Raw genomic sequence first — 72089 nt, 5'->3', positions numbered from 1 at the left:
TTCTGGGCACTTGATATAAGAAATATAAAAATAAACTGTTGATTGACTCCATAAAAATAGACAGATTTAAAGATTTTATTCCAGTTATTAAAAAATTAGTATATATATTGATTAAATCTGTGCAAATTAAAGATTAAAACTTTAGCATGCAACTGATTTAAAAGCAGAGTAGGTAACACTGATTTCTTGAATTTATGGGTTTCTGTGCTAGGCGAGAAAATCCTTAGCTACTTATAATTCATTCTAAGGAAGCATTAGATCTCTGTATAGTTAATTTTGTTTTTAAAAAATGTACATTAAGATGGTAAATAATGATTTAATGTTTCTACTGGGTTACTAGAACTTGTATTTTAAGGTTATTTTAGTAATGAAGATCAACTCAAATATTACCAGTTTGTCCTGATATATTCTTTGTAGATGTATTCTGTTCCTTTCAAAATGTTTGTTGATCATTTACTTGTAAGATAGTTATAAAGTATTTTCTCCTGTCCTTCCACATGTCTTCATGGTGTAATTGAAAACAGACTCGATACATATTTGAGAGTTCCAGGGTTCCTGTGAGAACATTGCACATTTTTCACACCTCCTACTTCAAAATAATCTAATGACGTCACATAATACTTAATTGTTCAAAAGCTAGTCAATAATTTTAATGCTTTTGCCATTTTGTAGGGAGAAACATTTATATTATAATGTGAAATATTTTTATAATCAGTTTAAATTATTGAAAAATTAGTAATTATATTTGTTATTTAATAGCTGATTTAATAACAGAATTGTTAGTGCAGTGGTTTCGTTAATTTTGGTTCCATTTCCAGCTGAGGAGATGCTGATGTCCTTAATTATTTATAATTCATTCTAAAAAAGCATTAGATCTGTGTATAATCAAGTTTCTTATTCGAAAATGTACATTAAAATGCTAAATAATGATTTAATGTTTCTGAGTTAAATTATAAAAATAATCCAATTTCTTTGTGATGATCTTGCATTTCATTATTAGCTTAAAATGTATTATGACATGGATATATATTAGTTTACTACACGCACATTTAAAAAAATAAATACCTTAAAACTTCCAAAGACTGATATAATTAAAAGTTCAAGATAGTGTGGTATCTTGGTATTGTGCTTACATCAAAATTTTAACAAGCTTTACACATTTGAGCAATATAATCACAAATTAGATAACTGACCTAAATTTCTGTAACATAACATTTAATGATTATGAAAAAGCACACAATGACTTAACTATCTAAAGATAAAAATTACCTTTATGGCTTGTATTCTATTTAGGATCCAGAAAAACCACAAAACCACCTTTACGGCTAGCCCATTTCTAATGATTTCAATGTGCTTTGAACTATTAATGTGTGGATGGAGAACCCCAACATACTGATTTTTTTTACTCAAAAGACTTCCCTTATCTAAGAAATTAAAATTTTTCTAAAAGACATATATTTCATACATAAAATATCAGTAAATGAAACATTTAAGTTTTTTTATTTTATTTTAATTTATTTATTTATTATTATTATTATTATTATTATTATTATTTATTATTAGATTTACCTAAAACATTTTAATGAACACTATATATTAGATTCAAGTCATAGAATATCTAAATATTAATTCTGATTATTAATTTAATCCCACATGTAGCTGAGTAGTTAAGACTGCTGAATGCTGGAAGTTTGATCATAGGTGAAAGTACTGGCTGTATGGTTTTTCCTGTGTGCAACGTAAATGTGAGCCATTTTTCCTTAGGGGAGGCAGATAGCCCTTGTGTTCTTTGCTGTACTATTCAAATATCCTAATCTAAACTTTTATTCATTTTTTCCATTTAGTAAATATGGCAGAGTTAGTTATAATTCTTATGTATTACAGTGCAAGGATAAATTGTTGTTAATAAAAATAAACAAATAAGTTTCATCTTTACCCTCCCCCTTGTGTGTGTGTGTGCATGCATAAAATTTTGATTTTTCCATTTAATTTGTTTTTGCGTTTAATTATTAAACTTGAAATGTCAGTTTAATGCCGCATATGTAACTCAAGTGCATTTTTATCCAACCACAACTTTTTTTTTTAACTGCAGTGTGTGTACAAAACTTATTTCATTTTACTTTGGATTCACTAGAATTTTTAATTCGATACTGCCATTTTACCTCTGCAAGATGAGTGTTTTCAGAGATAATCAAATCTTGAGCTTATGAGAAAACAAATCACTCGCGGTAGTTCTAATTTTTTTTTAGCTTAACGAACAATGTAATAAAAAACATGAGCATTTCTTAATCTTTTTCTTGAATCTTCATTGGGCTACATTTTGTTATTCTGTTGAAGTATTTATCATCCTTGCTGCATAATACAGTCAAAAGTCGTTATTCCGGACTCGTCGGGACTTCGGCGATTCCGGATTATCGATTTTTCCGGATTATAGATCATCAGTTTAAATCTGGTAAGATGGCATGCAGAAATTATAAAATTAAAAATATGAAACGTAATTTATGAAATAAAGAGCAATTATGATCTAAAGGGTATCAAAATTTACAAAAAAGCTAAATATTTATTTGTTTACTTTATTAAACATTTCTTTCAATGTAAGTTGTTTAATTTCCTTCGTTTCATGTGATAATACTTTCTCTTTAATTCTATTAAACAGACATAATTTCTTGTTTAGTTACAAAGTTCCGCTGTTCAACTCCTATAATTGCTGTGTCGAGAATACCGACTAATTTGTCAATCGAAATTTTTTCGTTTTCAATAACCTCTGAGTCACTATCGGAAGCGAATTATAATGACGAGGAACTTGTTTTAAATCATATCAAAGACCGAGTACATCGAGATGAAATACTACATTTAGTAAAGAATTATAAGCCAAATAAAATAAAAACATCTGCCTTGAAGATAAGGATAGTGCTGACAGATCAACTTCCAATTCATTGCGCGCCGTGTCGTTTCCCTTCCCCAGCAGAGCAGCGTGAGATTGATAAACATATTTCGGAATGATTAGATAATCAAAGGATATGCCTTTAGCCATTTTTTTTTTTCAGCAATTCCACTTTCTATTTAATGGACTTCGAAACATACTTTCGCTTTGTAGATCCTTTACATATTAGTAAATATATATCGGAAATTCTATTTGACATAATCGGAAGTTCAAGCTTACTTTTATAAAATTGCTCTAACAGTCTTCAAAAAATAATAAGCCGGATTCAATTCGAAGATTAAAGAACAACGCAATCTGCAACATTAACTGAAATAGATAATTAGATAATTTTAGCTTATACCGTCCGTTATACATTAAACGCGCATGCGTAAACGTATTATGCGCATGCGCACATGTATATTCGCAGCCGTAAAGGTCTTACGCGCACGCGTAAACGCCTATGCGCATGCGTGAACGCGACGCATGCTCAGAAAGTTTTTAGTTTTGAGGTCCGGATTATGGGTGTCCGAATTAACGACTTTTGACTGTAATTGCCAGTTTTCAGAAGTTATAATTCAGTGTAGTGTAATATTTAATTTATCTTTCACATTAAAACTTCAAAAATATTGAGTATCCTTTTTTATATCTTTATTTCATTTTGATTTTTATAATAATTAAGAGATAGAAGTCTTCAAAGGAATATAACTGCAATTTGTTTTAAAATTTATTAAAATCTTTAAAGAAGGCAATACAAGAACATGTCATATATGCATAAGAATTTTGGTCCTTGTTCAGTAGCAAGAGGTTTAAAAAAGGAAGAGAACGTTCTGACTGGCTTCCCAATGTAATCTATATATCTTCAAGATTTTGCCATCAAGTAACTTCCTGAATTCTAAAAATTATGTCACCTGTACTTCACCAGGTGACTAGTCCTGAGTTTTAGACACCATACACTGACAATACTGAAAGAGAATTGTCATTTCATTAAGCTCCAGACTTTGAATGCTGTTTTCAACTTTGAATTAACAATTTATTTTATTAATTTGATCTGAAGTGTATGAAATTGGGAAAATTTATCTTATATTAAAATTAAAAAAAAAAAAAAAAAAACAATATTTTTATTTGCATGCATAAAAGACCTGGGCAGTTTGGAAACATACACTAAAGTTTTACCATTTTCCTAAAATATGATTAAGTAAAAATAACCTCGACTTGACAATATGCTGATTTAATGAACAATTTCATGAATTATGTCACACTTTGATTACTATTAATTGTTTGAAATGATATTTTTGCATCCTTAATTGACAAACTTAATGACTAGAGCACAGGGAATTAAAAAAAGTTACTGAATTTAATTCAGTGAACTTTTCATTAAGTCACTCGTGGGCAAAATTAAGAGAATTTGCAAATTATGTTTATTTTTAAGAAAAGTTGTGAATCTAAGGTACTAATTATGCCGCCAAAGAATTATGCAAGTATTCAGAGTGGAATACGTAATCGTACATGTGCGTATCTGCGGAGCTATGATCGTGAAAAGAATGTCAGCGTACGAGGGGTTTTCAACAATTCATTACAATACTGGATATTAATCTGCATTGTGATTGCACCTGTATATATTTGTGTATGTTTGATACCTCCTTTTTTGATATCTAAATTGTATTACACTTCATTTGTATTCTTATTTCATTGCCCCTTTGCTGTGTATATCAGAGACTTCGAGGATTTTTTCATCCCTCCATTTCATGTGTTCTATAACCACTAGTTGGCACCACATTACAGTAAATCACCTATCTGCATGTTGGAAAATTTTTTATCACCAGTTCGGACTAGCGTCCACTTTTGCGATGGAATCAAAGAGTTAAATGCAATGGTAGCCACAGTAATTTGCTATAGAGTCTCGCCGATTACGGTGTGTATGTATAAAGCCAATGGCCTAGAAGAGTTCTCCCAGATTCGGGTAAAAACCAGTTAGTTACATGCCTGTTTCAAAGCCACGCTCGGCGATTAACGGTAGATTGTCGCCAGATCAATCAGAAGCGCAGGTAGTTAAAGAGCTCAATGTGACACCCAGTGTCGTCAGCAATTTATTGAAACAGTTTCAGGACTTTGAAAAGTTCGACCAAGATCCGCAACCAAGGTCCAAAGCCGACCAAAATTCACAACGACGATTGAAGCTCACTATTTGCCTCTTTCAGCGCTGCGACACAGAACTGCTACAGATTCACATCTCTCAGATATGCTGCCGCTGAAATCCGAGTTTCACGGTTTACAGTTGTCTGAAGGCTTCATGAGATAGGGCTGTATGCCAAAAGACCTGCTATTTGAGTTCCGCTCACTTCAATACACAGATTTCAGTGCGTGCTTTTTACACGAGCCGAGATATGCCTGGCCATTGATTCTTATTGTGTCTGCATCTGGAAAGAGCCTGGAACACGATACCATCCCTCCCTCATCATAGGAAAGGATCATTACGGTGGTGGAGGTGTAATAGTTGGGTAGGTATTATGCTAAACGGCCCACACCCACTTCATGTATTTGACAAAGGCTTTCTGATTTCTATGAGGTATAGAGAGGCAATCTTAGATCGTATGTTTCAGGAGCGCAGTTGGTCCGGTGTTCCTGTTAATGGATGACAAAGCTCGTCCACATAGGGCTCAGCTGGTCAACAGTAACCTGGAAAGTGAGGATATTCGCCACCTGGCTAAACAACGCAACACCTAACTGAAATAATATATTCCTATAAAGCATGTCTGGGACGCTCTTAGGAGGGATATTTCCCCCCCCTCCAAGGACCATCCTGGAGTTGAAAACTGTCTTGTTGCAGGAATGAGACCGACTGCCATAGGAGCTCTTCATCTACGTCCTGTCTAGTATGCCGTCACGCTACACGACCTGTCTGGCTGTGGAAAAGACCATACCTCATATTAGATCTTAGAGAGATGTTAATTTATTTTACCGATGTTTATTTAGAGCTTTATTGATAATCATGAGACATAAAATGACTTGGAATGTCACATTCCTTTCTCTGTTATAAATGTATATTCATAGTGTAATTTTAAAATAATTCATATTCAGCGATTTTAAGTGATTTACAATAAATTTGACAGATGAACTCCTGTGTAAATGGAAAGTTTAAGAAACATTAATGAAGTTCTCCTGTATTTATGTCTTTATTCTAAACAACGCAACACCTAACTGAAATAATATATCGTTAGTTTCGCTTTCAGTTTCAGGATAGTTCTAAAAAATTAAGTTATTTCAACTTTTTTAAAAATTAACAGTATTCAGGATCTTACCTGTTTTTGAGGTGATCCTCTCTACTTCTCAAGGTTCCATATGATTTCGATCTTGTGCGAAAGTGATTTTCAATACCGATATTAGTCTTAGAAATATTTTGTTCTTTTCAGAGATGGACGCAACTAGAGAGTTTACTGCATTTTGTTTTATTCCGTCACAAATAAGGTGATGAACGATTTCATCACGTTTGAATATTTGTAAATGATTTCATGTTATGCCCTGTTAATTAAATAAAGGGAAACTTTTTTAAAACTATTTCGTGTGATATTTGAATATGATGCAAATGTTATGCCATTTTTTTAATCATACTTAAAGACAATATCCGCATTTTTTTTAAAAGCTAACTTTTAACAGTTACCGTTATTGAATCTAAGAACGTCTAGAAACTATGCATTTTCGTCTCACAAATATAATAAATAATGTAACTGTTCAATAACGGACTGACAATACTTTTTCTAAATTTTAAATAAGTTTGAGTAATTCGTACATTTATCAATTAACCAGATTTTTAAATCGCTATAATTTAAACACTTTTTTTTTAATATGCTTGGCACTTTTTTCATTTTTGGCATTGCGAACTTGGTATATAACATATTTCGAATTATCGAAAACAGTTTAAAAAAATTATATTTGAGAATGCAGGTCATGATATAAAGAATTATCGCATTTGGCCTTTGCCTGTTCTCATGACTAGCACGTCCAGCTGTCATGAAAACCAAACATTAGCTTATTCTAGCTGATTTTTTATGGCAGTTTATGTAGCACCGATGTGCGTAATAAAAAAACTGCCCACTAAATTATTCATAAGTCAAATGAAACAGTTTACACAGTTATTTTTAAGCTGTACAGATATTAAACTATGCACGATTAGCTAAAAAATTATTTTATTTTAGTAATTGAGTTTTTACATGCACTTTAACACATTGACTGCCATGTACATCATCGATGATTCATAGCGGCCTTAGTTTTCGGAGCCATGCTCATCGAGTGTGACTCAAATTTTGTATTGTTTAAAGCTGTGTGAGTCATCGGTGCTTCACAAATGGATCAATTTATATGGTTAAAATTATTTCTACATTCAGAAAGTTGTTCGTATTCTTGGTTTAGGCTTCTGGAAGCTTTTTTTCATAGATTATTATCTGATTTTAATACAGATTTTGCTGCAATAAGTAATTATTATTTATGAAGTAAAACAAAGAAGTTATAGTTAAATGGGATTGTGTTGTTTATTGAAAGAATACAAGACTAGCGATATTTTTTAAGATGTTTACGCATTCACTAAGTTATTTATTTTTGGTTATGTATTATATTTCATTATTTGTATTGTAATACAGTATTTGTCTAATTTTACCAATTTTTCCTATTGAGACATAGAACTCTTGTGTTAATTTACAATGAACTGAAATGTAATAAATTTATTGTTTAAAATATAAATGGGATTTATATTTTAAACCTGTTACTTGTTTATCTATTTATTAAATATTCATAAAAATATATTCAGATTAGGTACTGAACTGATTTTTAGGATAAAGGAGACACGAAACCACTAGAATTAAAAAAATGATCCGACAGACTATTTTACCAGATTTTGCTGTGGCACTGTGTTAAATAACCCACACCCACGTGTTAAATAATGATTCTTTTCAAGTACCCTAAAAAACTTTGATTTTAGAAAACATCAATTATGTCTGTGAAGTATTAGCAAGTTTGTTATATTTATAATACCGCTGGCATGACTTCAGCCATGGCATGCAAGTCCCCAAGAGCGAAATAATGATATATTTCATTATTTCGCTCTTTATTATCCATTAAAATGGGGGTATCGCCTCAACCAAAGGTTCATTGTAGCCCAAATAAGTCTGTAGAGTTCCAAAAAAAGGTGAATTTGAAGATTTAATAATATCCTTATTCTTCAGAAACACAATTTGGGTACAGTAAAATTAAATAATCATGCTAGAAAATTAATTTCTTTAAAGTTGCACAGTAAACACCACGTGATGCGAGGTGGCCAATAGCGAGTGAAGGAGTCATAAGACCGCGAACTAAAATTTTCATCGAAAGCAGTCTTTACTTTAAAACACTACACAGTACTAAATAAATTCTTGATTAAATGAAAATAATAAGTAAGAAATGTAAGTTGCAATCAAAGTCCATAAGCTTTGTCAGAGCATAGTCCATAACGTAAACTGATCTTGAGTAATGAAGAGTAATAAGATACGTAAATTAAGTAGAAATAAAAGATATACACTGTACACTACCACCATAATGCATTATGATGTATAGTTCGCGGTCTTTTATCTGTGGGTTCTTTAATGGCTAGGTATTGTGAGTCAAAGAAGTTGTGTGCTGTAGTTAGTATTTGATCATGAATCGCGAGAATATTTAAATTCTTATGGATTTGCGTGTTCCGCACAAACCAAGGGGCATTTGTTATGCTACGGAGAATCTTATTAGGTAAGACGTTTCTTTTCTAGCGTTCAGTTTATCCCGCAGTTGCCCATGCAGGAACTGCATAGAGTAGAATTGGTCTGATGAGGGTGATATAGATGTCACATTCTTGCCACTAGGTGGCGGGCATCTCTTCCTTTACTTTTGCTGTAATTAAGTTCCGAGAAGCAGTCGAGATTGGAACCGCTCGGAGGAGCGTAAAGACTCAGAGTTAAAAATGTACTGTCTTAAAATAATTATCACTTACCTTGTAAATAGTGTATATTTGCGTTTTCTTTGAATAAATAATTAAAAGACAAGATGGCCTGCTAATTGTAATAGAAACTCTTACTGGAAAACGTGATTATTAGAAGCCTGGCGTCGAGAACACTGAAGATGCAGCAGGTAAGGAATTTTACATTAATTTTATTGTAAATAGAAGAACCTGATGCAACATTTTTATGGCGCCCGAACAGGGACGCCAGGTTTTTTGAAAAGTTCTAATAAAGTGAATTCAAAAGCTGAATATTAAAATTGAAGATTTTAATACTTGTTCTTGAAGTATTCAGCAAAAGAATAATTTTGTTTTCTAAGTAAGAGTTAAATATTTGTTTTTCATGAGACGTATATTTTTTGTGTAAGTGTTTGAATCTAAGAAAGATAATGGCTGAAGTAGAAAAATTAAAAAAGAAAAGAAGTATCTTAAGAACTGCCGTTACAAAACTATTTAAGAAAATCGAAAGTGAATTAAATAAATCTGAAGGTAGTATTATCAGGTTCAATGTTTCTTCTTACCTTCTTCGGAAACATACAATGACCTGACTAGAACAGAGAGCTTACTAAAGCTATGTTCACTAATTGTAGTAAGTAGACAGGATACAAACGAAGGGTATACAAAACCCTTTATTTTTTTCTTTATATACAATGACTTCCGTACTTCGGAATACAATGACCCTCCACTCGGGGTCTAACTTAAAAGATATCAAAATAAAACTAAACTCTAATTTAACTTTAGAATAAGATTGGCCTTATAATAACAGAAAGCGTATGTAGCACAGAGACTGTGAACACTACAATACGTTTAATTTATCAAGAGGATTAAAACCTCTGGCCTGGAAGGCAAAGTAGCAACTGCGTAACTTCTAAGGTAAGCGGCCTGCTTCGAACTCACGGCTTCCTCTCTTCTGCTTGGCAAAAAGGCCACACTTAAATACCTGGCGTTCGCCAGACAACTTTGCATAAACTCCTTCACGCTTATAATTCTGGCCGGAAGTAGAAAATAAGAAGTGATAGTAAAGATTTAAAATAAAATAAACGTTAGTAAAACTTAAGATCCTTACAGTATTAATGAGCTCGAAGAATTGTTAGAACAGCTTAATGCTAAAACCGAAACGCTATCTAATGCCGATGTGGAAGTTGAACCAATTCTGAGTGTAGATGAATTCGAAAATGAATTCGAAATTACAGAACAATATCGCGAGAAGATAACGTTATGGAAATTCAGGCTTAAGAAACGGATTAAGGAACTTATTCATGACTTAAATGCACCGAACACACAGCAAAATATAAAAGATACACCTAATGTTAAATTACCAAAACTTTCGATTCCCGTATTTTATGGGAACAGTAGTCAATGGCTTACTTTTTGGAATAGTTTTGAGTCCTCAATACATAATAACGAATCATTGAACAAAGTAGACAAATTTAATTACCTGAAAGCATATTTAGGAGGAACAGCTTCTAGCTGCGTTCAAGGACTTCCGTTATCGCCAAAACATTATGATTCAGCAATTCAAATCTTACACGACCGGTTTGGAAGGAGAGACATTCTTATTAATGCGCACATGAATAATTTGCTGAATATTGAATCATTAAAAAATGCGAATGACATAAAAACATTTCGTAACTTGTATGATAAAGTACAAACGCAGATTAGATGTCTCGAAGCGTTAGATGTTGTATCGGAATCTTACAGCGCTTTGCTGTGTCCGATGATTTTGAAGTTATTGCCTTCAGAATTAACGCTTGAATTTCATAGAACACAAAATGTTGGCACCGATTATAACATAAAAGATTTAATGTCATTTTTACACGCAGAACTTTCATCCCGCGAACGCACAAGGTCAACGGTTTCGCAACAGCAAAAAGTATCAGATCGGCGACAGTCTTCTTCCCCCCCTGCAACGAAAAGCGCATATGGTCTCTCAAATAGACATAATAAACCAAAGATTCCGACCGCTACAGATTTGTTTACAAAATCCGAATGCAGAGAGGAAAATATGAACTGCGTCTTCTGTAATCAATTTCACAAGACTTATGACTGTAGTTTCGTTTCCGGCTTATCATTACAAGAAAAAAGGGACATTTTAAAAAGAAAATGTGCTTGCTATAAATGCCTAAAATTACACCATTTGGCTCAAAACTGCAGAACAAAAATAACTTGTTCTATTTGTAAAAAACAACATGCAACTATTATGTGTAATAAACAAAATCCTTCTGTCGAGGTTTCGGAAATTAAAAAAGACGAACAGATAGAAAATAAAGTACTTTCAAATCAAGCAGGATGTTCAGAAGTATATTTGCAAACTTTAATTGTTCGCATATATGGAAGAGGGAATAACCAATTTGTTCGAGCGATAATTGACACCGGAAGTCAAAACTCATACATAAGCAGGTATGCAGCAGAAAGGTTACAATTAAGAAGCTTAGGTGAACAAAGTGTAACCCACGGACTTTTCGGTGGCATAGAAGTTTCGGAAAAACATAAACGTTATAGAATAAAATTGGGTAGCGTAGATAAACGGTATAATTGCGAAATCAATGTATTGGATGAAAGAAAAATATGTTCTTCGGTCCCTAAAATCAAAAATATACACTGGATTAGGGAACTTAGAAGAAGAGGAATTTACGTCAGTGATGTTTTTGAAAATTGCAGATTATTTCAGGAGAACCCCCAAGAGATTCATTTGTTGTTAGGGGCAGATGTTGCTGCAAATTTATTTACAGGTAAAATCGAAGTTCTTCCTTGGGGAAGATTAGTTGCTGTAAGTACAACACTTGGGTGGACAGTCATGGGGAAAGCGAACAGTGACAATTATGAAATAGAAAATTCCTTTTCCACGCTTTCGTTATCTTTACATATTTCTGATGCCACTCTGTCAGAACTGTGGAGGCTTGATGTTATCGGAATAAAAGATCCAGTTACAAAGAAGGCTAGAGAGGAAAGGGATTTGCAATCAAAATTGCAGTTCGAAAATTCTGTATCTCTAAACGAAGAGGGGCGTTATGAAGTCGCACTTCCGTGGGCGGAGAATCATGTACCACTTTCCACCCACAAGGATTTAGCGTTGAAACGTCTACAATCTAACACCCAGAAACTTTTATCTCAAAATTTATTTTCTTCATACAATGCAGTTTTTAATGACTGGTGTAACTTAGGAGTGATCGAAGAAGTTAAAGAAAATATTGCGGTTGACTATGGACATTATTTACCGCATAGACCGGTGATCAAAGAAAATAGCTCAACACCAATTCGACCGGTGTTTGATGCGTCTGCGAGGAAACAATCGTCTCCTTCTCTAAATCAGTGTTTGGAGTGTGGACCAAATTTGATAGAACTAATTCCATCTCTTTTGTTGAGATTTCGGGAAGGCAAGTTTGCTGCTATAGCAGACATTGAAAAGGCTTTCTTACAGATCAGTGTAAGGCCTCAAGATAGAGACTGGCTTCGGTTTTTCTGGTGGAATGATGTGGAAGAAAGGAAAACGAAAATATTTCGTCATACTAGGGTAGTATTTGGGGTTAAGAGTAGTCCTTTCCTTTTGGCAGCTGTTATAGAATTCCATCTACAAAAGTACATGAAAAATTCTTCATATGATACGGAGATAATAGCTAAACTCTTGCGTAGCTTCTACGTAGATAACGTTGTTGCCAGTTTTGACAAAGAATCCGAGATGATTCAGTTCATCGAAAAATCTCGAGAAATAATGAATGAAGGAAAGTTTAATCTTCGAGGTTGGTTACATAATGGAGATAACCTGAAACAGGAAACTATTTCACCCGTATTGGGTCTGTTATGGAACTGTCAGAAAGATAATTTAACTTTGAATCTGAATTGGCTAGAAGATTTTGAAATGGGTATAATAACGAAGAGAACAATTCTCGCTGTAACACACAAAATATTTGATCCTATTGGTATTGTGAATCCTGTTCTCTTGTATCCTAAAATATTGTTGCAGAACCTATGGAAAACAGGAATTTCTTGGGATACTGAAGTTGACGAGAGTACAAAACAAAATTTTGTGAATTGGTATAAAAGCCTTTTTCTCTTAAAAGAAATATCCCTCCTACGTTGGATACATTCCAGCAAGGACAATAGGAAGTTCTGCAGCATTCACACATTCTGTGATGCCAGTAGTAATGCGTATGCTGCTGCAGTTTTCTTGAGAACTGTGACGAATTCTGGAGTTGAAGTTCATCTGTTGGCATCGAAGTCTAGAGTAGCTCCCGTAAAATCTATTACGATCCCTCGTCTGGAATTGATAGCTGCCACGATAGGTGACAGACAATGCTCTTCTGTTTTAAATGGTTTGCAATGGCAAAATATGGAAACGCATTTTTGGACGGATTCTACAACAGTTTTGACATGGATTCAAAGGGAAGAGATTGTCTGGGCTGTCTTTGTGGAAAACAGAGTCAGGGAGATTAGGAAACTGACGGATCCAAAAACGTGGAAACATATTGCTGGAACAAAACATCCAGCTGACCTCCCATCAAGAGGTTGCACCGCTAAACAACTTTTAGTAGTTAGATGGTGGGAGGGCCCCGACTCGCTGAAGAAAAATCAGGAAGAATGGCCTAGACAAAGGGAAATACCGGATATGGAAATAGTAAATTCAGAAAAAAGGAAATCAGTCATTTCTGCACTAAATACGCAAAGGGTAGAACATTTTTTTGAGAAATATTCATCTTACCATAAAATGTTAAGAATAACTGCTTGGATATGCAGATTTATCAACAACTGCAGAAGACCAGATTCTAAACAATCAGGAGAACTCACGGTCCCTGAAATAGAAACTGTAGAAAAGAAAATATGCAAGATAATACAAATAGAAGCATTTGGCAAAGAACTTAAAGTTAGCAACCTTTGTACCTTTCTTGACTCAGATGGCCTTATTCGGTTAAAGACCAAGATTACTAGAAGAGAGGAAGAAGAAAATTTTCTCTGTCAAATTGTATTGCCCTCAAATCATGACTTAGTTCATAGGTTAATTTTAGATTACCATTTGCGACTATCCCACGCTGGTGTGCAGTTCGTACTAGCCAATATTCGACAGAAATTCTGGGTCCTGAGAGGAAAAAAAACAGTACATAAAGTTCTTATGAAGTGTGTTCGCTGTAGAAGATATAGCGCAAAGAATATAGAGACTGTTCCAGCACCTCTTCCTGAAGATCGAGTTCGAGATGCTCTGGTGTTTGAAGTGACCGGAGTCGATGTAGCCGGTCCTCTTTATTTAAGAAAAGGAAAAAAGGCATGGATCTTGCTCTTTACTTGCGCGGTCTATCGCGCGATACATCTTGAACTGATAGAAAGTTTATCAACAAATGCGTTCATCTTGGGATTAAGGAGATTTATTGCCAGAAGAGGTCGTCCAAGTATTATTTACAGCGACAATGGCACTAATTTCGTTGGAACTGAAAATCTTTTAAGATCGATAGATTGGAAAGAAATAGAATGTAATTCAACTAGTATAAGAATACAGTGGAAGTTTAATCCCCCAACTGCTTCATGGTGGGGCGGTTGGTGGGAGAGGTTGGTACAAACAGTGAAGAAGATGTTGAGAAATGTTCTCGGCAAGTCCTGTGTCTCTTATGAGGAAATGTTGACTATACTTTGTGATATCGAATCAGTAATCAACTCAAGACCCCTTACGTACCTTTCAGAAGATCCAAATGATCTTACGGCACTAACTCCTTCAATGTTTCTACAAGATGTGCACGACGTCGGAGTGCCTGACTTAGACTACCTGGATACCATTAATCTGACAAAAAGATACAAGTTCTTGCAGAACTTAAGAGAACATTTCCGCAAAAGATTTCGTGATGAATATTTAGCTATCCTAGTGCAAAAACCATCTAAACGATCTACTCGGACTATCAACAAAAATGACTTGGTGTTTGTCGGCAGCGACAACAAGAAGAGAATAGATTGGCCAATAGGTCGTGTTGTAGAACTATATCCTGGGAAAGACAACGAAGTACGTGTTGTCAAAGTGAAAACTGCAACGGGTGAACTCTTAAGACCTGTGAAACGTATTTATCCTCTCGAACTTGATAGACCTAACTTGTTTAGTGACTTCACCATGAACATAAAAAACTCTGCGGATAAGTGTTACAGTGATATGAACTATCAAACTAGATATGGACGTAAAACTGTAAAACCTCTTACATATTTTAAATAGCTATACTAATTTTTGTTTCTTTTCAGTATTTTAGAAATTTAATTGTCCTAACAGTTGTCAATTGGAACATGTTATCTGGATATGGTATGAATGTAATGCAGAAAATGTTTAGATGTGTAATCCTTCTTTGTAAGTATTAATTTTAGAGCATTAGTTACTTTTCATATTTGTGAAAGTTGTACTTGAATTTTCGTTTGATTATTGATAAATTTTGTTTTGATTTTCCCATCTTATCGAGGTAAAATCAAAAGGTGGGAGGATGTCACATTCTTGCCACTAGGTGGCGGGCATCTGTTCCTTTACTTTTGCTGTAATTAAGTTCCGAGAAGCAGTCGAGATTGGAACCGCTCGGAGGAGCGTAAAGACTCAGAGTTAAAAATGTACTGTCTTAAAATAATTATCACTTACCTTGTAAATAGTGTATATTTGCGTTTTCTTTGAATAAATAATTAAAAGACAAGATGGCCTGCTAATTGTAATAGAAACTCTTACTGGAAAACGTGATTATTAGAAGCCTGGCGTCGAGAACACTGAAGATGCAGCAGGTAAGGAATTTTACATTAATTTTATTGTAAATAGAAGAACCTGATGCAACATAAAGATTTCTCTTAGTATTCAGATTTAATTTAGATTTCCTTCCAAGCAGGGAGTAAAGAGACATAAATGCTGCATTAGCTTTATTGATGGTATACTGGATATGGTCTTTGAGATTTAAAGCTTTGTCGACGTACACTCCTAGGTATTTATATGAGCTTGCTACTGGAACAGGTGAATTATCTATTTTAATATTGTAATTAACTGGAAAATTTTTTCTGTATCTGCGATATAAAACAACCCAACATTTATCTTCGTTAAGTTTAATTTTCCAAATTTCACAGTATTTGTTGATTAGATTAGCTTGCATTTGGAGTTTGTCAAGACCATTTTGTGGATTTCTAGAGCTGGTTAAGATAACTGTATTGTCCGCATATTTATAAATACTCGAGTGTAGTGGGACAGGCATGCCATTTATAAAAATATTAAAATATTTCGGTCCTAAAACAGACCCTTGAGGGACGCCTCGGAAAATCTCTTTCTTGATGAGAGAATATCTCCACATCTTTACTTGAAACCTGTGACAGTAGACATAAGAGTAGATAAGTTTAACGAAGCTATTAGGCAGAAGGAAATTTGACAATTTGTGGAGTAAGCCAAGCATGCCAGGCTCGGTCAAATGCCTTCTCAAAATCGAGAAAGCATGCTGCTACTCCATTCTTTTTTATAAATTCTTGGGCGATAAATTCTACCAGGTGGAGTATCTGATGAGTAGTACAGTGTCCCTTTCGGAAACCAAATTGGTTCCTATCAATGCCGATTTGGTTAAGTCTTGTACTGATGACAGGTTAAAAACTTTGCAGAGAGCCGGTAGCAGGCTGATGGGTCTATAATTTTTGGCATATTTAAGGTCTTTTCCAGGTTTCAAGATGTTAATAATTATTGAATGCTTCCACTGAGAGGGAAAATAGCAGTGACGAATGCATGCGTTGAAAATATTGGTGATAAGTACTATACATCTGTTAGGCAGTGCTTGTAGCCCTTCATTTGAGATATTATCAAAGCCTTGGCTTTACGTTTTATGATGGCTTTTAATTGTGATAGCATTTTCGCCTCCTCTGTTGTGGTGTCTATCCTCTCTGATAGCCATGAAGTCTGAATCTGTCACAAGCTCGAAGATGTGTTTCATTGACTAACATGACATCAATGTCATGTTTTTGGAGGTCGGAGATCGGAGATCATCATTCGTTAAGTAGTGTTCAACCCGAAGGCCTTTACCACTACATGTTTATCCATCCCCTAAGGACCTGTAAAAGTTATTTTTGGAGGTAAGAGATGAGCTGAGGTTGTTGCTTACGGATACCGTTAGCATTGAAGAAATTAATTTTTATAAAGCTTTTGGTAGCTAAAATAAGATTAGGAATATTATGAATAGGCTTAAAATTCATAATCAATATTTGACAGATAATCAAAAACGGCCATGCCGACCTCTAATTTTTCAAATATTCCTTTAGCATTTTTAAATTTTTAGAAGAAATCTTTAATTTGTAACTTTAACCTCTCATAAAATCCTAATTAGCTAGTTTTTGATCCTTTCGGTTGGTTTTCATCTCTGGATGATTGTTGCCAGGCAGGACTACGTTTAGGGATCTCCTTCGGATTGAGCGCCTGGAATTCTTTTTTGTCGTAATGGAATTGATTCTTCGTCGCTTCTATTTTGGCTTTAATTTCTTCAATCTGTTTCTGTATATTAAATGGGTGCTTAGGGCAACCTTTAAAAAAAGAAATGTGATCTGCTCCGCAGAGGGCACAGACTGGAGGTTTATCTTTATCATTTTTTGTTTGGGAGCAAGTATAGGTCTCGTGAGGTTTTGCACATTTTAAACAGCATGCTTTGTATTTGCGGCGATCCCGTGTATGCCCGTACCGCTGGCATTTATGGCATTGCATGGGGCCAGGGCGAGATTTGTAAGGTTTCCACGAACACGTCGAGTCCTCTTAATTTCTTTATGTCATATATAGCTTTACCTTCTTTATTGCGGGTGCATTCAGCTAAGTATACAGGTAAATGGATAATTTTCCCCTCAATAACATGAGTGATTTAACGGTTTTTTTGGATGGGTATTTCCATTTCTTTTATTTCAGATTTGATACGTTCAATATCAGCAGTCTTTGGCAGTTTCTCGATGTTCATTTTAAAAGTATGGTAGGGAAGTTCAAGTTTATCTAAAAAATCCGTGAGCATTCTGTAATGTTCAGAGTCGTAAACTCTGATGGTAAGAGTTCCACCGGATAAATTTCCGCGGAATTTTTTGATTTGTAACTTTTCTTCAATAGCATCTTTTAATTTGTCCCAGTCGCCTGCAAAGTCGGCTAGGACAGTGGGAGGGGGATAAAATCACCCTGCTCGTTAATAGAATCCATATTGTCTTCGAGATTTAATTCCTGGAATTTGTTTTTCTGTGCTGGCTCATTAACCTCTGCGTTTGAAAGAGTGCGTTTATGTGTTATGCGAGGTGTAGTAAAACCTTCTTTATCCGTTATGTTTTTCTTACGCTTAATTTTAGCGTTAGTAGATTCGGTAGATTTATTAGTTTCCATGGTAGCTGGGAGTAATTAGTGGATTCATCCTCAGTTTGAGTTCAATAATGTACTGGCTTAGTGCTGCGATTTGATTTTTGAGATCATTAAGATAAGCTAATTATTCCTCGGACTGATTGGGAACATCTCTAAGTGAGTAATATTCCTCCTCTAGTTTTTGCATAATAAGCATAAGATTAGATGGACGTAATTCTATAGTATGATTTAAACACCATTCCTCGGTCCTTCTGAAAGCTCCCTCTCTCTCCATGATAATCTGTTGATCCGTTCACCTAACCAAATGGCTAAGATTGAATGAAAAACATACTTCTGGGACTTAATAGCCCTTCTGTGCTGTTATATTTATTTTGTGCTCCAGAAAAACCTTGTTTACAAGCAGGTTACATTATAACATAAAAATCAACTTGTGTTAAGAATGACTGAACTGTTGTCTCATCGTACGTACCAGTATGCCTGATTCCACCAGTATGCCTGATTGCGATCAATTTTCCCCCTTCAATCTTCTACGAGATTTTTCTTTTGAATGAACTACTACAAGTGCCATTTCAGCATTACTAGATAGAGCCGAAGGTATCATATGGCCAAAAAAATTACGTTCTGCTCAATTTATTTGCAAAATAAGGTGGAAAGGTGGGAAAGAGCACATGTGGTGTAATTTTCTTTAATTACCCTAAAGAAATCACATATAGTGCAGTCAAATTGTCTTTCTACTATGACATTAATGTAAATTATTTTACGATATGAAGTCTAACATATGTATGTCTTTAAAAGTTCTTATGCCTTATGTAACTGCCAGCCATTTAGACATATATACTTGCACTTACAAACATGTTTTGAATAAGACAAATATTCATGTTTTTGTATTTTTAAATTTAAAATATCAGTTTTAACTCATGAAATTATAAAACCTATGAAATTAATTTTGTAACACTTGCATTCTTTGATTTTATTTCCAAATATCAGTTAATAATAATCAGTAAAATGACTTTTCTTTCACATGTACTATTGTTCATTATTTTGAAAAAAAAAAAAAAAAATAGTCTAAGCGTTTTTGGTTAAAAAAAGATATTCAAAATGTTCTCAAAATGAACTCATATAAGTATTCGAATACTTTGAAGAAAGAGTCAATAAAAAAAATAAATAAATAAAATAAATTAATAAAATAATGAGGCATTTAATACTCATAATGGTTAGATATCTTTTAGCTAAAGTTACACTTTTCACATGCATTTATCTATATTTTTTGAGTAACTGTTGTTCCATTCATACATTTTCAATTTGATTTAAGTCTGAAGACTAAATAAAGGAAGAAGTTGTGATAACTTCCGAACAGTTGTATGAAAACCACATGTGAACATTTAGGGCTGCATGTTTACAATCATTATCCTGATAAAACATGAATGTATTTTGCATTCCAATTTTCTTGCAGATGCTTTCAAATTTTCATAATAGTTATATACTGATCTATATAATTTTCCACTATAAATGATACAAGATTCTAGTAAAATTGGCTGCCTTTGGTATCTAGAATACTTGAGAATTGTGTAGCGACTATTCATTGACTTCTAAAAGTCTAGAGCGACAAGTCCAAAGTAGGGTTTAAATATCCTTTTATTTAACTTGAGACCATTTATAGTTTGCCAATCCTGGGCTTACATGAAGTCTCCACTTGGGCTTTAACTTAAGATAGAAAATAAGAAACTAATGCTAACTAACTAAAAACTAGAAAAAGCTGTACAGAAATAACTAACAGAGTTGGCCCTTAATTAAACATCACTGGTGAATACTAACAGGCACGTAACAATACGGCTGAACGTAGTAAGATTTAGCTTAAAGCAATGACGTGGCCAGAAAGGAAGACATGCATTACTAAGCTCTTCCACGGAAGTAACTTCCGTAGAAGAAAAAAAATTGACGTGGTCATTATTTTTCCCTGAGACTTCTTATTAAATACTGGTTCCACCTCGTTTATATAAAACGGGATTTTGAAAATTCATTTTGGTAGGGAGTTGTAGGTGGGAAACAAGAAAATATAGAAAGCTGTTTAAAACAAAAAAAAAAAAACCCTTCAAAGGTAAATTTCCCATTTCAGGAGCAGTGAGAAATATACAAACCATTTTGCTGCCAACAGTATGCAGAACCATATTTAGACTTAATAAGGTCCTAAGCTATTTGAGATACGGGGCCCTTTATAAGTCGTTTATACAGAGCAAAGTCCGTAATCCAGACTCGTCGGGACTTTGGCGATTCCGGATTATAGATCATCAATTTAAATCTGGTATGATGGCATGCAGAAATTATACAATTAAAAATATGAAACCGTAATTTATGGAATAAAGAGCAATTATGATCTAATCCGTATCAAAATTTACGAAAAAAAAGCTTACATTTCTTTCAATGTAAGTTGTTTAAGTTGCTTCGTTTTTTGTGCTAATACTTTCTCTTTAATTCTATAAACAGACATAATTTCTTGTTCAGTTACGAAGTTCCACTGTTCAAGTCCTGTAATTGCTGTGTTGAGAATACCGACTAACTTGTCAATTGAAATTTTTTCGTTTTCAATAACGTTCTCTGTTACTTCCTTCGCTATCGGAAGTTGCGCGTGGGTAAACGCTTTACTGGCTTTAAGCGCATGCGGAAGTTTGTGGCTTTGAGGTCCAGATTATAGATCATTCCGGGTATTGGACGTCCGGATTACGGACTTTGTACTGTAATATATTTTAATATTATTTATACTATATCCTAATTTTTGGGGCCCCTCAGCTATAGCTCGTGTAGATTATACATAAATCCGACCCTGACAGTATGCAGTAAGATTTTAAGCTAATAAAATTTAATTAGGAAACACTTCTACAGAACAGCAAGCAGCAAATTGCTTTCAAAGTTATGAAATGTGACATAAAAAAGTTTAGATTAATCTATACAATATGTTCAACAAAACAGTAAACTACCTGCAGAAAGTCTGCACTCATAGCATTCTAAACAGAGCTTCAAGTAAAATCAGGAAGGCAAAACAAACTAATAGAAATTGATGAAAGCTTTTTTACAATGCAGGTTGAACACTGATTTTTTGTTAAATAAAGATGTTAAGACACAATAACACGCCGAATAAATACTAATTCAGAAGTCAAACAACAAAAATCAGCGTTATACCTACAAAATTTTCACAGGACTAGTTTCGATGGTTTTACCGAACCATCATCTTCAGCTGCAAAACCGCAAATGAACAAGATAGGAAATAATGATTAGATAAGATAAGAAAGCCTGGACAAGAATAAGCAAGTGGCGCCATCTGTTGGTGAAACCAGAACTAAAACATAATTTCTCTAAAAGCCGAAGGCAAATTTGGATTGGAATTAGGATCGTTAACTAGAACAGAAAGATTTTTATGAATGTGAAATGCCTCTAGAAAATCCAGTTCTCCAATGGAAGATGTTTTTTGAATAATTTTGGCAGCAGAAAAATTGAAAGTGTGATTTTCGGACCAACAATGTTGAGCAACAGAAGACTTCTGTGTTTCCTTTTTTCTAACATATGCCTCATGTTCCTTGACGCGAAATTTTAAGGCTCTCTTAGTTTGGCCAATGTAAATTAAACCACACTGGCAAGGAATCCTATAAATACCCCAGGAATTCATATCCGGAATGGGGTCCTTGAGTATAGAAGTTGGAATTTTATTGATGGGAGAATAAACAACCCGAAAGTTAAATTTCTGCAAAATATGTGCAACTTTATAGCTAATTGATGGAAAGAAGGGAATGACAACAGAATTTTTATAATCTCCTAAAATAAGAGTGTGGCTTTTAGTGTGTTGAGATGAGAATTTTTTAACTGCTTGATTAATAATGTTGGGTGAAAAGCCCCTGTCAATAGCTATTGCTTTTAAATAATTTAGTTCTTCATCAAGGGCTAGTTTGGAGGAGCAAACTTGAAGAGCACGGAAAACATAGGAATAAAATGAAGCTAACATTTGTTTAGTCGGATGACATGATTTAAAGTGTGGTGGAAGGCAAACCGATGAAGGTTTACGGTAAACTGTAGTACTGAAGTTGGATGTGTTACGTGTGACCAGAATGTCGAGAAACGGAAGAGAATTGCAAGTCTCAAGTTCAAAAGTGAACTGAATAGCAGGATCAATAGAATTCATTGTTGAAAGAACTTTATTTAAATCATCTTTATTACCTTCAAACAGGGTAAAAGTATCGTCTACGTAGCGGAACCATGCCGGGAAGTTTAAAGTTTCAAACAATTTTGATTCATAATAATGCATGTAGATATGAGCCAGGATGGGACTGAGGGGGCTTCCCATGGCTAATCCCTCAGTTTGCTTGTAATATTTATTTTGGAAAACAAAATGTGTTTGTTTCAAACAGAGTTGAGTGAGAGAAATTAGCTCATCAATTTCGATGCAAGAGAAATGAAATTCGCGAAGTCTGGTTTCTAGACATCTTAATGCACCCTCCACTGGGACATTGGTGAATAATGATTTTACATCAAAAGAAACCATGAGTAAATTACTAGGAGAAATGTTTTTAACCTTTTTTACAAACTCTATTGAATTTTTTATGGTGTAAATGTTATTGTCTAATAGAGTGGAAAATCTAGAAACTAAATATTTAGCTAAAGGATACGAGGCAGTACCTAAATTTGATACAATAGGGCGGAAAGGAATACCACTTTTATGAATTTTGGGAAGAGCATATAATCTGGCACAATTCGCAACAGATGGGATAAGCGAATGTTTTAAGTTGCTTGAAATGATTTGCGAAGATTTGATCGCAGTTTTTATTTTGGATAAGTCCGAAGGTGAAGGATCTTTAGGGATCGGATTATATGGTCCTTCGTTTAAGAGTTTAGTGACACCATCGATGTAAGTGTTCTTATCCATGACGACTATCTGGCCACCTTTGTCGGCCTTTGAAATGATAATATCCGGGTTAGAATGAATTCCGCGCATTGTAGCTCTTTCTCTCGCAGTTAGATTTGGTTTCAAAGGTTTATTATTGAATTTCACATTATGAGCGATAAGATGCCTAATCATTTCTTTCTGTGAATCTGAAACTTTACTGAACTTGAAAGCTTTTTCGATAGGAGCCAAAATCTTTGGAATCGAGGGTTTACAGGTTTGCGAGAAGTTAAAATTATATTTTAGAATTCTCTCTTGTTCTTCTGAAAGACTAACATTAGAAATATTAACTATTGGCTTGATGTTTACAATGGGAAGATTTTTTGAACTACTTGAACTGGAAGACTGTAAAAAAAGTTTTTCGAATTTAACTGCAAGGGTGTTTTTATGACGATTAACTGCATTCTCCTTCTTCAAACTTCTTTTACAGTCAATGCAAACTTCTTTTACAGTCTTACTGTACTACAGTACTACAGTTTACCGTAAACCTTCATCGGTTTGCCTTCCACCACACTTTAAATCATGTCATCCGACTAAACAAAAGTTAGCTTCATTTTATTCCTATGTTTTCCGTGCTCTTCAAGTTTGCTCCTCCAAACTAGCCCTTGATGAAGAACTAAATTATTTAAAAGCAATAGCTATTGACAGGGGCTTTTCACCCAACATTATTAATCAAGCAGTTAAAAAATTCTCATCTCAACACACTAAAAGCCACACTCTTATTTTAGGAGATTATAAAAATTCTGTTGTCATTCCCTTCTTTCCATCAATTAGCTATAAAGTTGCACATATTTTGCAGAAATTTAACTTTCGGGTTGTTTATTCTCCCATCAATAAAATTCCAACTTCTATACTCAAGGACCCCATTCCGGATATGAATTCCTGGGGTATTTATAGGATTCCTTGCCAGTGTGGTTTAATTTACATTGGCCAAACTAAGAGAGCCTTAAAATTTCGCGTCAAGGAACATGACGCATATGTTAGAAAAAAGGAAACACAGAAGTCTTCTGTTGCTCAACATTGTTGGTCCGAAAATCACACTTTCAATTTTTCTGCTGCCAAAATTATTCAAAAAACATCTTCCATTGGAGAACTGGATTTTCTAGAGGCATTTCACATTCATAAAAATCTTTCTGTTCTAGTTAACGATCCTAATTCCAATCCAAATTTGCCTTCGGCTTTTAGAGAAATTATGTTTTAGTTCTGGTTTCACCAACAGATGGCGCCACTTGCTTATTCTTGTCCAGGCTTTCTTATCTTATCTAATCATTATTTCCTATCTTGTTCATTTGCGGTTTTGCAGCTGAAGATGATGGTTCGGTAAAACCATTGAAACTAGTCCTGTGAAAATTTTGTAGGTATAATGCTGATTTTTGTTGTTTGACTTCTGAATTAGTAAATAAAGATGTGTCAGGTTTTCAGAGTTCCACAGGAACAACTAACAGAAATTTGGTAGCATCTCCCTAACTTTCACAGTCGATGAGATAATATGTAAGTACTGCAGAATGTTTTAGTGAAGAAATTGAATAGCCACGAAATATAATAACTACTACTGAAATATAAATTAATTTTTCTATAAAAAATAAACCTTTATTTATTCCCCCCCTTTTTTTAAACCTCGGGCTCTTAAAATACCATTTGAACTTTACCTACAACCAAGAACTAGCAAGTCTGCTCTAGGAACAGGATTTAAAAATTTAAAAACCTTGCTCCACAGAACATCCCAGCTGGTTTTTTTTTTCTTTTTCTTGAAATAAAATACCAAGTATTTTCCTGTGATAAGAGATAACATATCATCATTACAGTCATTAACTTTGATTTTTTTTCTATTATGTCATTCACATTTAATGATTTGAGTTCAACTTAAATGCAAAACAAATATTAGATACTTATGCTTCATAAAACAGAACTCTTAGTATCTAAGCCTGAATTTAAACCAAAGTTTTCCTAAAACACATACACTAATGATTTTAAAAATACTGATAATTCTTATATTGATTTAAGAATGTATAAAATGGAAAATTTACTGGAATACTGAATGCATAATTCACTTCAATACATAATTTTTATCTTCTTTTAATATGTTACATTATTCCAAAAATTCATATATACAGTTTCATTTTTTAAAAGTATGTATTATACTTAAGAAAGATATCTCAAATTATGTTGAATTTTAACGATGGCTGTTACATTTTTCAGTCAGTTGTACACTTCTATCAGAAGCAAAAATGTTTTATTCACTACATTCCACCCTTTTGTAGTTCTTTGAATACTGTATATATATTAATAAAACAATTTGAAGGACCAAAGTCCATAGCTATCCTATAACAGTTAATATGCATGTATGATACAAGCTCTTGATCATCCAAGGTGACCTTGGTGTATATTACTTTAATCAGTCTATCATATAAAAAAAACTGAAATTTATTAATTCTTGAAACTATTCTTAGCATAAAGAATATCAAAATTTTCTCAGTATCTTGCACAGAAGATTACCCACCCTGTGAAATTCCTAAACAAATATGAAGTTAACTGAATAATATTAATACAAACTGAACATAAATTTCAAAAGTTTTTTCCCACCAAAATATACTAAGGAATGGGTACTTGCCATTTTATTTACCATGTTCACATTCTAGGCGCCTAAATAAATGTAATGAATTAATAGAAAAATCAAATTAAACTTCAGTTCAAATTTACATGGACTAGATTTTTGAACTATTTGAAATTCAATTCTGTTGTAAAATATATTAACATTTAATTCTTATATTCTTTGGCTAATTCCATTTTTTAAATCTTCATATAAAAATTTAGAAATGACTACAGATTAAGACAACTTTGACCAAATGAAATTTAATAACGTCAATAAAATGTAACAAGTACAATTCAAATGAAATAGAATTTAAAAATTCTGAAAATCATTAGAGATTGAGGGAATGGAATTTGCCTTACTTAAGTTTAATTAATTAAATACATTCCATTTATTTCTGAGAAACATTTTCCTTTGTTAAGACTAAAAATTAAAAAAAGGAGAGTAGGCAGCAATGAATTATTCTTCAATATCAAAATGTCCTAATTTCCATACTGGCTTTAGTTATCTATTAAATGAAAGTCCACAGGAGACATTCAGATAAATTTCTCATGCGTAAAGAATACATCACGCATAGTCGAAATTAGAAAATTGCAATCAGAAAACTATTTGATGTGTATCCGTAATATAATGACGAGAAATTTGATTTAAATCATATCAAAAACAGAGTACATTGAGATGAAATACTACATTTAGTAGGAAATTATAAGCCGAATAAAATAAAAACATCTGCCCTGAATATAAGGATAGAGCTGACAGATCAACTTCCAGTTCATTGCGCACCGTGATATTCTCCCCCCCCCCCGCAGAGAGATGTAAAATTGATAAACAGATTTCGAAATGGTTAGAGAAACAAAGGATATGCCTTTATACATTTTTTGTAGCAATTCCACTTTTTGTTTGATGGACATCAAAACATGCTTTCGCTTTGTAATTCTTTGGCAGCTCCAGAATCGGAAATTCTTTTTGACATAATCTAAAGTTCAAGCTTACTTTTATAAAATTGCTCTAACAGTCCACAAAAAATAATCAGCTGGATCCAATTAGAAGATTAAGGAACAACGCAATCTGCAACATTAACTGAAATAGATAATTAGATAATTTTAGCTTAGCTTATACCGTCCGTTATACATTAAACGTGCATGCGAGAAAGTTTGTAGCTTTGAGGTCCAGATTATAGATCATTTCGGATTATGGATGTCCAGATTAAAGACTTTTGACTGTATTCTTATAATAGAAAAGGGGTGATCACTGTATGCTGCAGAAAAGCTTCTCGAACAGAAAGGTGATGATAAAGAAAAACTAGTTATTTTATGAACTTGAGCATACTCTCTATAGCCACACTTGAAAATTTTCATTTTTGGGGGGTTAAAAATCTATTATCACCTGTGCCACTAAAACGAAAGGTAAAGTTCAATAGGAAAATTTTTCACAGATAACAGCAAGTTTAACGAATTAATCAAATGAAAGAAAATCCAGAATGACTTAAAATTTACACACATGCTCAGACATTCATACCCAGAATTAAAAAAAAATTTTTTTTTTTTTTTTTGTCAATAATGAAATTCTGAATTTAGTTTCAGTATTGCATGATAATCAAAACCAACACTTAAATGTCACTAACATATTTAATGAACTTTTGTCATTATGCAGAATGATACTGGCACAGCTATAACACACTGATTTTTACTTTAAAGAAATGCTCAAATTTTTTTAGTATGTTTAGTCTTCATACTAAAAAATGCTGGATAAATAGCTCAACCACCATACTCAAATAAAAACTGCTATTTATTGGAAACTTGCCTTTACTAGAAAATCCACGAGCATAGCCTTTATACTTTAATATCATAAATTACATGAAATAAATAAAACTATTAAAAACTAAATTCCATATTTATTCAAATTGGTTGGACTATCTGCTACTACTTTTTTTTTAATCCTAAAAACAAATAATTATTAAATGATACACATGGCTGGAAATTTATGAATACAGCAAATGACATACTCTTTAATAAATTCATTTCACATTTTGTTCCAATTGATCGATTTACTTGGAGAAAATTTAAATTATGGACATATCCCATATAATTAGCAGAATTTAGTAGTTAAGGTCAAACATTTCACCAATCTGTTTAAGCCTTGAATTTACCAATGATGATACTATAATTAAGGCCTTTTTACAAAAAGTTAACTTCTATGCAATCAAATAAAGCATGTTAACCTGCAAAACAAGGCACAGAAGTAAAACTTGAAATCTGAAAAATAGCAAGACTTTTGGGAGAAAGCAGAGATGCTTTTACGCTGCGTGGCAACATTAAAAATACACTGATGGTACTTTTCCATTTTGCTGGCGCAAGCGATAAAGTCGCCAAAAATGGTACAACAGATGCCAAACGGAATATCTCCGCTGGTAACCTTTTACGCTCATTTTCAAAACATATTGCAGCCATTTTTTTTTTTTTATCAGATTGATTGTTTCTTTCCAGTGGCGTAGCTAGGATTCCAGCGCCCAGGAACAACTGAAGAATTTACGTCCCTTTCTATGTGTCAAGAATGCAAAACATTCATTGAAAAATTTCGTAGCATTAATTTGGCACCCCCTGGATGCTGCGCCCGGGGATAGATGTCCCCTCTTGCCCCACCCTAGCTATGCCACTGTTTCTTTCAATACTGGCATACAATTACATAGAATTTTTACCAGAAAAATCAATTTTATACCCTAATGCCATTCGCAGTATTAAGTCAATTAGGATGCAATCACACAGCTCAGCGAAGGCGAAAATATAGAAAAGATAAAATCAAGGGTTAAATTCATCAATTCTAATGAGAATGCACTAGCGAAGTAAAGTACTGGGTTTTACATAATTCTTAAGTAAGCTATTCGTACGAACTGAAATAATACTTGCATTTAAACTTGTATTCCATATTAAAATGTAACTTATTGTAGATAATTACTGAATCATTGAGAGAATTAGATTTTTGTAGCGTAGTTTGAGCAAAGAATTACGTTAAATGAGATTACTTGGGTTCACGTGATACGAACCTGCGAAATGTAGTTTAAAATTTTGTAAAAAGACAATAAATGCTTTCATGGTACAATATCCTGATTCGCAGGTTCATTTTTAATTTTTTACAAAATTTTAAATTTATTGTCTTTTTTACAAAATTTTAAACGATATTAAAATGTTTATGCCTTTAAAATAAAAAAAAATCTTAGAACTAACATTTGTTGACAATTTTTATGTGTAGTCACCAAAAAAGTGCGCTTGGCGAGATTTGCGCCGGCGAAACAGAAAAGTACCATACTGATTTATACAGAAATATTTTAATGCCTTTATTTTTTAAATTGCTTCCACATGAATTCGTTCTTAATTATATCCAAAAAATTAAAGATTAAAATTGCGATTTAAAAGGTCTACTAGACTTTTCGAGAAATGAAATACTTAGCAGAGAATGCACAGCTTATGTTAATTATAATTCTGAAGAGAAATTCTTGCAATTAGAAAAGCCACTACCTTTCAAATTGAAACCTTTTCCCGACTGCAATATTTTAAGTTTAGAAATGAAAAGGCAGATGTTATTTATGTCTGGATAAAAGGTACAGAGTTAAAAACTGCAAGCAAAAAGTAAAATTAGCTTCTATAATTAACAAACATTCGAAAGTGAATTGTTGGGCATTAAAATAACACAAACAAGAACTAATTATCATACTTATTCAAAAAAGGTACAAAGAGCAAATTCTATATAGACTAAATAAAAATAATATTCACAGGAAAAGAAGTGCACAGCAAAAATGGATGAGAAAAATACACATGTAAGAATAAATTTTCAAACTGATACATATTCAAAAGAACTGCATGACGAACAGCAACAACTAACTAGCTACACACAGAAATGGCATTTTTCTTGAATCATTAAATTTGGCACATAATCAGATAAAATAAAAATTTTCACACCTAAAAGGCAGAATTTTATCCTAGAATATAATAAAAAATTCAGTAATTAAGATCAGAAAATCTTTTACCAATCTGTTAAGCCAAGAACTTACCTGCATTAGTTTTAATGAATATTCTCAACAAATCGCATCTCAATCTGTCAAATAAACTGTGTTAATATGCAAAACAAGATATTAAATAATACAAACAAGAATTGACATATTTATTCAAAAGAGGCATAAAGAAGAACAATTTTTACGCAAACTAAGTAAAAACGGCACATTTACTTGAAATTTTCTCAAAAATTTACCAGCACAATAAAAAGAGACATGGAGGGACAAAAAATAAAAAACAAGAATTAATTTTTATATCTACTAAAAAGAAAATTGCAGAATGAGCAGCAGCAACACAAAACAAAGTAGACAATTAAAAATAGTAATTTTAATGAATCGATCATTAATAATGAAATTCTGGGCATATACCACATAATCAGAGATAAAGTACAAATTTTCATACATAAACAGCAGATTTTATCCTACAATATGATTCAGTAATTAAGAGCAGGTAACATTTTACCAATTTGCTAGGCCAACATCTTACCATCATTGGTTCTAATGCATTTTTCAATAAACAGCATTACACATCTGTCAAATAAACTGCATTAATCTGCAAAACAACACATTAAAAGAATACAACTAATTAACATATTGGCTCAAAAAAGGCATAACGAAGAGCAACTTCTACACAAATTCAGTAAAAATGGCACATTTACTTGAAATATCCTCAATCAAAAGTTTACTAGTAAAGCTTTTACATGTGTTAGAATTTTCGTGGTTACTTAAAAAAAATGGAAACAGTAATCTCTACACGACCTAAATGAAAATGGCGCATTTATCTAAAACCACGGTAATCGGCCAGAAATCTACCAGCACATAAAACAGAAAATGAGCATGAAAAAATTACTTTTAATATTTAATAATAAATATAAGATATAAAGCAAACACTTACCAGAGAAATAGAAACCTTGGTTATTTGACGAATAACCTGAAATTTGCCATTGCGCACATCTAAAAACAAACAACTTCAAATTAATCAAGAAAAATGTGTAAATTTGGAAAACAAGGTATTAAAAATTTATGGTACAATTGTAGCATACTTACGGATCAAAAATAAACCACTCATCAACCACAGTTCCAGAAATAAGAATGAGCCGATGACGCCAAATTACTTGGCGAGAAAGTTATTAGTAGATCTTCATGCAACCTACAGAATCTCGTAACTCCTCCCATTTTTTCCCCCTTTTTTCTCATGAAGATAACCTGTCAACAACGAATTCCGTTTATAAATGTTTTCATTCGAAAGGTTATAAATTCTGTTTAGGGAAAGTATGTGAAATATTAATGTCAACTTTAAAGGTAATATTGCTTTGAATTCGGCTTGTTAATGACTTTATTCGAGTTCCATGAAAGATACATGAAGAACATATCATAGGCATTCTGTTGACAGAAAATTTTGTGAGGCTGACTCAGGATTACAATCCTATTCTAAATTAAATATACTGCCTTGCCATGTAATCTGCATCATTAAAAGATAATAAGATTTTTAAGACTGTCAAATCATGTTTTATTGTCTTAAAAATTATATACAAAATCTGTGTAAAAAATCAGTGTTTGAAATATGTAAGAAGCACAGTTATGTAATATTTTATGCAGTATTATCTTAGTTTGTTTTAATTGCAAACTTAAATGTGAAACATAATATTTATTTTTCTTTCAGCTAATATGTCACAAAGACCACGATTAAAACCGTCAGCAGTAACAAGTCTCTTTTTGCCCGTTTTGTCAACAGAAACAGTTGAAAAAAATTTATTGAAACACGAAAAGGCTGTGAGAAGACAAACTCGCTATGAGGAAATTAAAAAGTATGTGTGTGTATAATATATATACGATAATATACAAATTGTTAAAGACGCATTTCTTGATTTCTTCTTGACTTTGCAGTTATTGCGCAAGTATTAAAAAAACTTGTTTTTGATTTCAATGAATTTTAGTTCAGTAAATTTATATATATATATATAAAATATTATTACGACTTTGATTTTTTGTCTGTTGTAATCTTGCATGATCAGACATATACAATAAACTTATGATTATAATAGCTTTCAATTCATATTTCTGTTTTATGTTAGAGTTAATTAAAACTAATTTTGCAGTTGTCATTCTTTTAATGTTCAGCTGACTGCAACTTTATTCATTCTAACGGGTATAATCCAGTTCAGTGATGTCAAACGTACAATGCAAGAATCCATTCTAGGTGACTTGCATCATGCAATTCCAGAATCGTTGATAGAGACAAAAAATTGCATTATCCAAAAATGTTTCTCTCTTGCAATAGTTTTGTCATTGTCAACATGGGCTGCACTTACCCCAGGTATATTCTTGGCAGAAGGATGATTCTATATGTGATGCGGTACCAGATTTAAGGTACGGTTTTTCGAATTTTGACATGTTGAGCTCAAAAGGTTCCCCATCAGTGATGTAGTTTCTATCGATAGTTAAGTACAAGCTAGAATTTGATGCCATTAATTGAATTAAAATCGTACACGGTTTTATGTTTATTTCTGAATAGCTAAATTCTAGTTTTATTTATATATTACAAATTGTGAAGTATAAAATGCAAAAATAGCTTCATAGCAGCAATATCACTTTGGTTTAATTGCACACTAACCTTTAATCTGAGATAAATTGAAGTGAGCAAATATTTAAGTATCCCAATTTGGATTGTTCTTGTAGTAATTGATATTTGAATATTATGTTAATATTCAGGCCCACCAACAATCAAGTGATTATCATTGGTAGCTGGGCTGGCTGTATGGGGTTTTTTGTCATGTAGAAAATAATAACATAAAGTTTATTTTTTATTAATAATAGTAATTAATATAAAGTTTTTTATTGTTTAATTATATACATACAATATTTGAGCAAGATATAACTGTTTTTTAAACACGTGAAATTATAAACTATGTGGGTAATTGCATCACAAAAATATGACATGAACTTTTCTTTAAGTCAATTATTAAGCTTATCTCTGCTTCTGAGAGAAATTCTCATATTTAGCCATATTAAATTTATTCTTATGACTGAATGGTATAAACAACATATTTTAAATTGTTTTAGAAATTCTAGCACAGAATTACAGAAATTATAATACTGAATATTACAGACATATAGGACTGAAATCATTTATATGCACACAGAATATTTTGTATTGTTACAGTATTTTGCAAAATAACATATAATTACAATGAATTTTTTTCTAGGAAAAAAGATAACATGCATCAAAAAGTGATTGGTAACGATTCACCTGTGTTGACCACAGAAAACAAGTCATCTGTATTGATCACAGAAAATGATTTGCCCATATTGACCACAGAGAGCCCTAAACTATCAGCATCTGAAGTCTCTGCTGTGCAGGCATTATTATCTCTACAGGATTTGAAAAAAGATCAAGCTACCCAAGTCACAAGTGGGGACTTAAAATCAACTTATCTTCTGAAAGCTAATGAGCTGTCAGACAATCAACTCAAATCTTTAACAGGACTACATTCAAGAAGCCTCCTTAATTTTTTAGCAGATAAAATTAATCAAGAAATAAAAATAACAAATAAACATATCTTGCCGCTTAAGGAACGGATTATCTTAACATTGATGAGAATCAAACTAGACATAACATTTTCAGCTCTGTCTGTATTTTTTGGATGTAGTGCAAAAACTGTAAGCAATATATTTTTTACACTGATTCCTATTTTAGCAAGTATTTTAGGTAGTGTTATTGAATGGGTTTCCAAAGATGAAGTTATGGCAAATCTGCCAAAGTGCTTTGCTGATTTTAGCAATGTGCGTGCAGTTCTAGACTGCACAGAAATTGTCATTCAAAAGCCCAAATGCCTTACAGAAAGAATAGTGACATATTCCCAATATTATGGTGATCATACTATAAAGTATTTAATGTGTATCTCACCACGTGGGCTAATTACCTTTGTAAGCAAAGGCTATGGTGGAAGAGCCTCCGATAAACTAATATTTGTGAACAGTCATATTATAGACATGTTAGAGCCACATATTGATGCTATTATGACAGATAATGGCTTTCTAATTGAAGATTTATGTGCTGAAAATTTCATTCAGTTAATCAGGCCCCCATTTTTGCACAAGAAAACACAATTTTCTGCTGCAGAAGCAACATTATGTAGAAAAATAGCTTCTGTAAGGGTTCATGTTGAACGTGCATTCCAAAAAATGAAGCTATTTGCTATTCTGAAGTTCACAGTTCCATACAGTTTACTTCCACTATTAGATAACATCATGCTAATAGCAGCTGCTTTAACTAATATATCAAAACCGATTTTATCTGAAAATAAATATTAATTTCAATACATAAACATGAAACCCTTCTTCTGTTCAAAGTGCTAAGAATGTAATTTGTTACTTTTTTATTCTTTTAAGGTGGTACACTTATGTATTTCAATCTTATAATTCAGCAAATGTTCAGGAGTAACAATCTTGTAATGTAACATATGTTCAGGATTAATCTGTGTCACATTTTTTTAACAGTGTAATTTAATGTGCAGAAAAACCATATTAAGTTCTCAAATTTTAGAAATTATTAATGTTACGAATTTTATTACATCTCTGAGATAAATTTAAAAATCTTGTAATATGATGATAAAATAGTATCGATTGTCTAAGACTAGAACCGTAAACTTTCGTATAATACTTTTTTCAGATTCAAATAAAGTTCCTAAAATAATCAAGAATTTTATTTCAGGGAAATATTGTTATCTTCATACATTTCATTATAAATTATATTCTTCAAATTGTAATTCCTGTGGAAATTTTTTTGCTTAAATAAAAATTTCATGCAATGTACTTTGATGGTCTCAAAACATATGATTGCTATTGCTACAGTAAATTTCGCGATTTTCAGCAATTATAGATGCAAGCTTTAATTTGAAATTTATTATAGATAAATACAGTTTAAATTATTTTTTTATCTATCAAATGACAAATTACAATTTGAAAGCATTTTTATCAAATAACATTTACCAATTTTATTTTTAATTTTAAAATAATGAATAAAGAAGTATGTTATCTTAACCATTATGTTAAATATATTTGATACATAGTAAAAGCCAGACTAACCGGCTTTCAGTAACCAGAATATTTTAAAATTCTGGAAACATTTTCCCCCTCAGAAAATGTAATAAATTAGAGATTTGTAATGCCATTTTAGATGCTCGTATTACCGATGCATTGTTTGCCAGTGTGATTTATACTATACATATATATGTGTAAATTATGAAAGTAAATTTTTAATTTATTTGTAATAGCCTTTTACAATTTTTTTTTTATACACTGGTTATCATAAATTAAGGAAAAATCACGATTACTGAAAAAGTTACGTGTAGAATTTTATGAAACTTACGCACAATATACAACACATAGTAAGGTATCAAATAACATAAAATAAAATTACCAGACAATTATTGGTAGTATAGAAATTAGCATATGAATAAAATGAACAAATCGAAGACATCATCTTGCTATAGTAAAAGTACCTTCAATATGGAATATAGTTGCCTCTAGAAGCAATACAGCTATTCAAGATATGGGGTCCTTTATAGATCTGTTATATTTTATTTTAATTTTTAGGTGGGCCTAAGCTATAGTTTGTGTAGCTTAATGTAAATCTTGCACTGATTACAGGTAAATATATATAATTATAAAATAAAGAAATAGAGTACCTCACTTCATAACAAATGCTTTGGAAATTACTTTTCCAAGATGATCATTAAAGAAATGAACGTTTTACTAGCATATATGATCTAAAATTTAACAGAATATATTGCATTATTCCTTGACATGATAATATTAATTCAATGTTCAATATAAGTTTTGAATACCATCCGAAAATGCATCATTTTCCACACCACCTTAGAGGTATGATGCTAGGTGCGTTACCCCTTTCTGGGCGGGTTCTCCGGTAGACCTATTTCCCTTTCATCTTTTGGTAAATAAGCTAATGCTTTAATGCATATTTTGAAAATGTTGGACAATTATTGGCAATATGTGGTCAAAATATGAAACATGTAGGATAGATATCATATTTTTTATGAAATCAATATCTTTCTCTACAGTTATTTTTACGAAACTGTTATCAAAAGATGAGAATACAGTCAAAAGTCGTTAATTCGGACACCCATAATTCGGAATGATCTATAATCCGGACCTCAAAACTAAAAACTTTCTGCGCATGCGCCGCGTTGACACATGCGCATAGGCATTTACGTGTGCGTGTAAGACCTTTTACGACTGCGCATATGAGTGTGCGCAAGTGCAGAATACGTTTTCTCGTGCGCGTTTTATGTATAATGGACGTATAAGCTAAAATTATCTAATTATCTATTTCAGTTAATGTTGATGATTGCGTTGTTCCTTAATTTTCTAATTGGATCCGGCTTATTATTTTTTGCAGACTGTAAGAGCAATTTTATAAAAGTAAGCTTAAACTTTCGATTATATCAAATAGAATTTCCGATATATATTTGTTAACATGTAAAGGATCTAAAGCGAAAGTATGTTTTGAAATCCGAAATCTGTTTATCAATTTCACGCTGCTCGGCGGGGGGAACGCCGCGCGTAATGAATTGGAAGTTGATTTGTCAGCACTATCCTTATCTTGCGCAGATGTTTTTATTTGGCTTATAATTCCTTACCAAATGTAGTATTTCATCTCGATATGCTCCGTCTTTGATATGATTTAAAACAAGTTCCTCGTCATTATAATTCGCTTCCGATAGCGAAGAAAAGTAACAGAGGTTGTTGAAAACGAAAAAATTTCGATTGACAAATTAGTCGGTGTTCTTGACACAGCAATTATAGGACTTGAACAGCGGAACTTTGTAACTGAACAAGAAATTATGTCTGTTTAATAGAATTAAAGAGAAAGTATTATCACATGAAACGAAGCAAAACTTAAACAACTTACATTGAAAGAAATGTTTAATAAAGTAAACAAATAAATATTAAGCTTTTTCTTTTTGCAAATTTTGATACCCTTTAGATCATAATTGTTCTTTATTTCATAAATTATGGTTTTATATTTTTAATTTTAGAATTTCTGCATGCCATCTTACGAGATTTAAACTGATGATCTATAATCCGGAAAAATCGATAATCCGGAATCGCCGAAGTCCCAACGAGTCCGGATTAACGACTTTTGACTGTATAATAAAATCACATATGTTGATACCAGTTAAGTACATGCCAAGCCTCACTTGGCCATAAAATTTGTGTTTTTTCTTTAGTCATATTTTGATTTATCAACTGTTAAATAATTCAGATCATGAATGATTTCTAAAGCAGGTTTTTGGCTTCCTTGAATGGGACATTTTATCTCAAGTATCTTAACATCTCCATTTTTGCAGAAAATTATTCCATCAGGGCTATAACCAAAAAAAGGAGCTTCTGGGTGTACAATTAGTCCACATTTGCTTACTGAATCACCACAGCTTTTTATGTATGCATTTCTTGCTGCATCTTCAAATTTCAAACCATAAAAAGTAGCCAGGTTGTCTCTAAAATCAGAATTAAGGAGCCTATTTATTTTGGTACTCCAGTCGGGACTTTGAATCTTGATTAATTGTAGATAATGTCAAATTTTTTGCTTCGTCTTTAGTAACCTGAAATTATAAAATTATTTAGTTTAAAATTCTGAAAAGAAATGTAATGCACAAACTACAAAAATATCAAGCTATATGTTTTTATATCTACGGTTTATTCAATGATAATTTCTTTTAAAATATATAAAATATAGCATATGATAAACATATGTTTAAAAGTATTGACATTCCTTGTTATTAGATAAAGAGTAAAATTTCTCTTAGCTGGAAATATGAAAATAACAGCACTTTTGAAGATCTAAATTTAAATCCGAAAATTAGCCCTATGAGGTAAAGAAATTAATTGATGGTATAACAAGCTGGAGATTAACAGGTATACACATGCTGCAGTTTCTACAGGAAAACATTTATATTTCAATTCAGCCACCCAAAGTAATAAGCCTTATCCAAATAATGGATCGAGGGATTTTCTAGAATGTAAAAATGAAATATCGATCCCTTTTTATGTTTCTGTGTGCAAGCTGTGAAGGTAGTGTCCATAATTTCCAGAAACAGGTCACACTAAAAGATGACAAATTAATTTTGTTTCTTATTTGGAAAGGTGTAAAAAAATTAGGTTGCTGTTAGTGTAAATTTTGCTCTATGAGCATGTTTGTAGAAGTTCAGTCGAATGACGACAATTCTATTGGCGTTAAAACATGTTTGGTGCCTATCGCGAATATCTTAGATTTAGTTACATATTTGAAGAAACTTAGTGAAGAGGAGGTGTAGGTTTGGCTTGATGTACAAAATTCTGTTTCCATCACACTTTACATGTACACAACATGTAGAGTAAGTTACATGTAATGAAGATGACGAAGGATTTCAGGCTTTTATAAAGTTTGCTTAGAAATGCTTATCTATGTCAACACATGATGTTATAAAACTTCATCGAATACACAGCAAATTTTTTTAAAATTACGATGACTGTCTTATAAACACGCAGATATTTGAAATTATATGACATCATACCAAGAAATTCATAACTTTCATTTGATAATAAATATTATAAGTTTAAAATGTTGTTCAATTTTTTTTAATATTAAATCATGTGTGTGTTTTAAGTAATCTGTACGAGTTTTGATTATTATTTATTTAATAGTGGCTGACATGACCACAATCAGAAACATGATAGACAGACTTCACATGCTGCAGTTTCTACAGGTTTGGTTTATTTAGTTACGGTAAAGCACACGAGGGCTATCTGCCTAGGGAAAGGGATGCCTTCGTGGAGGACTTTCTAAGGGAAACTGGCTCGCATACAGATTACACATGGGAAAAACCACAAAAACACCTATGCAGAACACCCTGGAATTAAAGCCGGTCGGAACAACCAGGGTTCAGCAATTTTACCTCGCGGGTGCTGGTGAGCCTCTGTTTCTACAGATGGCATCATAAAGTAAGAACATGTAAGTTCTAGAAATATATATTCAATTATCTAAAAAAAAAGCCTTATCCAGAATTACAAGTTACTGACAATTAAAAGAATTCTACTGTATCTGCTGAAAATAGATAAAACTGAAAACAGATATAAAATTTTTAATAGATTTTTTTATTATCATTTTATTGTCCTTATAGGAGACATTCAGTATTTATAGCACTGAGAAATTAGTGAAGAAAAATAAAAAATGTTTAAAGAAACATATTTATTGTATAAACTACTAAGCAAATTACTGTACTTACTTGTACATTTTCAGCAAAGAATTGTTGTGTTTCTGGCTGAAGATCGAACTTACACATCGGAATCAAATTCTTTTCAAAAACTTTAATTAATGTACCAACTAAATCTACGTTACAGACATTGATATTGTTATCTGCATTCAAATTTGGCCTGTAAGAGAAAAAAAGTTAACAAATGAAACTGAACATTTCTTCATATCTTTGAACTATTTTGAGATGGAATCATTTCAGTTAATTAATAGGAGGTATTTTCTACATCTTATATTTCTACGTTTATATTAAAATTACATACTGTTAGACATATTTAAATACATTTTTTAAAACAAGTGATCTTTTGAAAATTTTTTGTTTTGGCTCTTGACTGCAGCACAACTTATGTAAAAAATGTGATTGTGTTTCACTTTTAATTTCAAATATAAAATGTGAAAAGTATTTAGAATAGTATCTTTAAAGAAAAAATTACGATATTTAAAATTAGGCCACACAGTTTTGTTACAGGAAATAGCATTAAATGTCCAAACTGTTTTTCTGTTATTTTTATCATAAAAACTAGTATATTGAGAGTGTTATTTATACATAATAAAATTTATGTAATCTTGTATTCTGAAAGTCTTTTATACTTATTTGATAAATGATTGTTATCATTAAAATAGTTGAACTTATTTCTAAATCATGTTCATATTCATTAGTGTTACAAATATATTTCTATCTGATATGCATCATACTTACATTTCTGTTAGTTCTTTCTTTTCGAGAAACCTTGCCCAATGTTTTGCATATGCAGAGTCTTTGAAGAATTCGCATATTTCTTCACGTACCTTTCTCTTTTTCACTTCACAGAAACTGTGCTCTGGAGGTGTTTTCACATGACAGAAATCCTGCACAGGAACAAGAGTATATAAATGCTTATACTTCCTAGTGTTCCAACTGCATTTCATATCTGTGGCAGATAAATCCTCCAGCTCATTAATATCGTTCCTGCACAAATTAAAGTATGTTGGTAAAATTATTTCCTCGATTTTAATTTTATAAAAACTGTCATGAACTTTTTATTTCCATTAAAATATAATAGAAATATCTATCTTTCATTGGGGAAATTGCATAAAAATTAATTCTTTAAATAAAATATAAAATTTTAAATTTTAGGAGGAAAAGTAAATTAATACAGAAAGAAATTTAAAATTTTACGAGAAAGACAACATGCAGTAATTTTAGACCTAAATTTTTTATTTTCCCACACGAGTTATTCGGGAAAGGCATCTATTGCTGCTACTGACTTTCAATTTTATACAGATAATATATCGAGAAATGATATAAAAACAATTTTATTATGCATGTATTATGCATGCACGTATGTACAAATATTTATCTACATTTCTGAAACTGGTCAGAAATATACATACATATGTACCTACATTTCTGAATCCGGTCCTAATAGCAGAAAAGTACAAATATCTTTGACCACTTTGTTATTGGATTTATGTCAAATTATCCATTTTGATGACAAATTTTATAATATATAAAATCACAGCATTAAAAAATACATATTTTAATTAGTTAAAATATCTAATCAATGCAAATACTGATACTAGATAACATAAATTTTATATCAAGAACGGTTATTTGCTTGTTTAATGAATAGAAAAGCAATAGCTGAGTGAGAAACATAACACATTTGACTAATTCAAAATTATTAAATCTTACTTACTCATGGCAGAATAACATAACAGAAACACAATGTTTGCAAGATTCTCCTGCTCCAGCTTTGCAGCTACAATGAAAGGACTTAATTTTCCATCTGCTTTCATTTTCAATGAATACTCCATTAACCACGTGCGGCGGTGAAGAAGTCGAACTTGATTGAAGACATAATGCTTGTATCGCGATTTCTTCATCTTTCCGGGCCTTAATACCGCACATTATCAGTCGTTTCGAAGCCAAAATTGCTTCCCCTTCTTTTATACAATTACTCGAACTGGTACCTTGTATAAATCCCAAAATGGTTGAAATCTGCAGTTTTTTATTCATCGTAATACTAGAGCTTCTACAGCAGCTAACTCAGTAAAAAACAACTCAGACTTCAGGTCTATTAGCAGTTGCAGACGAATTTGAAACGCCCTCTATCGGTCATTACAATCGCCAATAGTCAATCTACAATAAACCGTTTTTGAACATCGCGGGCAAGAGGCAAACGTAATAAAATTAATCAAAAGGCATATTAAAACAAATCAAAACATTAAAAAATCATATTTACTGACACTGAATACCTATTTTTTACATACATGATCGGGAAATATAAATGAAACTACATTTTATTCAAATTACAGGTATTTTTATAACACTCTTTGTTATACTGCACTAAATAAACTGGAGGTACTGATAGTCAGTGAGGAGGAACTGATAATTATGTCTAAATAGTCAACCCTCTGAAGAAAAAGTAGCTAAGCGTAAGATTCTGTAGTTGTATTGTTTCTCATTTCAACCAACTGCAGAAGAAAAGCTTTTGTCAAAGAATTTCAGTCCTTTTACTCGTCTCTTGGTTTTGTGACTATACTGGACTCGGATATCTACCTGCTTAACAATATTCACGTCCGACAGATCGTGTTACTGATTGTGTAAGTGCAAAGCTTTTTGATATTTCCTGTTTATTTATTTGTTAATTTTGTTTTTATCGTTAATATTTTTGAAGGTCGGACATAATAACCTCCATAGTATTAAGCATTCACTGTATGTTCTCTTAAAGAGAGGAAAATTATTGAGAAAGAGGAAAATTATTGGCAACAACTGATACTGATTTTGAAGTCCGTTACAATTATGCGACTACAAACGCTGACGGTTTACGGAAGTTAGCGGGTCTCACGTGACTGGTGGCAACAATACGTCACAAACTATTTGTCTGGGTTACTATAATTGGCTGTTTTCCACTTTTTTATGTGAATTTCGAGAAGTTTAGTTTATAGAAAATCCTTAATATCATGATGTAAACAAACACCAATGGCAAAAAATTATTTGGTAACTACATCCATTACGTATTGATAAATGTTTCGACATGATTACATATAACTGCATTAATAACCAAATAAAACAAACTTAGATTACAAATGCGTTATGTAATGGAGCATGTAACTAAAACTTCAGAATTGTAGAATCCGGAAGATTTTTTTTCCAAGTTAGAAGTATAACAAAATACGAGCAGTGTTCTAATAATTTTTAAATCTTCATATTCTTTAATATTACTGCTGTTTTTGATAACATGATCATAACATAATTGATGATCATAACATCATTTAAAATAAAATCTAATTTAAAATAAAATCTAGTAATTCTGCTGAATACTGCTTTTCATGAAAGCACGAGAATATTTTAATGGGATTATTAAAGTATCTGTAATAAAGAAAAAAAAAAAAAAAAAGTAGGTTAGGAATAAACAGTAAGTAAAAGGAAGATTACTAATAATATATATTAACTATTGTATATATGTGTAATTTTGTGAATTGTGAAATAATGATATTTGTTCATTTTATAATTTAATAAATAAAAATTGTGAAAAAATTATATTTGTTCAATTTATAATTTAATAAATAATATGAAAAAGCTACGTACTTTTTAAAAAATCATTTGCACTTGTTTTTCATTATTGCATTTAAGTTTTATTCATTATTTGAATCAATATATATAAGAATATAAGAGAATCGTATACATTTTACAAGTAAAATATTATACGCAGTATGAATGGAGATATGTTACTGTAAGATCCTAAAGTCTGGTAAATCCTAGGTTTTACCAGTAAAACCTAGCTTTTACCAGTAAAACCTAGCTTTTACCAAAGTAGCTTGTTAAAAGCTCGAAGTATGCTTTAATATGATTCCACTTCAGCCTTTGAGGTAAAACCGAGGAGTTACCAATGCCTTCTGGTAAAATCCTGAAACAAGGGATTTAAATCAACCTTGAATAAGCCTCCGCACACAAATTCCGTTATGACACTTTTCTGTTCCTGCCTCTCCTTATTTGCACCATTCGCAGTCTAACTTGGACATAATTTAAACAAGTGTAAGCAGCTACGATCTAAAAAAGAAGAAGTTTGGGCGCAAGTGCAGAATCGCCCACTTATCGATGTTCACATGGACAAAGTCAAGGGAGTGCGTAGTGCCAAGTTTGTGTAATTCTCTGATGTTATTTTAAGCAAAAATAGGTTGTTCTGTACATGGACACTGAGTTTGTGCAATTCTTAGACTTGTTATTTTCAAGTTGGCGATTTTGAGAAATGCGCTAAGCAGGGGTGATTCTGCACTTTCCCTGAAGTTTGTTTCCATTTTTACATACTTTGCTTTTTTTATTTTGCTGATGGGAAATGAGTGATGTTATGCGGAAAAAGATTATGACATTTTGTCTGAATTTGTAAAAAATAAGCCTGATAACTGCTTTTATTTAACAAGTGAGAAATATGTGATGGAGAAACAAACAGTTCATTACAGAAGGTTGAAATGCTGTCGTATTCTAATTGGAGGAAAGGACAAACTTATAATATCACTATTTGCAAAAATCCTATATTATGTTACAACTGATGAAGTCTTCAACACAGCACTCATATTGCAATTGGCCATGGTGAAAGAACTTGCATGATTAAAGAACTGAATCGTAAGTACAAGAATGTAACAGTAGAACCTATTTTCACATATTTAAGACTATGCGAACCATGTCAGAAGAAACAAAAAAGTGTGAAAGATGGGATTGTAATTAAATCAGTTGTGCATAGTGAAATGAATTCTCGATGCCAAGTCAACCTAATAGATATGCAGTCCAATACTGATCATGATATGAAATTCATTTGAGTGCATCAAGATCATCTTACACAATTTGTCTTACTCCGAAGTTTACACAGTAAAAGAATTGTTGAAGTAGCATATCACTTTCTGGATATTTTCATAGCTTTTGGAGTCCTGAGCATTTTTCATTCTGATAATAGGAGGGAATTTTGCAACCAAATCAAATCATAAACAGTTTATGTGAAATGTCGAGTGATATAAAAATAGCTCACTGAAAACCGAGACACAGTCAGTCACAAAGTTCTGTCAAACAGGTGAACCAAGATGTTGAGAACATGTTGGAAACAAATAAGATAGGAAATTGGTCAGAAGGATTAAAATTTGTTCAAAAATAAAAAACAAAGCATATCAGGAGGGATTCAAATGTTCATCTTAATGAAGCTATCCTGTGATATCCTGCAAAGTTGTCTTATGAAGATAGGACTTGCTAACTCAGTTTTGGAACATAATTTGATTAGTAACATGACCACTGAACAGGATTTAGAAAAAAGTTATAAGTATGTATTACTAATGAACGTGTGGTTAATACAGAAAATGGGAAAACTAATCTCGAATCAACAGTTGATTTAGAATTGCAAGATAATAATAATGCATATGAAAAATAATCAGACATAACAATGGAAGCAGATACTAAAGTTTGAATTGAAATGAAAGAACCAGATATATGCTCTGACACAACGGGTGCAATTATCAAGAAAACTCAAAATGTGAAAGTGTTTCGAGAGACAGTTAAGGAAGGACTTCAGAAGCAGGCAAAGAAGATGAAGACTGTGTCTACTAAAAACTTTCCGAAACCTACATTTGGACAAATACTTTTGGAAAAATGTTAAAATAAAAGTACCTGATATTGATAAATCAAAAATGGATCCAAAATCAATAATAGCCATTATTAGAGATATTTAAGATGATGAGTTTTTATGTTTTTGATAGTAAGTTCGGTAAATTAAAATCGTTGTAAACAGGAAAGCAGTTTATTTTTTGTAAAGAAAAATTTTTTGAACATTGAAGAAGTTGGTATAGAAGAAGTAAGTGTATGTGAAATAGTAAAAAAAAGAAAAAAAAAAAAAATTCTTTAGTTGGGGGACAAGGACTTAGAAAATGCAAAGAAGTGTACTACGAACATCTGTTTGTGCAAATCAGCTGATCTACTTTGTAAATCCAAATGCCATAACAATCAAACTTGTTGTAACAGGTAATAAAATGTATTAAAGTAATAGTACTAAAGAAAAACATGCTACAGTTTTCTTATTTTTTTAGTTACGTGCTTATTTAACTCTACCTTATATGTTGTGGTATTTCAATTCCTAGGTTTTTAATCTTTTTTTTTTTTTCCCCTTGTTTTCAATCTTAGAACTTTGTATTTATCAAGTAATAAAACAGAAGCTGCTTACAGTATCATCTGTATTCAGGCTTACAGTACTGGATATTAAGATCCTTCAAGATTCAGTGTTATTCAAGTTTGGCATGTTTGATAGTGAATACAAGTAAAATATGTTACGAATAAGAAATATTTGAATTTCAGTTATTATACTTGATACTCAAGTCATAAAAATGTTATTTATTCCTTGTTAGTTGAAATCATATTTTAGGATATTATGAGTTAAATTTCGTAAACTATATACTTAAAAAGAAAAACCTTTGAAAATTTGTCCTTAGGTGATAAAACAATATTAAAATATAGCATATAAGCATAAAATTAGAATTCAATAGCCAAGCCAGAATTTAAATTACTAAAGTTTAAAATGCTAAATTTAAATTACTAAAGTTTAAAATAGTGTGAAAAAAGTCTCATGTTATTTCGAGCTTCCCAATTATGTGTAAGTAGAGAATTCTTTGTTAGAGCAGGACAAAGAAGGAGTGATCACTATCCATAAAGCCAGAATGGCAGAGATAATCAAGACTATTAAAAATTCCAGTCTTACTCATGTGGACAGCCCAGCAATGATATTCCACTGATCAAAACACAACTATTGTATCTTCACAAGGGCACCAGTCTAGTAAATCATCAAAATCCGTGAGTTTTTCCCTCAATGTAAATTAAACAAAACCCTGCTGAATTTTAAGCTTCGTGGCTCAAAGTTTATCTGAGACATCTATGAAAGTCTAAGAATGTTGTTGAAACTTGAGTTGGAAATTTGTATCTCATGAGACATGCACAGTTGTCCAGTTCAGTATAAAAGTAACTCTTAGGGTTGTTTTTTTCAATGCCAGTCAAGGCGAAGAATCTGATTTTGCATTTGTTCTCTAAATCCTCAAAGGCAGTTATTAATTGAGTGCTGGAATATTTCATAACAGTAAGTAGGTTTGTAAGTTGTAAATAAAGTGGAAGTCGCATATCCCCACCTTACTCCTGTTGTTTAATTACATTGAAAAAATTATTTATCCTTAACGTTAGTTCCTCCACCCATTAATTCCAAGACCAATTCCTATTTAAGACAATTACCATGTAGTTAAATGTTTAGAAACAGTTATTTCAATGATAATTCCTCCAATCCATTAATTCCAAGACAAATTTCTATTTAAGACAATTCCCATTTAGTTAAAAGTTTAGTATTGAGGCACATGGATATTATTATATAAAACTCCTAGTTAAAAGGCTTGTGACACAATACAAAAGTTATACAGGCTTTTCTGTTTCTATGCATGTTATTTAATTGGCACCAAGTACTCAAGTCTTCATGACATCATTTAATTAACTATTTCAGTGTACCTTTTTTGAGGATGGAAGACCATGTCACCAAATTTTCAGCATACATCAATACATTTACATCCCTATCTTCTTACATAAATATAAGGTTGTTGACATGTATATTACAAAGAAACAGCTGAACATAGTATCCTAGGGAAGACGGGACTGAAGTTGCTTGTGATGAGATATGAGTAAAGTGTAATGCAATATGTTGTGTTATTCATAACACAGTGCATTTATTATAAGACAGATCATTTAAAAAAATCATTATTTGAGTTTTACATGTCTATTTTTTATTTTATTTTCTATTACTTGATTCTTCCTTTAAAACAACTGTAATAATAGAGATACAAGACTGAAATAATGATTTTGTTTCTTACCTGCTTTAAAATGAACACACTGTATGTCAGTGTTAGACTAATATCAAATTATATGGAACTAGAAGCATATCTTCTGTCCTTCATTTCTTTCCAAATTCAGTACCAAGCATCATTTCATCATGTGGTGGAATATGCGAATTAAACTGTTGGTCATACAGGTATAATTCCACTGCGCTAATGCTGCAGCCATCCAAATTTTGATAGAGAACACCCCTGGGGATACATCTGAGTGTCTTCCATTCCTTCTTTCCAACAAGCTACTCTAATAATTTTGTGGTTCAAATGTTCGTTAAGTTCCTAAAAACGTTATTGATGCTTCTTCTAGCTTTTCCACCAAAATTTGCATTAGTGTTATCCTCACAATAGGCAATGATTTTATAGTTCAAATTATTATTTTTTAAAGTAGTACTTATTGAATCAAAAATTATTTCTGAAGTTTCACCCGGCAGTGAAATAAAATCTAATATTCTAATTTTAATTTCTGTTTCTAGATCAAAAAGTTTAACAATTGTGGAAAATAATTTTAATTTTTGTGGTTGGAAGCATCATAATATATGGATATAAATGTGCATTTAAAATCTAATTGTTTCTGCAATTGTGAAAACGAATATAGTGAAAAAACATTACAAATAATTGCTTCAGTTTTTGTCATTGCTTCTGCAAATTTTTTGTCGTACAATGTTTTGATCATTTACGATGTACAATCAATTGATCTGAAACTTTGATTGTGGTTTATAGTGTGGAAAGCAAATAGCCCTTGAGCTAATGCTAGCTGTTCCTCCATTAACAATAGATATTCCTTGACGAGACGTAACGACAATGATCGAACACCACCGAGTAAATCTAACTCGTTACATCGCCTATTTTAGTGTACTCTGCATACATTTTATGTGTTTTTTTTATTTATGTATTTTTTATTTCTTTATATTTACTATAATAATTAATAAATAATAGGTAATATATTTTAACAGTACATTTAAAATAAGAAATGCAGATGTTTTCTAAAAAAGCGGGACATTTTTAAAAATCTGTGGGGCACGGGATAGTCCTCCAAAAAGCAGGACTGTCCCACCAAAATCAGGACGTGTTATCCTAGTAATTTTGACATTAGTAATAATGAGAGCAATAATTGCATTGCTTTAGCATTTTTCTCTTCATAAAAGAAATTGAGTAATGTACTTCAACATTGATGTGATAAGATAGAATCCTTCTGTAAGTGATGCCAAAGAACTGAAAGATCTGCTAGAGAAAGGGGATAATTATTTTATTTTAGAAAATATTCACCAAATCATTGCATCAGGGACTTGAACAATGGAGATCATAGTGAAGAAAAAGACCATGCATTTTGCTTCTGTTTTAGCTGTTTTTCAGTAATAAAAAATCACTCTCTTATGATGCATATAAGGACTTGGAGCATTTACATCTGCCTCTGAAAAAAAATAAAGACGTCTAAAAACCACCTGAAACCTCGTGAGAGCTGGCACTAGAATCTGTGCGGTCACACCAGATGACATTATTTAGAAATAGGGGCCCACCAGCGGCCGAGCGGTAAAGTCGCTGAACACTGGTAGTTTGGTCCAAGGTTCGAATCCCGCAAATTGGTTGGCTGCATGGCCGTTTTCGTGGTTTTACCCAAGTGTAACGTGTATACGAGCCAGTTTCCCTTAGAAAGTCCTCCACAAAGGCATCCCTCCCCTTAGGCAGATAGCCCTCAAGGCTTTGCCATAGTTAAATAACCTAACCTAACATTTAGAAATAGTTGAGATTACAACAAGTGGAAAAAAAATCTAGTGTTGAAAAGGCCTAATCGTGAATCCCATAAGAAATGATTCACTTGTAATCTAAAATAAGAGACAGTAGATTCGATGCAATAAAATTATTAAATGTAGGCTTTAGTGTACAAAAGCATAGCAAAACATGTAATGGCTACTTCCCAAAGTTCAGCTGAACTTTTATATCCAAATTGTTACTGAAAATATCTAAAAGACTACTTTAAATTATTTCAGAAAAAAACATTAAAGTAAGTTGGTTTATTTTATTTCTGGGACTAAATAAAAGAAAATAATTTATGCAGAAAAGCATTAAAATATAATGATTTATTTTGTTTCTGAGAAGATAAAACAGAAGAAAAGTTATGCAGTCAGGAATGCTAAGTAATGCGACATATTTTTAGATAATAGTCATTAAATGATATAAGCAAAATACATTATAAGGTTTCTTAATGTGAATGAAGGTATGTTCCATGTATAAAAATTTCTGAAAATTTCACATATGAAAATATATTCTGAAAATTCAATTTAAACTGAATATTTATATTAACAAACATTTATCAGATGCAAATATACTTGTCCCAAACATGTGTGCTCAAAGTCATGACAATAGATACCACATGAAAAGAATACATTTAGGAGTTCCATAAATAATGCATTAGGGATTTGAAGCACAGAGCTGATTTTTATATTATCTCTTTACGTTCTCTGAATCATAAGAACTGATTGAATTGGAAATAATGCCTCAACGTTTTCTGGTGAAAGGTCTAGAAATTATGTGTTTTTATAATTGTAAATATCAATACATATTTTTGAGGTTACACTGAGGAATTTTTAAAACATATATTGCAATGCTGACTCTAACTAAGTAGAGCATTACGTAGATATTTTTTTGCCTTAAGCAGAGGCATACCCCTATGTTTATTGAAATTAATGATATTTATACGCTTTCATATTCATTGAAGATAAATATTTCAAATCACAACATTCTAACACTTATAATATGTTCAATCATAGCTTTATATATTCAGAAAAATTATGTTACAATTAATGATCTATATTTATAAACTGAGAAATGTTTAAAAAATAGCAAATATCAAAGAAACAGAATAGATAGCAATGTAAAAAATGCTGTACTAATTATGTAATTTTATATACAGTCAAAAGTCGTTAATTCGGACACCCATAATCCGGAATGATCTATAATCCGGACCTCAAATCTACAAACTTTCTGCGCATGCGCGTAAGACCTTTACGGCTGCGAATATGCGTGTGCACATGCGCATAATACGTTTACGCAAGCGCGTTTAACGTATAACGGACGGTATAAGCTAAGCTGAAATTATCTAATTCAAGTAATGTTGCAGATTGCGTTGTTCCTTAATCTTCGAATTGGATCCGGCTTATTATTTTTTGCAGACTGTTACAGCAATTTTATAAAAGTAAGCTTGAACTTTCGATTATGTCAAATAGAATTTCCGATATATATTTACTAATATGTAAAGAATCTACAAAGCGAAAGTATGTTTCGAAGTCCATTAAACCAAAAGTGGAATTGCTGCAAAAAATGGATAAAGGCATATCCTTTGATTATCTAATCATTCCGAAATATGTTTATCAATTTCACGCTGCTCTGCGGGGTAAGGGAGACGACACGGCTCGCAATGAATTGGAAGTTGATCTGTCAGCACTATGCTTATCTTCAGGGCAGATGTTTTTATTTTATTTGTCTTATAATTCCTTACTAAATGTAGTATTTCATCTCGATGTACTCCGTCTTTGATATGATTTAAATCAAATTCCTCGTCATTATAATTCGCTTCCGATAGTGAAGAAAGTGACGCAGAGGTTATTGAAAACGAAAAAATTTCGATTGACAAATTAGTCGTTATTCTCGACACAGCAATTATAGAACTTGAACAGCGGAGCTTTGTGACTGAAGAAGAAATTATGCCTGTTTATAGAATTAAAAAGAAAGTATTATCACATAAAACGAAGCAACTTAAACAACTTACATTGAAAGAAATGTTTAATAAAGTAAACAAATAAATATTAAGCTTTTTTTTTTTTTTTTTTTTTTTTTTTTTTTTTTTTTTTTGTAAATATTGATACCCTTTAGATCACAATTGTTCTTTATTTCATAAATTACGGTTTCATATTTTTAATTTTATAACTTCTGCATGCCATCTTACCAGATTTAAACTGATGATCTATAATCTGGAAAAATCGATAATCCGGAATCGCCGAAGTCCCGACGAGTCCGGATTAAAGACTTTTGACTGTATATAATTTAATTCTCCTTACCTTTATAGAACAAAATCATCAATATTTTTTCCAGAAGGAATTTGATAGCTTAATTCATATTCTATACAGAGAATAGATGAAGATGTTTCATAATTTTTTGTTATTTTAAGATTATAGAAGCTTCTCTTACCATCAGCAACAGTAACTGGGAATATTAGCCTTATTTCAGCTTCAAATTTCATTATGATTGAACTAGGCTGTAATTAGAGAATTATCTTCAAAAGATTTAAAGCAGTCTTACTGTTCAAATAACTGGTTTTTAAAGCTAGAAAGTTGTGATGAAATTTTTATTTGTATATCATTTAGGTATTTAAATGCTAAATTATAAGCTTCTTCATTTGGATAGCTTAAATTTTATTAATGTTAATTTTTCACTGATTAGAAAATGAAAGTCAAAAGATAACTCGTTAAATTTACATATCTCAGTTTTTTTTTTTGTTTGTTTGTTTGTTTGTTGTTGTTGTAAGATTAAAACGTATATTACTTCTTTCATTTCTACTACGAGAATTCCCCCCCCCCCTCCTACAAAATTAGTTCTTTTATCAATTTATTACATTTTCACCTTCTCTTCAGATTAGGTTACTTATATTTAAAGCTAAATATCAAATTTCTAAAAAATGTTTTCAGAAATAATTTTATGTCTTCATTCTAATCAATGACAATCCCTCTTTTTTATATTTATATAAATAATTCAATTCAGTTGTAGATTGTCAGGATTTCTTTGATATGGGAGATGTGAAAAATTAGCAATGCCTTCGCCGGGACTCGAACCTAGACCTCTCGAATACGCACCGAGTGTACTACCATTACACCACGAAAGCATGCAGAAAGGAGGGGGGGGAAATACCTTAGGGAACCCAATCGCCAAAACCTGATCGAAGAATCATCATCCACCATCTTTTAGGTCGGGGCCACTGTAGAGTCATTAGGTTATTTTCGAGCAAGAGGATATGGGAAATGAGAAATACCCTCGTCAGGACTCGAACCTCGTCCTTTCGAATACGAAACGAGTGTGCTAACCGTTACATCACGAAGGCATGCTGAAAGGAGGGAGAATAACAAAGCAAAATAAAGGAAATTTTCTCCTGGGAAATTCGAAATGAAATTTAGAATGCAAAAGTGGGCTATTGTGGTAATAATTGGCAATTAAGAAAGCATTTTTAGATTTGAATATAAGCTACCAGATTATAAATAAAGGTACAGCAGTGTAAATAAAAACTAAATAGTAGAGTAAAGCAGAAGAATTATTGCTGATTCCATGGACAGATCCCGATTTTTTAAGGGGATCATAATAACATACATATATATTGGGTTTTAACGAAACTTTCCCGCCACCGCAAATACCGTCTTCGCAAACATAATACGCTGGCGTGTTTAATCATATTTTGTCAAATGGTTTTTGGCATTTGAAAAAAAGAGATTTGCTTTAGAACACTCATAGAGATATTAGGTATTTTTTGAAAGCAGAACAAGGGAAAAATTAGCAAACACCTTGGCCGGGAATCGAACCACAGACCTCTAGAATACTCGCCGAGTGTGCTGACCACTACACTACGAAGGCAGGAGAAATTCTTTATATACTCTCCCTTTTAAAGGGCGGCTGGGGTTTTAGGGAACCCAATCACCAAAATCTGGGTGTGGAGAATCATCATCAACCACCCTTTTAGTTCGGGCGCCACTGTAGAGATATTAGGTATGTTTTGGGAGCAGGAGAAGTTAAAAATGAGCAACACCTTCGCCGGTAATCGAACCACGGACCTATGGAATACTCGCCCAGCGTGCTGACCACTAAACTGCGAATGCATGCTAATAAGGCGGGAGAACTAGCTTATACACTGTGTTGTGAAATTTGTAAAAAATTATAGTTACTATTAAGTACAAAGTGTCTGAAATAGAACTATCACGCTACCAGATTAGAACCATCATTTACTTCCAATTCTGTTTCAAAAAATCAGCTACAAAATGTCACCAAATCATGTGCTACAGCTTTAGGTACTAATGTCGTAACATATGACACTGTGAAGGTTTGGAACCGAAAGTTCAAAAACAAGGACTGGGCTCAAAAGCAGAGCGCTCTGGCAGGCCTACTGACGTTGATGAGGCCCGCTTGCGAGAACTTGTAGAAGAAAATCAGTATAGAACTCATCGAAAGCTTACTAAGGAGTTAGACGTTAGTACCATATCCATTAGCCGCGCTATACGTCGCATAAACTTGATGTATAAGTTCAATCGCTGGGTGCCACATGAACTGTCTAAAAAAAGATAAGGATATACGTGTTCGGGCCTGCACTAATCTGCTCGAATATCAACGCAAGGACAAAATTCTGGACCGGATCGTCACTTGTGATGAAAAGTGGATTTACTTCAATAACACAGGCCGAAACGAGGGTTGTTCTGTGGCCTGTGAGCCCGTTGGCAGCGTCGCAAAGCGCAATTTCACTAACAAAAAGATACCTTCCAGAATACGTTGGCTCATGCGAGCAGTGTGTGGTCGGGCGTTGTACTGCTGATAGCATTGGCCACTCCCTGAAGGTACAGAAGTGTCAGCAGCCGCAGCACATGATCCACGTATCATTGGGCCGTCATAGTGCCTTGAATACGAACTAGAGATAACCTGGAATCGTAAGCAGTTGGCCCCCAAACCATGATGTCGCGCAGTGGAGCGTTCCACAATTGCTGCCGGGATTGAACCTGTCTCCACATCGACGCCACACTCGTACGCGGAGACTATCATTGGAGAAACAGAAGCTTGTTTCATCCTGAGAACACGACCTTTGTGCCATTCCGTCGTCCACATCGCTCGAGCACGGCACCATTGCAGACGTTGGAGTGTATGATGTGGGGTCAATTGCAGTTTCTTAGCGGACGCCACGAATGCAGGCCACTAGCCACCAATCGACGGCAAATAGCTCTGGTCGATATTGGAGCATGCAGGTTGTCTTGAACATGCTGCAGAATGGAGGTAGAAGTGACTTGCGAGTGCACCACCTCCTGTCGTCGAATGCGTCGGTCCATACGTGCTGAAGTCACTCTGGCTGCACCGGCACCCGTCGAACTTGGCACATTTCCTTGTTCCAACCATCGTTGCCACAGCTGGTACTGTGGACGCATCAAGGTGTGTGTCAGCTGAGATTTGCCGTATGGACCAACCTGCCTTTCTCAGTCCGATCACCATGCCCCTCTTAAATTCTGCTGTAACTGCCTCCGTTGACGGCCTGGCATTCTCTGCTATTAGACGCGTCCTCTAAGATAAGAACAGATTTTGTACGATGATTTCCCTAGCAGAAATAACGGCACTAAAGTTGAACATTCTGCAGGTTCCTTCCCTTATATCTTTTTCAACGTGCGTTGGAGAGCTGCACATCTCACATCATTCGCATAATTCGGTGAGGTGCGTCTACCCTGAAATTTGCGTAATTTTTAGGCCTGTCCTGCTTGGTGCTGCATTTTCCAATGTTGGGTAATGTATTTTCTCTCATATCCTTGTTTTAAACAGTGCAGAATTTCGATTTTTGTACCGTTAGATAGGACGAAAAATAATATTCCAAATCAAGAGTTTTTGGAACTTCTAAAGTAATTTACCAAATTTGTACTTTAAAAAAAAAAAATCATTCAGTTTTTATTATTATTATTATTATGGCGTTAATCTTGATTGTGACGAATTTATGATTCGAAATATTTGATCCTTCGTTTTTAGCAACGTACAGTTTCAAGTGATGGGCATTTAATTTGCATACAAGTAGCATGAAAATGACAGTTCTGCATCAGGAGGAGCTGAGGGCGTGGTCAATGACATCACAGAGGGCGGGGCCAAAGGCAACGTCATCACACTAGGAGGCGTGGTCACGAGTAGAGTTGAGGTGTTCGTAGACTGCTGGTTGAGTTGTAGACCTCCTGCTTTTCATTTAAAGTTAGTTTTTTTTAATTTGGCAACGGAGTCATGGCGTCCTCTAGGGACGAAAAAAGAAAATAATGTATTTAGGAATTGCTTATGGCGTCCTCTAGGGACGAAAAAGTGAATTATATGTTTTAGAAATATATTTTTTAAGTCTGGTGTTAAAATTATTCAATGCGCGACTCTGAAAACAATGTAAAAGAAACAAATATAAAAAAGACTTTCCTTTAATGATAGTTCATCATGTCATGAAAATGAAATTGCAAGATAATTTGTTTTTATTACTCAATTTTATTCTGATACTTTTATCCTTTCTAGTTTTAAATGAAACTTTAACTTATTTCTTAGGTTTTCTGTTCATAATAACATATTCATTTACTGTCATATTTTTTTAATACTTAACACGTTTCTAATTTGTAATATTTATTTAATTTCCACATACTATTTTTTTTTCATACCTTTCATAAATTTCAGCATACCCTGATTTTTAACTTATATGTTATATTTCACAAACGTTCCCGCACATGCTGTTTATTTGTTACATTACTTAATTTTAGATGCAATTTAACACTTTTTTTAACGTTATAATGTTCAATATATTCTGAATTTTAACTTCATTTACTTTTTTAAACCACTCTAGTATTCTATACACACTTTAACTTAGTGGTATGAAATTGTATTTAAAAAGAAACGTTTATTTTTCGTGATCTTAGTTCTTTTACTAAATTTTCTACAGAATTTCTAATTTCCTTCACGTGTTTAACAATATCTTCCTTACATTACCGAATATTTTTTAAAAAAACTTAAGTCTATAACTGTTAATTGCTTTTCTTACGTTCATGATTTCCCTTCTGTGTTTATATTTCTTAATTCTAGCTTAACTTATTTATTATAATGTTTTTATTTCTGTCTCATCACTCGTAATTCCAACATTTTATCCCTTTTTATTCATTTTAACGATATGGATTGTTTTCATTTACTCCATATTCAAATATTTCCTTACAATTTTTATAATACTTGTTTTATTCCTCGATCATAATAGATCATCTACAGGTTTTACTCAGAAATTTCCATTCACAACTTTACAGTTTAATACCATTTATATCTAAATGTATTTCTTTCTCATATAGTTTTATGGTCTTCAAAGTTTCTAACATCATATTTAGTTTTAAATCCCGATTACCTTTAAGTGTGTTGCTAATTTTCATTTCTAATTTTACAACCACGTTCAGTGTTTCATCCACACATACCAAAATATTTCTTACATTTTCTGATATTTAGTCTATGTCATATTTCAGTACTTCAAATGAATTTACACTGCTCACACTATTATTTTTTCATGTTTTAGAGACACTAACTATACTAATTTTACTATTTTTCCTGCACTAATTGCATCTATGTCAGCACTCATGCTAAACTAGCAATTGTTTTGCATCACATGCATAAAGAAATTCTTAAAACCAACTTTTTCAACATCGTACTCAAATTACTGTTTTCCAGATGGGAATTACCAGTATTCTTTGGTTTTACTCTGTTACATCTTTTTAAATTTTAACATCTTACTTTTAATTCTAACATACATCTTTTAAACAGTTTTTTCTTTTAATGATAGCCTTACCTTATTTGTTCAAATTAATTCTTTCATTCACCTTCTTTACTACCTTTCAGTACCTTCATAATTCACTATGCAAACGCAATGTCTTTCACTGACATTCTGTTTAATAATACCACAAGTTTCCTTAATTGACAAAAAGCGAATTATTTCTCATTTCAAAATAGAACTACTATATTTTTGCACAAACATTACCTTTATCCATTCAAGCCACCCCTTAACCTGTAACTGACGTAGCGATAGGAAAGGAGATTCTTATCATATGCTCTTTCGACATTTGAGCTTTCTAGAACTTCTTTGACAAGTATATCAATACCATCAGAAAATATACTTAACACTTTTACCCAGTTTAAAGGCAACATACTGTTATAAGAATGGTTTTAGTTAAATTTATAACACAAATAAATGCATTTTGTGCTAAATAGGCATAAACATTTAGATTCAGAATATTTCTTTTTAATCCGATGTAAGACTTGAATTTCATTCATGATACGGATTGTCTCTTGATTTTCTTTTTGTTTACCTTACACTAATAGAAAATTTTTATTTTACAAGTTCAGCTTTTAATGAAATAGAAATAAAAACTACGATACACCTGCTGTTTTTAAGAAAAGGAACTTTGATATATTTCTGGAAATGTAAATGCTTTTAGAGTTTTCTTTCAATAACGTTGATTTTCATTACTTTACTAACTTCAATAATTCTCTTATTAGCTAATATGAATGAAAGAAGATTGTCAAAAATGTGACACAGTATAATTCTTACGAACATATGTACCTTTACCAGCATACAGATATTACCGATTGAAATGAAGAAAGATACAGATATTTTACTCCAATCTACATTAAATTAAAAAAAAATATTTAAACTTTCATACATTCCAAAGAATAAACGAAAACTCAATAGATATTGTCATGTTTGTATATATGAGATAAAAATTTTATGAATGGTATCTAAAGTAATGCTTAGAACTTCATAAAAGCGAACATTCACTATGTTAATACACATATCATCAGTTATTTACATTAATCAATGTAATATTAATCATTACATGTACTATATGCATATATATTTAAAGTTTAATTGTCTTACAATTGAATAATTAACTATTGAGAGAAAGAGGTTCATATCTTACACTATTTAATTCACATGGAACAAATTTTTCCATCAACCACATTGAACCACGTTTATTAAATTCGCCAAAGCTCTTTTATTTCTGCATTTTCACACTCACGACACATTTTAAATGTAACTATTGATTACCATTTCAAACACCGATATCATAACTCAGTGTAAAACTACATCATAACTCATTTTTTCCCTACTAACTACAATTTTATATATTCAAGAAGCACATCTAAGACATGATCATTTTCTATGTTCTAGCAAATCGATTCAATTGCGAACATACTATTAAGACTTGCGATTTTAGAAGACTTGCATGTATTAACGATGTCAACGTTTCTTCGTTTTTGTAAGATTCGTATCAAACTATGTCGCATTCGAATGTGGTGTAAGAGATCACTTTTTCTTTTAAACACTTGTAAACAATGGATACAATTTATAAGAAGAGAAGTATCATGCTGTTTCAAAACATCATCATCAGCATATTTCTGTTTCTTTTGACACCAGCAAAATTTAAAAAAAAAAAAAAAAAAAATGGTTCGTGAGATTTTCTTCAAATTCTGTTTTACTTGAAAAAAATGTCCGAACATTCAATACGATGTAAAGATTCATATTGTTTTAAATTCTTATGCTCACTAAATATTTTTTATCACGATTTACTCTTAAAAGTAACTTTATAAGTTTTCATATCCTTTTTACATGAAAAGAACTTGTGATTATTCACTACAAAATTCTAAGACGAGAAGCTTCGCGACTTTTCAAACTACAAACTTAAATTTCTTAGAACATACACTACATCTGATGTTTCTTTCATGAGATTTCAAATATCTCTTCAGATTACTCGTATTCAAGAAACCTTACAAATATATCACATAAGTTCAGCGAATAATCGCTTCATAAACTCTTAAATTTTCAACACGAGTGAATCACTTGAAGCATATACTGCACTGTAAACATACAATACTTAAAAAAATTGTTATAAAAAATAAAAATACATTCATTTCACCAAGAAGCTTTTCTATTTAAATACATTTATTTATTTCCAAAGAACAAGTTTCTGTATTTTACATAAAATATACTTAGAATTTTCTTTCATTAGTTAATATCAAATTAACAACAATATCCATTTACTGATATTTGATATACATGTTTGCTTTAAAATTAAAACTAAAATTTCAATATATTTCTATTAAAAAAACATAATGAAAAAAAAAAAAAATACTCATAACATCAACCAAAGACAGAAATTTAAATAGAACAGCTGTACTTATATTAGTGCATTTTTATAATCTTCATAACATTTCGATTCAAAAAACCTATTACAAAATAAATGAAACATTTTTTTCTGCCTTAAAGAATCTCTTATATTTTTAAAATTAAGAGCGTTTAATACCCCTTTCTCATGTCGATTTTTAATAACAGATGGCGCTACGAACGTTGAGCGATAAAGACTCAAATCTGTAAGACTACCTACAGCCTGGTTACTATGGCAACGACGCTTCCTTCCTCTGTACTTGTTTGGCGGGAAAGTGAGTAAGCCATAAAACACATCCCCTCAGTTGAACAAAAGACCTGCTGTCATTTCTTCCGTCTGTGACTCAGACTGCAGGGTATGTTTTGAACAGGAATAGAACTTTTTCACCTTTGTGTTGAATGAAAGATATCTGTGAGATACGTGCAGCAGTCGCTATTTCTTTTCGCAAAATTTGTTCATCACGCTTTTCAATGTTGCGTAATGTTTCATAATTTGCCGTTATTTTGCGGAAAAAAACAAATTTCATCGCGACATAAAAATTATATATAAATGATTTTATACTTGATGATATGTGTATACATATATAGCATGCACATAATATTCCATTTACTCATCCATCCATAATATTTCATAAATTACCATCCATAATATTCCATAAATATGTGTTAGCACTTTCCAGAGCTTTATATATATTTTTTACTTGTATTATAAAATCGTATAACACTCCTAACTATTATTTTTTTATTTCAAAAGTGGATAAATCATTATGAAATTTTTCTAGTACACGGAGAAATGGTCTATGTATCCAAACACATAAACGTAGTAAAAGATACTATTCTTGATTGAATATCTTTGGCAGCAATATCAAGATGAAACGAAAATTCGAAATCAATTAATAACATGCATTTTATTACAAAAACACTAGCAGGACGTATTATTTGCACAAAAAACTTAGTGTGGAAATAATTTGCGGCACATTATCTGAGATCCGCTTTGAATGAATACATAAAGTGTTATAATGAACAATCAGTTTTAATATTTCACTTGATACTGAAATGCATAAAATCAAATTGCGTTTCTATGTTTCAGGTTTATAAAATACAGCTGATAATTGAAGGGGTATCAGGTTTATAAAGTACAAGCTGATAATACATGATAAGGGAGAAGAAATTCCTAAATTACAAAATTGAATATTATATTTTAATAAAGTAAAATGATACATATTATAGATACATCCTAAAAAACGATAATATATATATATATTGTATATCGTTGTATACCGTATATATATATTATGTATTTATATGTATATCTACTCTTTTCCGGATGTAACTGTAATTACGTACTGTGCTGGTTTATCATCTTCCTGTAGCGATGCATTTGGATTTGCTGTGTATGAATCTGTTTCATTGAACAGGAACAAATAGGAAACAGAATATTGAAAATTGAATTTTTTTAAAGCATTAGTAATTTATATATATTAGATTGACTAAAAAGAGTATATTCATGCATAACGTATAAATATGCGAAGTGAATACTTTTTGGCAATCACCTTTCTAGGATGATCATTTTTAAAAATAACCAGTACTGTTGATAAAATAAACACCGGTACGATCTATCTGCCTAAGGGAAAGGATGCCTTCGTGGAAGACTTTCTAAAGGAAATTGGCTCCTAGACACGTTACACAGGGTAAAACCACGAAAGTGCAACCAGTCCCTTCGCGGGATTCGTGTTCAGCTACTTTACCGCTTCGTGCCTCATTTCAGAGCGGATTCGCTATATATGAAACAGAGTAATGTGCTGTTACCGTATTTAGCAGCCTGCCTTTTTCCTTGACCTACCATAAAAAAATAAAATAGCAAAATTATAACAGCGTCTCTAAAAAGATGCTTTGCTATATTCTCATTAAATCTTTATCATTCTGCGCTACTAAAAACGAAGTACGATTATTTCAAATTCAAAATTTTATAACATTACTTTACAGAAAGCGATCTCATGTCTTCTAAAAATAAAACCCAACATCTGTTTCTACTCAAGCGCTTACTTTCTAGACAAAGTAATTTCAGTGTAACGTACGTTCAGTTTTATCTAACTTTGAACGAAAAAAAAAAAAAAAACTATGTACATAACAGGCAAAGATATTAACAGCACATAAATTTAATCAATTATATTGGATTACCAGAGGAGAAAAAAATAATTCGATGAGATAATTCTCTGAGAATTCATAAACGCTAAATTAAGAATAAATTTTATAAAATGTTTACTAATGAATACATGTATTTGCATAGTAAGTTTCCTTTTTTAAAAAATTTTTCATCTTTATCACGTTTATCGGAGTGTCGTATTTAACTTCACAATTATGCTCCGAAATTTCATTGCTGTAGATTGGATTATTACCAATATATAATTCTACTAGTAACCAGAGCCAGTATTAGAGGTCTTTGCTGCTCACTACAATATCTGTGGCTCTTACTTCTGCCACGCGCCGCCAGTGGCTGAGTGGTTAAGAATATTGATTACTGGAAGTTCGACCTGGTTTCGGTTCGATCCCAGGCGAACCAGCTGGCTGCATGGTTTGTTTTCCTGTTGTGCAACATGAATACGACCCAGTTTCCTTCAGCAATTAGGCTCACCCGCGGCCGAGCGGTTAAATCGCTGAACACTGGTAGTTCCGACCTGGGTTCAAATCAAGGCGAACGGGCTGGCTACATGGGCGTTTTCATAATCTTCCCCGTGTGTAACGTGTATGGGGAGCTTTGCTATAAACTAAACTAAGCCTTCAGAAACTTCCTCCACGAAAGCATCTGCTATCTGCCACCTCGTGGCTTTGCTATATTCAAAGAGCCTAACCCAATTCTAGCACTCAGTTCCTCTCTAAATTCTAGCGGGCGAGCGCTAAAGTCGCCTATTACTGGTAGTTCAACCTCGGCACATTATCTGAGTTCAGCTTTGAATGAAAACAACATAAAGTGTTATAATGAACGATTAGTTTAAAGATTTCACTTGATACTGAAATGCATAAAATCAAATTGCGTTTCTACATATCAGATTTATAAAGTACAGCTGATAATTGTAGGAATATCAGGTTCATAAAGAACAGTTGATAAATACATGAGAAGTGGGAAGGAATTCATAAATTACAGAATTTAATGGTTGTAACGAAAATTTTAAGCACGAACGTTCTTCATAAAGTTATGAAAAAAATCGATATTTTAATGTTATACAGAGAAAGCATTCACTCCCTTTATACTGGAGATAATTCAATTTGGACAATGGCAAAAAGGCTAAGCAAGCCTGAGCGTATTGGTCCCATTCTTGGCACTAGTTTGGTTTACGCTCAAAATACACAGCAGATATTTTCTAATTACCTGCATCCCAATATCAATTCAATTCAGCTTTTGGTGGAATTTAACATTTGTGACATATTTTTCAAAAACTACACTTCACAACATGCACACATGACAAATACATAGAACCATAAATAAACAAGCAATAATATATATTTATATATAAATTTTACTAAATGATCATAAAATGTTCCAACGCTAAAAGAAAGTTTTAACATCCAAGTAAATGACATAATAAAAAAAAGCAAGTTGAACAGCGAGCACATGAATAAATGTGCATACACCTGTTAAAATATACCATAGGTAACTGACAAAGCATTTCGTAGCAAACATATGACTATAAAATTTCCAATAATACATGTAATGATGGTGAATTCAATTTAGATCGCAAGAACATGCTCATACTTTTGAAAAGATTCAATTATTTCAGCAATTCCTTGTGAATTGGAATTTACCCTTTCAATATTTCCCAACAATTTAGTGTGAATGGAGGAATAAATTCTTATAACAGAATTGAACAATTATTAGCATCCCCTCATACACACACATACAAAAAAAAAAAAAAAAAAAAAAAAACTTACTTTGTAAAAAAATCATCCGGGCAATGATTCTCCTTTGACACAGATGCAGTTGTATCAATAATTTCTGACCTTCAATAAAAAAAATACGCATATTTTACTTCGGAATTAACTTACTACGAAATCATAAACACGGGGTAGTCGATATAAAGAATAAATTATTTCTCACCTTTCGAAAACATCCGCTTGTTCGGAATCTTCCACATCTCGGGAATTTAATTTCATATTTTTTTCTTGAGCTCGACGTTTACGCTGAATTCTGGATCTTTTATTAAAACCAGGATGTTTTTTCGGTCGTCCTTGATATTTTCGCATATTTTTTGCAAACTGACCACAGTACAAATAAATGTAAACAAAACGAGTGCGGAATAGCAATGCAATAGGGTTGCCGTAAACGTCATTCTGCTGACAGCTGACAATGTTTAGTGAAAACTGTGTATAAAGGAATATATGAAACGCTTCTAAATATTATTTAGAAAAAAATATGATTTATAACTGATATCAAAATCAATTACTTCGTGAATTTTTGCAGAAATAAGATTACAATGTTAAATTTTAACTCGTAGCGCCATCTATTGATGGCTTTCCAAACTACACATTAAAATTACGTATTTCAAACTAATTTTTTTAAAATATAATATTTAAGTAAATTTCATTTCAAACCTGATTCTAACATTGTGATTCGAAAACTGACCTATTGTTTTATATTTCTGCCAAATTGCACGCAACATAGTTTCTTAATTAGCGATTCTGCGTGTAAAAAAATTTTTAGTATTGTAATGCTGCTGTAGTAGACCACCTTAATACATAAAAATATATCTTCACCAATATATTTAATTCTGTCCTCAACACTTATTATAATGCAATCATGTCTTGTTTGTGAAGGATGATTTACAATGCAACCTTCGCATTTATATAGCTTTTTTATCACTGAATTTAATTCAGTTTTGATAGAGTTTATGAGTTCTTTAAAAAGTTCATCATCATCACTTACCATATCCGAACAATTGTTTTTACATTTGATTTGCAACGGTAAAATAATTTCAAAAATACTTTTATATAAAGTATTAGATACATCAGGAATAATTTCTTTCAATTTTTTTAAAATATCACAGTTTACTTTTAGGTATGTAGGTTTTAGTTTAAAAGAATTTTCATCTTGTTTAAAAACTTGTTGAAAAATACACTCACCTTCTTTGTTGAAAACTACCAACTCATTATTGCAAATGATGCTGGCACTCATATAGACAAGATTAAATTCATATATTTTTGAGGGAAATTCTTGCCATGTTGCAGGAGTTATAACAACACCGCGTGTAGTAGGGTATAATATTTTATTTTGTTCCACACATTCACGTAGATGAATGTTCATTCTGTTTTCAAACTGATTTATGGACACAAAATATCCCCAACCAAGAGTCCACTGTGCAATCAACTTCGAACTTTCTTTTTTGTGTTCTCGATTATTCGGCATGAAGATATTTTCAGGAACAGACTTCATATAGTGGGCAAACCAGTCATCCTCTGGAAGTTCATCCTCATTATCTTCCAAGCGTCGTTTTTTAATTTTCGAAATTTTTATGTTTCGGAATGTGATACTAATTCTAGGATCTTTAACGTCAGGTTGAGAGGGTATTCCGTGCATCCAAAATTCATTCGTTGGGTGTTTCATTACAAGGAGAGTTCCATGAGTTAAGTCCACGCTTCGAGATGTGAAATTTCGCCTGGTAAATAAATACCATTTGACGTTTTGCACCTAAACTGATGATAGGTATATCACTTTCAGATTCGAGACAAGTTTCATTGTCTTTATGCGTTGAAATTTTCGCCACTCCGTCAGGATAATAGTTCAATAAAGCAAAATTATATTTTTTGCCAGTTATCGTTTCAACATAATCTTTTACATTTAGAAGAGTTTGAGTCCATGGTTCCGCACAAATGCTCGTTCCAGAGAATTCGTAACTAAGTCCTTCATCACCAAAACCGAGTACTTTTCTTCGTGGAACATACTGAGTCCCATTAATTTCAAAACTAATATTTTTAAAATCATAATTTGATAGTTCATCTAGCAAAATATCAGCTTCATTTCGTGAATAAAATTCTTCGTATAATTCCACATTTAACTCTGTATCACATATATTCCTCATATTCGCTTTTGAATCTAACGACAATTCTGAATGATATAGAAATACGTAGCATTCTTAAATAGCAAATTTATCTAAAACATACATTAACGAAATGATTTCATCAACACTTATCGTAATACATTCTTGTCATGTCTTGTTTGTGAAGCCAGTCTTTCCGGCGTCATATGTGTAAAAATAATCATGATAGGATAGTGGGAAAGAGTTATAGTGTCCTAATGTTGTTATTCTGAACCTCGATATTACATATATGCATAAGGAGAATCTTAAAAGCATCATCCACTTATCATGATAGAGTAATGGAAAATTTCTAAAACTCTGATAATCATACGCGGAAGAATGTATTATCTTAAGGTTGTTGTTGCTATTCCAAATTTGACAGTACATACAGAAGTGAAGGAAGATCCTTGATAAGCGCTGTCGACTTCACGTTATCATGATAACGTGCAGCACTCATCAAGGGTCTTCCTTCACTTCTGTATGTATTGTCAAACTTGGAATAGCAACAACAACCTTAAGATAATACATTCTTTCGCGTATGATTATCAGAGTTTTAGAAATTTTCCATTACTCTATCATGATAAGTGGATGATGCTTTTAAGATTCTCCTTATGCATATATGTAATATCGAGGTTCAGAATAATAACATTAGGACACTATAACTCTTTCCCACTATCCTATCATGATTATTTTTACACATATGACGCCGGAAAGACTGGCTTCACAAACAAGACATGACAAGAATGTATTACGATAAGTGTTGATGAAATCATTTCGTTAATGTATGTTTTAGATAAATTTGCTATTTAAGAATGCTACGTATTTCTATATCATTCAGAATTGTCGTTAGATTCAAAAGCGAATATGAGGAATATATGTGATACAGAGTTAAATGTGGAATTATACGAAGAATTTTATTCACGAAATGAAGCTGATATTTTGCTAGATGAACTATCAAATTATGATTTTAAAAATATTAGTTTTGAAATTAATGGGACTCAGTATGTTCCACGAAGAAAAGTACTCGGTTTTGGTGATGAAGGACTTAGTTACGAATTCTCTGGAACGAGCATTTGTGCAGAACCATGGACTCAAACTCTTCTAAATATAAAAGATTATGTTGAAACGATAACTGGCAAAAAATATAATTTTGCTTTATTGAACTATTATCCTGACGGAGTGGCGAAAATTTCAACGCATAAAGACAATGAAACTTGTCTCGAATCTGAAAGTGATATACCTATCATCAGTTTAGGTGCAAAACGTCAAATGGTATTTATTTACCAGGCGAAATTTCACATCTCGAAGCGTGGACTTAACTCATGGAACTCTCCTTGTAATGAAACACCCAACGAATGAATTTTGGATGCACGGAATACCCTCTCAACCTGACGTTAAAGATCCTAGAATTAGTATCACATTCCGAAACATAAAAATTTCGAAAATTAAAAAACGACGCTTGGAAGATAATGAGGATGAACTTCCAGAGGATGACTGGTTTGCCCACTATATGAAGTCTGTTCCTGAAAATATCTTCATGCCGAATAATCGAGAACACAAAAAAGAAAGTTCGAAGTTGATTGCACAGTGGACTCTTGGTTGGGGATATTTTGTGTCCATAAATCAGTTTGAAAACAGAATGAACATTCATCTACGTGAATGTGTGGAACAAAATAAAATATTATACCCTACTACACGCGGTGTTGTTATAACTCCTGCAACATGGCAAGAATTTCCCTCAAAAATATATGAATTTAATCTTGTCTATATGAGTGCCAGCATCATTTGCAATAATGAGTTGGTAGTTTTCAACAAAGAAGGTGAGTGTATTTTTCAACAAGTTTTTAAACAAGATGAAAATTCTTTTAAACTAAAACCTACATACCTAAAAGTAAACTGTGATATTTTAAAAAAATTGAAAGAAATTATTCCTGATGTATCTAATACTTTATATAAAAGTATTTTTGAAATTATTTTACCGTTGCAAATCAAATGTAAAAACAATTGTTCGGATATGGTAAGTGATGATGATGAACTTTTTAAAGAACTCATAAACTCTATCAAAACTGAATTAAATTCAGTGATAAAAAAGCTATATAAATGCGAAGGTCGCATTGTAAATCATCCTTCACAAACAAGACATGATTGCATTATAATAAGTGTTGAGGACAGAATTAAATATATTGGTGAAGATATATTTTTATGTATTAATTTTAAAAATATAAGAGATTCTTTAAGGCAGAAAAAAATGTTTCATTTATTTTGTAATAGGTTTTTTGAATCGAAATGTTATGAAGATTATAAAAATGCACTAATATAAGTACAGCTGTTCTATTTAAATTTCTGTCTTTGGTTGATGTTATGAGTATTTTTTTTTTTCATTATGTTTTTTTAATAGAAATATATTGAAATTTTAGTTTTAATTTTAAAGCAAACATGTATATCAAATATCAGTAAATGGATATTGTTGTTAATTTGATATTAACTAATGAAAGAAAATTCTAAGTATATTTTATGTAAAATACAGAAACTTGTTCTTTGGAAATAAATAAATGTATTTAAATAGAAAAGCTTCTTGGTGAAATGAATGTATTTTTATTTTTTATAACAATTTTTTTAAGTATTGTATGTTTACAGTGCAGTATATGCTTCAAGTGATTCACTCGTGTTGAAAATTTAAGAGTTTATGAAGCGATTATTCGCTGAACTTATGTGATATATTTGTAAGGTTTCTTGAATACGAGTAATCTGAAGAGATATTTGAAATCTCATGAAAGAAACATCAGATGTAGTGTATGTTCTAAGAAATTTAAGTTTGTAGTTTGAAAAGTCGCGAAGCTTCTCGTCTTAGAATTTTGTAGTGAATAATCACAAGTTCTTTTCATGTAAAAAGGATATGAAAACTTATAAAGTTACTTTTAAGAGTAAATCGTGATAAAAAATATTTAGTGAGCATAAGAATTTAAAACAATATGAATCTTTACATCGTATTGAATGTTCGGACATTTTTTTCAAGTAAAACAGAATTTGAAGAAAATCTCACGAACCATTTTTTTTTTTTTTTTTTTAAATTTTGCTGGTGTCAAAAGAAACAGAAATATGCTGATGATGATGTTTTGAAACAGCATGATACTTCTCTTCTTATAAATTGTATCCATTGTTTACAAGTGTTTAAAAGAAAAAGTGATCTCTTACACCACATTCGAATGCGACATGGTTTGATACGAATCTTACAAAAACGAAGAAACGTTGACATCGTTAATACATGCAAGTCTTCTAAAATCGCAAGTCTTAATAGTATGTTCGCAATTGAATCGATTTGCTAGAACATAGAAAATGATCATGTCTTAGATGTACTTCTTGAATATATAAAATTGTAGTTAGTAGGGAAAAAATGAGTTATGATGTAGTTTTACACTGAGTTATGATATCGGTGTTTGAAATGGTAATCAATAGTTACATTTAAAATGTGTCGTGAGTGTGAAAATGCAGAAATAAAAGAGCTTTGGCGAATTTAATAAACGTGGTTCAATGTGGTTGATGGAAAAATTTGTTCCATGTGAATTAAATAGTGTAAGATATGAACCTCTTTCTCTCAATAGTTAATTATTCAATTGTAAGACAATTAAACTTTAAATATATATGCATATAGTACATGTAATGATTAATATTACATTGATTAATGTAAATAACTGATGATATGTGTATTAACATAGTGAATGTTCGCTTTTATGAAGTTCTAAGCATTACTTTAGATACCATTCATAAAATTTTTATCTCATATATACAAACATGACAATATCTATTGAGTTTTCGTTTATTCTTTGGAATGTATGAAAGTTTAAATATTTTTTTTTAATTTAATGTAGATTGGAGTAAAATATCTGTATCTTTCTTCATTTCAATCGGTAATATCTGTATGCTGGTAAAGGTACATATGTTCGTAAGAATTATACTGTGTCACATTTTTGACAATCTTCTTTCATTCATATTAGCTAATAAGAGAATTATTGAAGTTAGTAAAGTAATGAAAATCAACGTTATTGAAAGAAAACTCTAAAAGCATTTACATTTCCAGAAATATATCAAAGTTCCTTTTCTTAAAAACAGCAGGTGTATCGTAGTTTTTATTTCTATTTCATTAAAAGCTGAACTTGTAAAATAAAAATTTTCTATTAGTGTAAGGTAAACAAAAAGAAAATCAAGAGACAATCCGTATCATGAATGAAATTCAAGTCTTACATCGGATTAAAAAGAAATATTCTGAATCTAAATGTTTATGCCTATTTAGCACAAAATGCATTTATTTGTGTTATAAATTTAACTAAAACCATTCTTATAACAGTATGTTGCCTTTAAACTGGGTAAAAGTGTTAAGTATATTTTCTGATGGTATTGATATACTTGTCAAAGAAGCTCTAGAAAGCTCAAATGTCGAAAGAGCATATGATAAGAATCTCCTTTCCTATCGCTACGTCAGTTACAGGTTAAGGGGTGGCTTGAATGGATAAAGGTAATGTTTGTGCAAAAATATAGTAGTTCTATTTTGAAATGAGAAATAATTCGCTTTTTGTCAATTAAGGAAACTTGTGGTATTATTAAACAGAATGTCAGTGAAAGACATTGCGTTTGCATAGTGAATTATGAAGGTACTGAAAGGTAGTAAAGAAGGTGAATGAAAGAATTAATTTGAACAAATAAGGTAAGGCTATCATTAAAAGAAAAAACTGTTTAAAAGATGTATGTTAGAATTAAAAGTAAGATGTTAAAATTTAAAAAGATGTAACAGAGTAAAACCAAAGAATACTGGTAATTCCCATCTGGAAAACAGTAATTTGAGTACGATGTTGAAAAAGTTGGTTTTAAGAATTTCTTTATGCATGTGATGCAAAACAATTGCTAGTTTAGCATGAGTGCTGACATAGATGCAATTAGTGCAGGAAAAATAGTAAAATTAGTATAGTTAGTGTCTCTAAAACATGAAAAAATAATAGTGTGAGCAGTGTAAATTCATTTGAAGTACTGAAATATGACATAGACTAAATATCAGAAAATGTAAGAAATATTTTGGTATGTGTGGATGAAACACTGAACGTGGTTGTAAAATTAGAAATGAAAATTAGCAACACACTTAAAGGTAATCGGGATTTAAAACTAAATATGATGTTAGAAACTTTGAAGACCATAAAACTATATGAGAAAGAAATACATTTAGATATAAATGGTATTAAACTGTAAAGTTGTGAATGGAAATTTCTGAGTAAAACCTGTAGATGATCTATTATGATCGAGGAATAAAACAAGTATTATAAAAATTGTAAGGAAATATTTGAATATGGAGTAAATGAAAACAATCCATATCGTTAAAATGAATAAAAAGGGATAAAATGTTGGAATTACGAGTGATGAGACAGAAATAAAAACATTATAATAAATAAGTTAAGCTAGAATTAAGAAATATAAACACAGAAGGGAAATCATGAACGTAAGAAAAGCAATTAACAGTTATAGACTTAAGTTTTTTTAAAAAATATTCGGTAATGTAAGGAAGATATTGTTAAACACGTGAAGGAAATTAGAAATTCTGTAGAAAATTTAGTAAAAGAACTAAGATCACGAAAAATAAACGTTTCTTTTTAAATACAATTTCATACCACTAAGTTAAAGTGTGTATAGAATACTAGAGTGGTTTAAAAAAGTAAATGAAGTTAAAATTCAGAATATATTGAACATTATAACGTTAAAAAAAGTGTTAAATTGCATCTAAAATTAAGTAATGTAACAAATAAACAGCATGTGCGGGAACGTTTGTGAAATATAACATATAAGTTAAAAATCAGGGTATGCTGAAATTTATGAAAGGTATGAAAAAAAAATAGTATGTGGAAATTAAATAAATATTACAATTTAGAAACGTGTTAAGTATTAAAAAAATATGACAGTAAATGAATATGTTATTATGAACAGAAAACCTAAGAAATAAGTTAAAGTTTCATTTAAAACTAGAAAGGATAAAATATCAGAATAAAATTGAGTAATAAAAACAAATTATCTTGTAATTTCATTTTCATGACATGATGAACAATCATTAAAGGAAAGTCTTTTTTATATTTGTTTCTTTTACATTGTTTTCAGAGTCGCGCATTGAATAATTTTAACACCAGACTTAAAAAATATATTTCTAAAACATATAATTTACTTTTTCGTCCCTAGAGGACGCCATGACTCCGTTGCCAAATTAAAAAAACTAACTTTAAATGAAAAGCAGGAGGTCTACAACTCAACCAGCAGTCTACGAACACCTCAACTCTACTCGTGACCACGCCTCCTAGTGTGATGACGTTGCCTTTGGCCCCGCCCTCTGTGATGTCATTGACCACGCCCTCAGCTCCTCCTGATGCAGAACTGTCATTTTCATGCTACTTGTATGCAAATTAAATGCCCATCACTTGAAACTGTACGTTGCTAAAAACGAAGGATCAAATATTTCGAATCATAAATTCGTCACAATCAAGAATAACGCCATAATAATAATAATAATAAAAACTGAATGATTTTTTTTTTTAAAGTACAAATTTGGTAAATTACTTTAGAAGTTCCAAAAACTCTTGATTTGGAATATTATTTTTCGTCCTATCTAACGGTACAAAAATCGAAATTCTGCACTGTTTAAAACAAGGATATGAGAGAAAATACATTACCCAACATTGGAAAATGCAGCACCAAGCAGGACAGGCCTAAAAATTACGCAAATTTCAGGGTAGACGCACCTCACCGAATTATGCGAATGATGTGAGATGTGCAGCTCTCCAACGCACGTTGAAAAAGATATAAGGGAAGGAACCTGCAGAATGTTCAACTTTAGTGCCGTTATTTCTGCTAGGGAAATCATCGTACAAAATCTGTTCTTATCTTAGAGGACGCGTCTAATAGCAGAGAATGCCAGGCCGTCAACGGAGGCAGTTACAGCAGAATTTAAGAGGGGCATGGTGATCGGACTGAGAAAGGCAGGTTGGTCCATACGGCAAATCTCAGCTGACACACACCTTGATGCGTCCACAGTACCAGCTGTGGCAACGATGGTTGG

The 72089-nt window shown here is 32.0% G+C and overlaps 1 protein-coding gene and 1 long non-coding RNA gene across 2 annotated transcripts; one reads left to right on the top strand and one right to left on the bottom strand.

Annotated features, from left to right (window-relative positions):
* The first annotated feature begins 32725 nt into the window (after positions 1-32725).
* Positions 32726-34104, top strand: LOC146998183 (uncharacterized). Its single transcript, XM_085812467.1, has one exon. The coding sequence runs from the start codon at positions 33010-33012 to the stop codon at positions 34102-34104; it is 1095 nt and encodes a 364-aa protein (XP_085668593.1). The 5' UTR covers positions 32726-33009.
* A 20611-nt stretch (positions 34105-54715) lies between these two features.
* Positions 54716-63564, bottom strand: LOC146998182 (uncharacterized). Its single transcript, XR_015040031.1, has 3 exons — positions 63028-63564; positions 62862-62930; positions 54716-54995 (listed from the first exon to the last, which is right to left on the bottom strand). It is a non-coding gene; the product is annotated as an uncharacterized LOC146998182 (long non-coding RNA).
* Positions 63565-72089: the final 8525 nt, after the last annotated feature.

The sequence above is a fragment of the Stegodyphus dumicola genome, chromosome 3, assembly GCF_044657685.1.
Source record: "Stegodyphus dumicola isolate Sdum_Otavi_A_Nest chromosome 3, ASM4465768v1".
Lineage (NCBI taxonomy): Eukaryota > Metazoa > Arthropoda > Arachnida > Araneae > Eresidae > Stegodyphus > Stegodyphus dumicola.
The sequence above is the reverse complement of the archived record's forward strand: the minus strand, read 5'-3'. Positions and strand labels throughout refer to the sequence as shown.

Bases quoted from the DNA above. Each gene is read 5' to 3' on its own strand.
- LOC146998183 (XM_085812467.1), top strand. From the start codon at position 33,010: ATGCATCAAAAAGTGATTGGTAACGATTCACCTGTGTTGACCACAGAA.